The following is a 72,089-nucleotide window of genomic DNA, read 5'->3' on the forward strand; positions in this document are numbered from 1 at the left end:
TGAGAGTCAACGAATAAGAAAATGTTATCTTAAAACTTTGGGGACTGGTGTAATAAACAACCCATTGTCCCCTCCCACCCTACAATCATCTCCACATTTATAGAAATTTTATTTTTTATTGAAATAACTACAACAAAGCTTTTTATATGACAAGCAGAGTGGATGTAGTTAAAAGGACACTCCGATATAATTACTTATCCAGTAGTGAAACTAATCCACAAATAAAATGATGTCTGTAGTTAGATAATGTCTGTCTGTAAAACAAGCTGGGCTTTCATTAGTTGAAGACTTTTTGTTAACTTTTTGAAAAATTTCCTAAATCTAGAATTAAACAAGGATGACAACATCCATAAGTAGCGAAGCTAAAAAATTATAGATGGATATCCAGAAAAAAGTAACTATAGAGCAGTTTCATAAAAAAAGTATTAAACTAAAAAATCACAAAACCTTGCAAGATTTATAAAGTGAAAATCTTCGAAACGATCTAGCATCTCAACTAATAAGCAAATCTTAATGAAACTTTGTGGGGACATGTATACTGTTAACATATTCAATCCCTGAAAATTATAGCCGTCTATCTTATAAGTTGAAAAAATCATGAAAACTTAAAAATGTAGGAATCGAACTATCACCCCGACCAATTGACGAATCTTAATAAATATGAAAATATGACCGAAAAACAACGCCCCACCACCTAAAAATAATAAAGGGTATAATATATGTAGATAATTTATTATATTTTGATTATTTAAGTTGCGTAGTATCTCTTGAAGTGTATATGTATGTAGGTAGGTTATTACAAGTTTGTGAGTGCCCCACCCAAATACACATCAATGCACGGATTACATGTCCCGTGTCTCTTCAATAAAGCAAATTTTTATTAGTGTAAATTATACTGGTACCCAAAGTTTTCTTATTCGTTGGCTTGAAAACTTTGGGTACTTTTAAAAAGTCTTAATTGTTTGGTTCAAATTAGTAGTGTCTAAACGTTTTAACTAGTAATCTTATTATCTACCGAAGGGGTAATCATTGGAGATGTACATTGATCTATCAAAACATTATTTTAGATTTATTTCGATTGTTGGCTTTACCTTATTCCTGCGATCATTTTCTGATATCTGAATTGACAAAGCTTTTTTTTTCTGTTACAATATTTTAGTTGTAAAAACTGAACACTGATTTCATGTATATTATACTCAGGGATCTAAAGGGATAAGACAATGGTTGATGAATTGTTGTATATCCCCAATAATGATACGCAAAATTACCCCTTCTGTAGATTAAAATTAGTAGTTGAAACGTTTGGATAATCAACTAGATGCACCAACCAATCAAAATTCATTAAAAGTCTCCACGGTTGTTAAGCTAATGAATAAGAAAACGTTATTATAAAACTTTAGGGACTAGTGTAATAAACAACTCAATGTCCCCTCCCTCTCTGGTTTATTAAACTACACCTTTTTATTCTATTCAAAAATTCCATTCAACATTTAATGATGCCTCAACTTTTTAGGATAAAAGGATAGAGAATGAGATTTTCCCCCTATATAATTTTAAGCTTATCCAAGTGGCAAGTAGTAAGGTATTTTTTATTGTATGTTAATACATTCTTCATATTAAGAGAGAGTTTTAAAGGTCCTAGAATTAAATTGTTTGGATGGTTTTAGTCTATTTTTAGCGCTCTTAGAAAAAAAAACCGCTTTAGTGATGGCTATTATGCGCGATTCGGTTGTGCTTTACAAGAAAGTTTTACAGAGATATCTTTTATTTTAAAAGCTTCTAGTGACCCTGCTCATAAAGGTTTAGGAAACTAGCCTAAAACCAACCCATGTTACATATGAAACTTCCAAAAAAATTATAGAATTATAATTAGAAGCAAAGCAACTCTACAACTCTTACATATAATAGTTGGTAGGTTGGTCAATCATGTATATGTTTATTTTCATTAACTAGTAGTATGCTTTCTCATTTGTGTGTGTGTTACTATATTGAAATCATGAAACAAGTACAAATGAAATATTATTTTGTGTATTACTTTTCAGGGAGTGAGGGTACATTGGGCTGTTTATAACACTAGTCTCCAAAGTTTTAAAATAACGTTTTCCTATTTGTTTGATTAACAGATTTAGGGATTTATATTGAATTTTGATTGGTTGGTTCATAAAATTTAGTGTCCAGACGTTTCAACCACTAATTGTAATCTACAAAAGGGGCAATTTTGTGATTAAAATTAATTTATCGGTCATTGTCTAATCCCTTTAGATCAGTGATTACTTTGTCTTTAATTTACTCAAATTTGTCATATTAAGATTTAATATTCTAGAACCTAAAGTTCAGATTAATATAACAAGGATAACCACATCCAAAAGCACAAAAAATCATCGAATGGACAATTTGAGTTATAGAGAAAATGTTCAGTTGTCATACCAAAGAAAAAAAGAGAGATAATATACAAAAATGCAAAGAAAATCATGAAACCTGTAAGTTTTAGTCTTTTAAAGTATAACAGACAGAAAAAAACAATGTATAAAATAGATGCGAATATTAGACTATAAAGTTGGAAAGATTTTTAATCAATATAATAGATTTGAAATCTGCATAAAATTTTAAGGATTTTTTATAAAATTAGTTTTTTATATAATTCTTTATTTAAAGGCGCAAATACAAATTAAGTTAAATAATTTTGAGATCTGTGATTGGTGGATTGAAAACTATCTGCACTCTGATTGGAGAAGCTTAAGTGACGTACATCATTCAACCAATTAGAGCGTAGGTAGTTTCCAATCCAGCTATCCTATTGGTCAAAATTTATTAACTTAAATCGTATTTGCGCCTTTAAATAAAGAATTATATAAAAAACGAATTTTATAAAAAATCCTTAAAATTTTATGCAGATTTCAAATCTATTATATTGATTAAAAATCTTTCCAACTTTTATAGTCTAGCGAATATGTCATAAGAATCTTCACTAAAAATTTTAGCTGACTATCTAAAATAGTATCCAAGAAAAATACTTTTTTTAGCGTTACGGAATGACTCTTGGACAGACTGACGGACATACAAAGTGAACGGTAGAGTAGCTTCGATACTTAAAAAATAAGTAGCCAAGTGAAAGATTACAAATCCAATTTTTAATCCTTTATAATTTTCTAATCCTTGGCTAAATATCTGCATCTACACACCCTTTTTCCATTTCTCTCTGTAAACACAGGGATCTAAAGGGATAAGGCAATGACTGATAAATTGTACATCCCCAATGATGATACACAAAATTAACCCTTCGGTAGATTATAATTAGTGGTTAAAACGTTTGGACACTCAACTAAAGGCATTTGCCAATACCTTAATCCTTGGATGTTTATGTATGGAGAATAGATCCAGTATGATTTAATCTTGGCAGATACTTCAACATTCACGGATAAAGGAGTAGTGAAATGGCTGGATAATTTTTTCTCAATCCATTTAATTGAAGATGAATTGATATACACAAATATGGAATAATTAATCAGACAGCTTTCCGCAGATATTAAAATGAAAAATTTTAAGATTAAAACAAGTATTAATTTAATTTTAACATTCGTGGAATATTGTCTGTAATACGATGTTATAGATGAATTTTAGTATAGCTCAGAACCGGTTCTAAACTAGCAGATATTTATCGGTTTTAAATCTGTACAGTGATAGATAAATAGCATACAATTTCTACATACACATTTATTTGGAGGTGAATTTTATTTATCTGCCATTGTCCTATCCATTTATCCTGCAAAGGAACGAAATATATTTTCAATAGACCTTAATTTAACCAACCACTAAAAGGGGTGTTCAAACACTTCCGATAAAAATCCCATTTTGTGTTCACAATATCTAAAACTAGTTTAGCTTGGAGGGGAGTGGATATTGGACTGTAAATTATACTGAGATCACAGGTGTATTCTTTTAAAAAATTAGGGTCGCTGCTCGCTGGTGAGGCAAAATTGTTTTTGTAAAAAATCCTCCAAAAGTTTATTTTGGTAGATTTTTCATGCGATCATGGAGGATTTTTCACAAAAATAATTTTGCCTCACCAGTGTGCAGCGACCCTAATTTTTAAAAGCGAAGCTTTTATATAATTAGGGTCGGTCCGTACGTCCGTCCGTACGTAACGGATAGCTTTTTCATTAATTTAGGCATGTTAGAATTGATTTCAAACTATGCAAGATGATTCCTATAGGAGTTAGGTACGAGTTAGAAAGCGAAACAACTCTATAATCCTTACCAGAAAGTCCGCACGTTCATTTTAAACATGTTGCTTTTTAACTTTTTAACATAAAATTTTTTTGTGATAAATTATCTGATTGGTCTGATTTTTAGAATACTGATTCCTAGGACAACAAAGTACATTGTAATCTCAATAATCAAGTCCTAAAAATGTAAGTACGTCCTTAAACAAATTCCTGTATTTAAGCAGTTTTTCAGCAGATTTACTTAAAATTTTGTTTCGTTCGACTTTTATACATTATATTCTGATTATTCAGTTCTAACACTATACAAGTGTTAATGTTCGTTTGTCTTAACGTTTCATAGCTTCGCTTTTATGGATGTTGTCATCCTTGTTTTTATGAGAATCCACCTCTGTTTTTATTGTTATTTAAATTAATCTTGATTGGTTGGAACAAACTAGAAGTGTCTGAACAATTATTTTAATCTACAAATGGGGTAATTTTGTTAATATCAGTGGTTTTATAGAAAATTAAAAAGTTTAAGATCCACAAAATTATTACTACAGCATCAAAGTTACTGATTTAATAATTCATTTGTTTGTATGATATTTTAGCGGTTGTGATCGGACACCCATTAAAGATAAAGAGAGAAAGATGAAAGGAAGATAGAGAGAGTAAATGCAGGGATCTCAAGGGATAAGACAATGGGTGATAATTAAATGTACATCATCAATGATGACAAACAAAATATTCGATTCTATGGAGAAAATCTTTGGTTGAAACGTGTTGACACTTAAGGTTTTAACCTACCAATCAAGTAAAAGTACCCAAAGTGTGTTTAAACAGCCGGGTACCAGTATAATTTACAGTCCATACTTCCAGAGTCTTAATCAATGAATTCAAGCTATTTTAATGAATTCCTTGTGTTGTTTATGGTCAGGTTTAAGACTATTTCAACCTCAATGGTAGTTCAACCCCCATGCAAGATTCTTAGACGTCCAAGGGTAGGGAGAAAATTGTGTTTAACCCCCCTAAAACATCAAACCCCTTATTTTACACCTCTCAAAATTTTAAAATTACATTAGTTGACCCTGCTCAAAATAAAAATCTTGGACGTCCCTGGGTCTAATGTTATATATAGATTCAAAACGATGAAATTTTATGATTATTAATACATCTATGTGTATGTGTGAGTGTGTATGTGGGTGTGTTGTGTGTGTTTATGTATGTACATATGTGTGTGTGTGTGTGTGTGTATGTGTGTACGTACGTGAGGTATGTTCTCTTTTGTTAAAAATTCAATAATAAAAAGATGAATAGACTGTATTTTGTGCAGACTATATTTTAGGAGGGATATTTTATATAATTTTTTTGCATCATCTTGTATTTATTTCATTATTTGATAGTTTTAGTTATCAATTATGGTCGGAAAACTATGGTTAATCTATTTTTGTTAAAAAGCTGCTTCAAAATTGAAAAATTTTAAGGAAGGGAGCTGTTTTTTTTCTCGTAATCTTAAATATGACTTTTTAATATAAGTCACGGGACGTCCAATAAAATCGGCTATTTAGCCTTTAAACAGATACGGAAAGTGTCATGTATGACGTCATAAAATTCAATTTTTAGGGGTATCCTTTCCCACTTCTCCTTTCAATCTTACTTTTAGACGTTTTTTAATGACGTCACACATTACAACTTTCGTATCTCCACTTTTAAGCTTCGCTTTAATGGATGTTGACATTCTTGTTGTGTCATTGATTAAAAATGGAGGGGGGGGGGGGGGAGTGCGCAGGATATTAACATCATCAAAAGATTTATCTTAATTGTTAAATGGAATTTATAACTCCCAGGATTCTAGCTTTCATATTAGTAGGGTTCTAAGGGATAAGACAATGGCCGATAAATCAAAATACATTCCAAATTATCAGTAGATTACAATTAGTGGTTGAAACGATTGGACACTCAACTTAATGAACCAACCAATCAAATTTCAAATTTGTTAAGGCAGCGAATATGCAAACGTTATTATACAACTTTGGGGACTAGTGTAATAAACAGCCCAATGTCCCCTCCCTCCCTGTTTTATATTAGTCCAATTCAAATTACTATAATAAACTAACGGAAACAGTAAAAGTGTCTGACTATGACGTCAGAAAAAATTAACAATTAACCAATGAGAGGCCGCTAGATATTTTACCATTGTGAATACTGGCTTCTCATTGGTTAATTATTAATTTTTTCTGACGTCATAGTCAGTCACTTTTACTGTTTTCTAAACTAACAATAGTGCAGGAACCCCCTAGCCCAAGGGGCAACTTTTAGTTAGAAACAGAACGTTAAATCCAACCCATTAGCTATTTGAAGTGGCGGTTTCCCTTAGAGTACCTAGTCGAGCAGGGTTAGGCCATGCATAGAGCTCAAATCAGGTGCTAGGCAATATTTACAAGAAAAAAGGGGTATAGTCCCTTTCGTAACATCGCTCCTTATGGGGCGATTCTTCATATTTTTCACAGTAGCTTTTCTCCTATTTCTAGCCCCTGCGACGAATCGCCCCTTACGGGGCGATGTTACGAAAGGGACTATTCCCGAAAAAAGTGAACCCCTCTTTATTTTCAAAATATTTTAAAATTAGTTGGTAGGGGTCTATGCTTGCTAGGCTTTTAGAGGAAAAACACCTTTCCTAAAATGGCATTCGGTTCAGTGGTTAGCGAGTTCATAATAGACAAAAATCTCTACTACACAATTTTATAGACAAAAATAAATAAAATTCTACTAGAAATCTATATCTACCACATAACGCAATTATTATAATAACCATTTTGACAATAGTTCTATAATGATATGATATCAGTACAACAAAACAAAAAAACTCTAATAAATATTAGGCTAGGTTATTTTGCTTTGTTTGTGAAAAGAGATAGTAATAAGGATGACAACATCCATAAAAGAGAAGCTCTGAAACGGTAGGACAAAATAACATTAACACTTGTAGAGTGTCATAACTGAAAAGGAAGAATATAAATGTACACAAATGCTAGACTACAGGATATTGTTTAAAGACATATTTACATTTTTAGGATCAGATTATAGACATTGTACCTTGTTGTTATAGGATTCAAAAAAACATATGAATAGGATAATTATATCACAAAATATTTTTTTAAGGTTAAAAATCAAATTGTAGAAAAGCTTTGCCTTTAACAATTCTATTCTTATCACATGTGTTGCTAAAATTAAAATTTAAATGGGGTGGTGATAGAAATCACTATTAGCCTCCCCTATTTTTCTAAAAGCAAGGCTTTTGTATAGTAAGGGTCGTTCCGTCCGTACTTCCGTCCGTAACGGATAGCACCTTTAATTGATTTAGACATGTAAGAATTGTACTATCGTTTTCAAATTTTGCATGATGATTTCTATGACATTTAAATGAGATAAGAACGCATTGTAACTCTATAAGAAAGTTTGCACGTCCCATGTTAATTTTTAACTTTTAAAAAGCAATTTTTGGATGATATTATTTTCATGTTCATCTGATGTTTGGAACAATGATTTCTAGGACAACAAGGTCCAATATTATAAGCGAAACATCTCTAAAATTAAATCCTAAAAATGATCATTATACAGAAAGGTATAATAGTTATTTCTCGCATCGTTATAAACAGCTTTCCGCGGTATGGTTTTAATCTTTGATTGTTTATTTTTATATTCGTAGAAAACTGAATATAATACGATGCTAGATGTTTTTTTTATTCGTATTGATAAGAACCGGTTGTAACCCACCGGATATTAATCGGTTTCGAATAAATACGAGAAAAAAATTTCTGACACTCTACAAGAGTTATTGTTCGTTTTTCCTCCTACTGATTTTAGAGCTTCGCTATTATGGATGATGTCAACCTTGTTTGGCCCTAAAAAGCTTTATGTATTTTAAGAGCAAATAAAAGCGAAGCTTATTTAAATGTTAGGTAATGTTTATCTGTCCGTATTTAGGTTAAAAACCGTCCTACCGATTTTAAGCCATGCTTGAGGAATATTTTGTAAATGAGGTACAATTTTGTTAACGCAGCAACTCTATAATGATTACTAAAAAGTTTATACCTATAATTTAACAATTTTTACATGAAAGAATTATACTATTTTTATTGGGCTTGTCCTTAGATTGCTGAATTGCTGTTTTTATATCCATTCGCCATTCCTGTTCAAATGCCCCTAGAGGCCTCCTAGGGTGTACCCGCCAGTAAAGAATGAAAGCACTCATATGATTGAAACAGAAGTCATTCCATGTAATCTCTCGTAAAATTGCATTTAATTCAGAATTCTTAATTTCACGAAAATAGACGTACATTGTGAATGTGGAGGATCTACGGTTTCGAGATAATTCCTTATTGTTATAGTAATCCTAAGGTATAGTTATAGAACTATATTAACATGCCTAAACAAAAAAAAGCTAGCAGTTCAGAACGTACGGGTAATATACGCAGGGCACGTAGAAATGCTTCGCTTACAAAAACTAAATGCGTATCATGTGTATTATCATATTATTATGATAAAGTATAGAAAAATGGGGAGGGTGTAAAATCCCACCCCCTTAAATCTTTAAATACTTAATCCGTAATTTAGTGGAATCCTCTTAATGGGTGCAGTAATAACGGAGGGGGGGGGGGGGCTCTAATCCATACCTCTTTCCCCCTCACTCCACATATCCCCCTTTCCCACCCGTGCAGGGAGGAGGGCAACATTGGGCTGTTTATTACACTAGTCCCCAAAGTTTTATGATAACCTTTTCTTATTTGCTGACTTGACAACTTTGGGGAATTTTATCAAATTTTGATAGGTTGGTTCATTAGTGTCCAAACGTTTTAAACACTAATTGTAATCTACAGAAGGGGTCATCAATTGGGGATGAACATTAATTTATCGGCCATTGTCTTATCCCTACAGATCCCTGGTGTCAACTGTGTCTGTGTCTGGGATGGGAATTATGTTACTGGATGTATGGAAACGAGCGGTCAATCTTGCATGAAAACTCCGCCCATTTATTATCAATGATGAACACGACTCCGCCCATTTCTTTAAAAATGTTGCAGCTACTCTACAATTAGAGTATGTCTGCATGTACGTTTAATTCAACATAAGTTTGCAGTCCTAGTATCATAAGAATATAGCTCTGGTAATAATTGACTAAATCCTATAAAATTCCTTAGGTTAGCCTAGGAGTTATGGTTTCCTAATTCTTACATATAACTTTATATGTTTGTAAGGCTAGCCTAAGGCTAGGACATTTTATAGAATTTGGACCAATTTGTCAATCATAATCTATTACCAAATAGTCGACATAAAGAATGCTAATGATTTACTATATACTATGAAAATTCAACAAAAATATACATTTTGGGGACTTTTATTGAATTTGATTGGTAGGTTTATTAAGCTGAGTGTCAAAACGTTTCAACCACTATTTGCAATCCACAGAAAAGGTAAGTTAGTGTATCATTATTGGGGATGTATATATATTTATTGGCAATTGTCTTATCCCTTTGGATCCTTGCTACATAAACCATATCCTTTTTAAATTCTAGATATTGCTGCGCTAATATTGGGCAGAATAGTACTTGTTAAGCCAAAGCAAAGTTTGGGGAAGGGTTTGTCATAATATTACAAGCTCCTCCCCTTTAATCCTTTTAAAATGAGGAAAATCGGTTCATAATGTGTATGTGTGACAACTAGGGGCTTCGCTCCTTACCTGCAGTGGCTATGCTAGGGGTTCATAATGTGTATGTGTGACAACTAGGGGCTTCGCTCCTTGCCTTCAGGGGCTATGCTAGGGGTTCATAATGTGTATGTGTGACAACTAGGGGCTTCGCTCTTTACCTGCAGTGGCTATGCTAGGGGTTCATAATGTGTATGTGTGACAACTAGGGGCTTCGCTCTTTGCCTACAGGGGCTATGCTAGGGATTCATAATGTGTATGTGTGACAACTAGGGGCTTCGCTCCTTGCCAGCAGGGGCTATGCTAGCGCTAGGGGTTCATAATGTGTATGTGTGACAACTAGGGGCTTCGCTCCTTGCCTACAGGGGCTATGCTAGGGGTTCATAATGTGTATGTGTGACAACTAGGGGCTTCGCTCCTTGCCTACAGGGGCTATGCTAGGGGTTCATAATGTTTATGTGTGACAACTAGGGGCTTCGCTCCTTGCCTGCAGGGGCTATGCTAGTGACAAGAAAATAAAGTGAAACAGAGAATTGAAGCAGCTTATAGTGTCTCCCAAAAGGCAAAAAGTAGACAAATAATCCAACCATTGGCCGAACTAACGTCATATTCCCTTCTAATATATGACGTCAACCGGGATAATTCGGCCAAATGTTGGTTGGAACATTTGTCCACTTTTTTGAAGAAACTATAAGATGCTATTTCTAGCAAAACTTATTTATTTATGTATGACTAGCGGCTACGCCCCTAGCATCTAGGAGCTCTGTATTCAAAAATCGATGGAACAAAAACCATCCCAAGACTTAAATATAAAGATTAAATGGCCTAAACCATTACAGGACCTAGCCTCTAAAAGGTCAATATTAGAAGGAATAGGGAAGGACAGAAAAGTAGCCCATTCTAAAATTAAATGGCATAAAACCATCCAGGGACTTATCTTAAGCTCAATTACAAAGAAAAATCAGTTGGTTATGTAGTTATAGAAATCTTAAGCTTCATAAAAAAGCCTTATTACTTTATAAAAAGGATTATATTGTTAAACCTATGAAGAAACATTCCCATTAAAGCATATTTTTACTACAAGAAAATTCACCAAACCTCTCCATAAAGTTTTCTAAAAATTTTTTTTCTTATCAAATGACATAACTGTACAAATTTTGACAAAGTCATAACAATTTTAGCACCTATCTTAAACTTTCAAATTTGATAAGCAAATTTTACAACTTTAATATATAATATGTTATTTTCTGTATAAAAAAATGCATAAAATCTTATTTTTTAAGTGAAACATGGTTCTACGCGGTTACAAAAATATAATTTTTGTTAATATGTAAGAAAAGCAATGCAAAACAATATTATGGTTTAAATAAGAATATTTAATTAAATTTTAGCAGGTACTGCCAATAAATCACTAGATATGACTTTTTCAGATAGAATAAATCAATGCAATGTTAAGCAAAATTTTTTTCAATATATGAAAATTTTTAATATGCAGTTTGCCATTTTAATACAACTTAAAAAACAGCAATGCCTTAAACAAGGACGTCCAAGCTTTTTTATTTATTTTGGGGGTAGGGGTAATCATCCCTTTCCACCCCCCCCCACCTTGAACGTTCCAGGCCTTCTTAAAAGTTTTACGGCATAAAAACACTTGCTTTCAGTTTTATTGAACATGAAAAAACAAGGATGACAACATCCATAAAAGCGAAGCACTGAAACGGTAGGACAAACGGACATTAACACTTGTATAGTGTCAGAACTGAATAATCTGAATAAGAGTTGAAGCAAAATTGTAATTAATTTTTTTGAAAAACTGCTTGATACAGAATAATGTTTATGGAGATACTTACATTTTTAGGACTTGATTATAGAGTTGCTTCGCTTATAATAATGTTCTTTGTTGTCCCAGGAATCTGTATACCAAAAATCACATCAATCGGATTATTAGATCACATAAAAATTTGTTGTTAGAAAAAGTTAAAAAATCATCACATCTAAAATGGACGTACGGACATTCTGGTAATGATCATAGAGTTGCTACGCTTACCAAATCGTACCTAACTACTACAGGAATCACTATGCAAAGTTTAAAATCGATAGGACAATTCTAACATGCCTTAATTAACGAAAAAAGCTATCCGTTACGGACGGATGGACGTACGGACGGAACGACCCTAATTACAGAAAAGCTTCGCTTTTAAAAACATTTTCAACAAAATTATTGCCCTGCACTAAAATTTGATTAAATCTTGGAAGCAATAAAGAAAATATCATATATGAGGGTAATTAATTTTACAGTATGGCTTCCAAACTGATTAATATCCTTTGGATTATAACCGGTTCTTAGCCATACTGAAAAATTATAAAAATATGTATTACAGACCATTTTAAACGAATATCTTTTTATCTCGGACCTTCGACCACTCGGGGTTAACCAAACTGGTTTCAATCTTTTAATTTTTCATTTAAATATCAAGTTGTCTATAATACGATGCGATGAATAGCTATTAATCATTAAAAAAAAGCTTTTCAACTTCTAGGGTATGTTTGTCTGTCTGTTAAATACGGATAGCTGAATAAACTGTGTATGTAGAATTATTTTTTAGAATGAGATTTCGTCTATCCAACAAAAGGTAGTAAGTTCTTTTTTGTCTAATGTCTAAGTAATTTTGATCCAAATTGGTTGTACATTTCAGGAAAGTTTCATAAATATCTTTGAATGGTTTTATAAAATTATATGTCTTCTCCTGCCCTCCCCTAGAGGCTAGTGGCGAAGCTACATGTATTTTAAATTGGCAGATTAATATTGAGATTTATTAGACTTTTATGTTACATTTTTGAATCAAAAAAAAAATGTTGAAACCTTTGTAACTCTAAATATGATAGTCAATTTCTGGTCAATTTTTGTCCTGACTTTTGAGCAACGCTTTTACTGATGCTGTCATCCTTGTTTATAGAAACATCATATAAAACATGTGCTCCCATAAAATTATTCCTTTAAAAAGTATTTAATATCTTTCTTTTCATTCATTTTATAGCCCCTTTAATTAGGAAATAAAAAAATAATCAAAAAGATGAATTATTTTATTAAAGCTGTTACTAAAAGTACTTTTTATGTATTTTAAGATAATAAAATAATGTTAAGTGAAATACTAATTTGAAAAAAAAAACTTTATAATTTTAAAATGTGTATACAATTTTTCATTCTCTGCTGCGTAGAACTTTGATTAATTAATGAAGGTTTTTCTATTTAAAAACAGTGAATTATAACATGAAATTTTTGATAATGGCTGTTTTATAATCATAAGTTAGTTCTAACCAATCCCTGCAAAGACAAAACCATTTTTCTATGATTACAATTGATATTTCTTATTTTCATCGCGTAGAGCATAATTTATAAAAAAATGTTTTCCTATATAAAACCAGTGAATTATAGCATAATTTTTATTGACAATTATATTTACAAATCATAAGTTAGTTCTACCCAATCCTTATCATACAAAACATCTTTGCTAAATGATTAAAATTGGAATTATTATTTTACCGCGTAGAACCTAATTCATAAAAGAAGGTTTTTCTATATTGATACCCAGAAAATTATATAATGTATAAAAAGTATTTATAGTGACTGTTTTATAATCATAAATTAATTCTAACCAATCATTATTAAACAGAACAACTTTTTTCATGATTATAAATTGTATTTTTCATCTTAACCGCGTAGAAACTTTTATTCATATAAAAACATTTTTGTCTAAAAATAAGTATTTTGGCATTACTGTGTTATTTTATGAATAATCTTGATAATATACCAAGGAAAATTATAACTCAAAGAAAAATATGTTTTTCTGTTATATGATAACGTTTTTTGCAATTTTTATTTCCTAACCGCGTAGAACCTTTATTTTAAAAAAAGTCTTACTTTTGTAGAAAAATGCACAGATATACATATATATTGAAAATTATGAATGTAAAAGATAGTAATTATGTAAAAGACAAAATGAGCATAAAAATAAGTCTTTATTTGGGTTAAATTAAAAACAATACAATATCAAAACCTCAAAAAATCACAAAACTTATGTTTTAGACTAAAAATTATTTATTCAAAGAAATAATATCTTGGCTTTAAAATCAACAATATAAATTATGCTTTTAATGAAAACTATGCATAAATTGTCAAAAATGTGCCTTTTTTTAAATGTTCTAAATTCTAACATATTTAGAAAGGGAAATATGTATTTTTGTGTGCATTTCATTTACGTGTTTGTGTACAATGACTTTTTTACAATGACTTTTTTTGTTATTCTAAATGATAATTACATTTTTCATAATGCTGATTCTAAAAGCTTTTGGAATCCTTTTTAGGGGGGCTGCTGATTTTTGGTCGGTTGGTTTGCTGTCTTGCGGTGATACCCCACAAATTTTAATCCATTCCTGTAAGAAGTTCCTATAGAGTTTTACTCTCTTCCACAAACACACACACATATACACACACACACATATTCCAAATCAGCTGATCCACAGGGAGGAAGGTTTACATAGTTGAGGCACAGCAAGGGGAAGGGCCCCCCACCGGTATCAGCTGACATCCCCCTCCCCCTCTACTCACCGTAGTATTATATATATACCATTCACTCCTTCCCTCCCCCCCTCGTAAATACAACAGCAAAAAGAAGAAACCCTTCTCTGTGCACCGGCACATCCCTTCCTACACGGAAAGTTTCCCCAGACGCTAATCAGCTGGTGGAGTAGAGAGAGAGAATAAAGTTTAGTTGCGTTCAAGATTTCCTTCACTAAGGAACTCAAAACAAATTTTCAAAAAAATCACACTATTTATAGTGATACCTCAAATGAACCTCATATATTTTTGTTAACACTTGCCTTAAAAGTAAGGTGAATTTAAAGAAAAATAAACAGTGATTTATACACATAAAAATGGCCCCGTGCTATAATTATTCCACAAGAAATTTGCATTACAGAACTCAGTCGTTGCCAGAAGCTGTGTACAACAACGCAGCCATGCTGCAGCACCTTGGGCAGGCTGAGTACCATGCTCAGGACAAGCTACACGCCATGGCCCTCCATCACCAGCACACACAGGCTGCCATCACAAAAAAGAAGGTGAGCCTGAAAAGGTCCCAAACAAACGCCTGTGATCTCGTCCTACCTTCTCAACGTAATTATCATAGCCAACAGCATGCACATAGGCCGGCGCCGTTAACAGCTGGCGTTTACGAGGCGTTTCTGCCGCCGCCCAATCTAAACGCCATTGGACTGCCGATAAATGGGAGTGCTAGCTCAGGCTACCACCAAACTTCCAGGGCTCATTCTTTTTACATGCCTAGTAATGTGTCTACGCAGTCGTCCAGTAATTTAAACTTGATGGGAAGTCATCAGAACCTGTGTAGCAGCACCTCAATGGCCGGCAGCAGGACCACAGAACACTTGCTGGCCTCCAGCAGCTATCATTCTGGTCTTCCTGGCAAGACTTTTTCTAACCAACTTCAAGCACCGCGTAGTGCTAGAAATCTTAGTGATCAAGCCACCTCCATACACACAGACAACAAGTACGCCATGCCTTTTCATTTATACCAACACAGGTCTGTTCCCAATATTTCGGCGCCGCAGCCGCAATCCTTGCCGCCGTCCATGCCCGCCGCCTCACCTCACTCCTCACTGACAACTCCGCTGTTTGTTGACTGCAGTGTTGAGTATGATCTCGGGGACCACCCGCCAGTGCCCGCCAACAGTGAACCCTTGCTAACAATACACCCTGAATATGTTATTAAATCCTCAAGAAAATTAAATTCCAGTCCCTACAGCCTTCATCCTCAAAATTCAAATCACATTCGCGGCAGCAAAATTAAGGGTGTCAGTCCGCGTATTGACATCAACGAAACGCCGTTGAAGTCTTGTGTCGCCGCCGGCGGGGATTTGCAAAATCTAGTGAATTCAGGCAGCAGTGTGAGGCGCCAGTTGCTGCCGCCGCACCACTTGCAGGCGGCTGCTGGCCAGCAGGCAGCGTCCAGGTACAGCATTGCAACCAGACGGGCCCAACAACAGCAGGCAGCCGTTCATCAATACCAACTTGAACAGCAAAAGCAGCTGCAGCAGTTACACCATAGTGGCGGTAATGGTAACAATTCAATGTCTGTGAAACTGGCCAACACCGGCGTTTTTAGTGACGGCGGCGGCAGCTCCCACCAAGGTGATCTCATGTCAGCCCCCTCCTCCTCATTCTCAAACTGTGGTAAGTTGGATGCCATGCGCAAGCTGTCTGTTGAATCCTGGGACTCCGGCATCGGCCTGATGACCTCCTCGGCCGCTGCGACCGGCGGCTACACAACCACCGCGACGGCCAGCAACGGCTCTGTCGGCGGCGATTGTTCCCAATGGCAGACACAGCAGCAGCATCAGCATGGCGCCAACTCTGAATCCTGTGATAATAATTCTTCTATGGCGGCCAATCATTTCCAGCCGCCTCCAAGTTATTCATACAGTTCTAGTGCCCTGGCCGCCGCTGCTGGCGGCTGCGGCTCTCATTATCAACGTAGCCTACCTCATCACCATTCTGAATTAATTTCAAGTACTGGTAAAAATATAAATAACAACAATTCTTCAAACAACAAAAAGTTTGCTTTCTCTGGTGAATATTACTGGAACTGCTTTTTGTTTTGTTAAAACAGTTTTTTCCCCGCAATTTTTGGTGAAAATTATTTAAATATTATATAAATATTTATATAATATATATAAAATTATAATAAAACAAGAACGAGAATCTTCCAACTGGAGTAGTAGCAGCAGTAGCGCAGCTACCCAGAAAGAAACATACCAAAAAAATACATTGAACAAAATACATTCAGTTTTTAAAATGTTGATAATCAGCTTGGCATTGTGAAGCATTCAGAGATAACCGTGATTTTTATTATTATTATTATGATACATACATATAGATATATAATTTAAAGTGAGTTGTAAAACAGTTTCGCTCATGCGAGGCTTTTTTATACTTCAGAAAAAAATAGTGAGCTTGTTTTTTTTGTTGTTTTTGATTTTTAGTATACATACATGATACCTACATATAAATGTATACCTATTTCACATAGGTATGCCTAAATACATAAATGTTGTCATTCTGATATTTTAATATTAAAAATTCTTATAGATGTTACCAAAATAAGTGTTGAAATACATTCAGAAATTAAAATTTTAGTTTTGTTTTTATTAATTTTTTTGTATTCTAAGCTTTTTTATAATTAGGTAATGTTCATATGTCTGACATGTTAAGATAAGTTACAATGACTGTAATTATCATGTAGTCTTAGCATTTGATTGTTGGAAATTATGGAAGAAAGTTTTATTTTGGTTGCTGTTTTCCCTGTTATTTATTGCTTAGTTTGATCATCCAGTAGGTAAAGAAAGTTCTTGTTTTAGCCCGCTCTAACTTAAGAGTACATGATAATCTGTGTATGATCCAAGGAATAAAGAATAATTGAATTCAACAAAAGTTTAGAAACGGTTTAGTTATTGCAAAGCTTTTCTATAATTAGAAAGGTTGTACGTTCTACATATATTTCAATTAAGAATTATATCTATTGAGAGGTTGGGACATTGTAGTTTAAAGCCTTTCTAGTACCTATAGGAAGTTATATCGGTGAAGCAGTTAGTTAGACATTTCTTAACAAACTTATTTGCTTTATTTGAAGAAAAACATTAAGGTTTTAATAGTTAGGTTAGGTTTAAACTTTGTTTTTGGCTTAAAATATTTTTAAAACTAAAGCCTATCTATTGCTAAATTAGGGTCTACGTCAGCGGATAACTCTTATCGTTAATTTAGGAATTGTCCTATTGATTTTAAACTTTCAAGATCATTCCTATAACAATTGGGTACGATTTTAAAAACGTAATAACTGTACAATCGTAATCAAGTCCATTTAAATCATGCTGATAATTAACTCCACAGTTAGGTAAGCATCTCAATAATCAAGTCTTTAAAATGTAATTAAGTCCTGAAACAATATCCTGAATTTAAGCAATTTTGCAACAAATAAATATACAATTTTAATCAATTTACACCCGTTACAAATTTAATTAGAGTAGGTATTTCTTAGATAAAAGTTGCAGAATGTTTGTTCGTATGCTTGTACCGAATGATCTCGCTAAAGACCTCTCCTTTGCATTGGAGCTTCTCATAGGTATATTTTGAAGATTCTTGCTATACAAAAAATTTCCTCAAAAACTTTTTAAAAGCGAAGCTTTTCTATAATTAGGGTCGGTACGTCCGTCCGTAACGGATAGCTTTTTTCGGTAATTTAGTCATGTTTGAATTGTCCTATCGATCTAATTTTCCGATTAATCTGATTTTTTGTAAACTTATTCCTGGGAAAATTAAGTACAATATTATAAGCGAAGCAACTCTATAATTAAGTCCTAAAAATGTAAGTATGTCTATAAACATTATTCTGTATCAAGCAGTTTTTAACAAATTTACTTAATTTTGCTTGACTCTTATACATTTATATTCTGATTATATAGTCCTGACACTATACAAGTGTTAATGTCCGTAGGTTCTACCGTTTCAGTGCTTCGCTTTTATGGATGTTGTCATCCTTGTTCATCTAGTTTTCTTAGCCACTAGATAGGTACTAAAGCAGTAGGTTGTTTGTCCATACCTCCGTCTGTTTGATGCATAAGATCTCTTTAAGGGCTAGATGTTTTGTTTTGGCTGTTCAGAGAAGCTTTTTATTCCTGGTAGTAATAGGTTTTTATCGCATCGTATTATAAACAGTTTTCCGCGGATATGAAAATGTATAGATAAAGAATAAAACCAGTTTTGCAAGCCCCGTGATGCTGAATGGTTTTTATATTCATAGAAAATTGGATATAATAAGATACGATAAATGATTTTTCAATATAGCTTGGGGCCGGTTCTAATCCAGCATATATTTATCGGTTTGAAATCTATACTTGAAAAGGTTTTGTTTTACTATTTGCAACTCCCTAGAGGGTAATGGTGCAGCCGTTAGCGCTATAATGAAAATCTCATTATACACAAGGAGAATTATGGCTAATTATAAAAGTGGGGCATATGAATAGATTTTTAGTAATGAGAGTGGGGACAATGGGCTTGAAATTAATCTTCACCCTAAACTATATTTACAAGTTTATATATAATTACTTTCATTAATTATGGATGGAGGGGACTTTTATTAAAACTTGGTACCCAAAGTTTTATAAACATTTCGACTCAAATATATTGAGTTCTTTTATCATGTATTGATTGGGTTGTACAGGCTTCAGTGTCCAAACTTTTTCACCAATATTGGTACCCAAAGTTTTATAAACATTTCGACTTTTTCACCAATAGTATTATAAGATGAAGCAGAATCAATTTATCATTTATGGAAATCCATAAACTGGGTGGAGTTAGGTGCTTGGTTTGACAAAGACCAATTTGTGTCAAAAATGATCCATGTGACGTCATAAAAATGAGGGATTATTTATCTCTTTTTTTAGAGGTTTTCTTTCCCATTTCTCCTCTCATCTTCCTAATTTTTATGACGTCACATGGATAATTTTTGACTCAATATGGTCTTTGTCCTTGGTTTTAGATCCTGTATGATGCAACTCATTAGTGAATTTTTTGCATAAGTTAACTGCAGTATATTTAACCTCCCCACTCTGTATAATTTACCTAATTATAGCAACGCAGTGCTTAAATTTTCATTTTATTTCCTCGGGCTACTTTTCATGGAAGAAGGGATAGACAAATCGCATCGTGTTATAGACAGCTTTTCGTGGATATTAACATAAGAATATTTAAAGCAGTTTTTTTTAGACCCGAGGGGGCGAAGTATTAGGCTAACAAACTGGTATCAATTTATGTTTATTAATATTCGTGGAAAATGGTCTGTACTACTATGCTATCCTTAATTTTTCAGTATGGCTAAGAACCGGATCTAATCCTGCGAATATTAATCGGTTTTGAAGCCATACTGGAAAAAAACAATAACGAATTAATCAATAAACTCTTGTCTCTAGCTACTATAGGCAAAATTTTACGCAAATACTTTTGGGGTAAAGATTTATTAATAGGCCGTGCATGTATGACCAAACCTTGGGTAGATTTTTAAGCAATGCTGTTCTATAATTAGGGTCTGATAGTCATGTACTCCCCCCCCTCCCCGCCTGACATAACAAAAATTATATTAGATTAAATTATATGTGGGAAATTCTGCATTTGCTAGGTGATCGATTTTTTTAAAGAGGGGGAGGGGGGAGTTGAAACGGAATTTAAATTAATTTTATCCGTCATTGTCCCCTCCCAACATAATACAATTTTTAATGGCAGCTTTAACTCAAAAAAATTTGGTATCACTTTTTTTTCTGGGGACTAGCAAGGGAGGGTTTTAATTCTTTTTGATGTGATTTTAGTGGGGGGGGGGGGGGGTGTTGGAGTTGAATTGGCCTTTTGCATTTAAAGTTTTATGCATGATGTGAGACAAGTTCTTTTAAAATCCACGGATTTGAATAAGTTTACAGAAAACAATTATGTTCTTTAATTGTTTAACAAAATTTTTTTAAGTATAGATGTATAACCCAGACAACTACTTGGCACAACAGTGGGAACTTTTTTCGTCTGCTATCAAATTGCTTTCTTCTTTAATTCTCTGATGGTTTCAAGTTATTTAATTTTTATATCTAAGTTTGGTTTTAGGCTTTTTTCCTAATTTCCTTACTTCTTCGAATACAAAGCTCTTTGATGCTAGGGGCGTAGCCGATAGTTTCACTATAAACTATTAATAACATCAAATGGTTAAAAAAAACTATTTTTCTTTGAAAATTTTTATCCAGTATAGTATTCCATTTTAAAATGTATGTATCGAGGTAAAATAATTTTCTTCAGATATCATATCCCTGTTTCAAATAATCTACAATTCTTTACAATCTTTTTCAAATCTTTAGATCTCCTCCCACTCCCCGCCCCGCGCGTTTTTAAAGGTGTATCCTCCCCCCCCCCCTCCATCCACCCCCTTAATCTTGATCTGTTAGAGGGGGGGGGGGGAAGGGACATATGTTCTGAAATCATGTCACCAAGAAAGGAAAAGTAGTAGAAATAATAAAGGTACCCGAAGTTCTATGAACACTTAAAAACTTTGAGTACTTTTGGTTCGTTCAAGTAACAGTATCTAAACTTTTCAACCAATAATTTTAATCAACAGAAAGGGTAGTGATTTTGTTGATCTTCAATAGCGATGTACACCGATTTATCGTTCATTGTCTTATCCCTTAAAATCCCTGATATTACTTCAAAACTAGATAATCGTCCATTGTCCTATATCATTTATGGTAGGTACAGGGGCGTCCAAGCTTTTTTTTGGGGGGGGGGTAATTTAAATTTTATTAAAATATAGTAATAAAAATGCGCGCGAAGCGCGCAAAAATTTTTTTTATTAGAGATTTTTTATTTTTTTTTTTGGGGGGGGGTAAATTTTAAATGGGGGGGAGGGGGTAATCGCCCCATTACCCCCCCCTTGGACGTCTATGGGTAGGTATTGCCATAAAATCATTAAATGTGAAACTTTTCTTAGTTAGGTTATCTAATTTTATGCAAAAAATATTTTTATACTTTTTAAATCTTTCAGGCCTACCATTTTTACATACTAGCAAGGTTCTTTATTCGAAGGGGTATGGATCGGAAAGGAGAAAAATAGCTAAAAACCGTCCAATGACCTGCGTATAAAAAATAGCGTAAAACCATCCTGAGACATATGTAAAGCTTCGCTAAAATGAAAACTCAGTAGTTATCGAAATTTCAAGCTACAAAAAAGCCTTACTAATTGGTACTTTATATGATAGGATTTCAAGCTTTTTAATATGTAATGTAGTACATATTATTTCTTCAGAATATCTTTCCCCTACTCTCGACTGTACGCTATTGGTTTGTAGGGATATAGGTATAGGACAATGGAAAATTATATATTTGCTTGACAAGGCATAAATAACAGATTTATCTGAAAAATCAAAAAAATGATAAATGAGGCAACTTTTTACGGAAACTTAAAAAGGCCCTTTAATATCTAAAATTTTTAATACTAAATTTTTAATACATTTTGTTTGAGATGTAAAAATATGAAAATATGATTTTTTTCTAGTAAGATGAATAAATCATTCAAAACACAACACAATTATTTTGGCCTATTCCTGCTTACCTGAATAGCTCGACACACACTCAGATCAGATTCATTTCTCCTTATTTGAATATTTTTCATCTTATCTGATGTCAATTCCAAAAATTCGATACGTTTCTTCTCTCTCCCCTCCTTTTTTTTTCTAGTAGCGAAGCTTTTCTATATCTAGGGTCTTTCGGTCCTTACGTCAGTAGCTCTGATAGTTTATTTGGGCATGTTAGATTAATCTATAGATTTCAAACTTGGAAGATTCCTGTAATATTTAGGTACAATTCAGAAAGCGTAGCAACTCTATTAAATATAATAAAAATTAAACTTATAAATTTTTAGCTTAACTTGAATTAACCTTTTTTTATATAATTTTATCAACTTTTTAAAGGGATTTGTAGAATATGGATTCCTATGACCGTTAGGTATAATGTTAAAACCAATTTATTTCTATAAATGCAATTTAGTATTTATTACTCTATATTTGTTAATGTTCGTTTGTTTGACTTTCTGATTTGTTATGCTACGTTATTATGAATGTTTTCATCCTTGTTTTTTTCTTGTGTAAATTCCTCCTAACAAAACAACAAAGTTTAGCTATTTTTAACAAGGACAATCATATCTAATAGATTTATTCTTACTTGGAAGGTACACCAAATTTTCATTTTTTTTAATAAAGTTAAACTAGTATCTGGTTAAAATAAAGATTACCTTTTCTATCCCGCTTTACCCCATCCCCTAACCTCCCAATGGATGAACAAACTGACCAATAAATGATGTCAATGTTAGCAACCTAAATTAACGACAATTTTCCCCCTGTCATAATTTCCCTGTTTATTCTATATCCATTATAAAGCTGCAATAATCAAAACATTGGTCAGTAACTCACTTACAATAAAGTTTTTTGGGTATAGTCCCTTTCGTGGCAACGCCTCTTAAAGGATGTTTCGTAGTATTTTCACAGTAGCTTTTCCCCTATTTCTAGCCCCTGCGGGGCAAATTGCCTAATCCTGCAGACAATCACCTAACCTAAAATAACCTATCAAAAGCTTCTGCAAAAATACGACGAATTGCCCCTTAAGAGGCGTTGTCACGAAAGGGTCTATACCCCAATTTTTGTTTGTTAAATTGTTGCATTTTTAAACACTGTCTTAATTAGAAATCATTTAATGCATAAAAAAATAGCTGTTTATTTTTTTTGCTGTTTTGTGGGTAAAACCTCATTGACTCTCCGTCACTTTGCCTATCAATTCCAGGGATTGGGGGACATATAATCCATAATTTTAAATCATGTAAAGTTTGTGCGTTTTTATTCTCAGGGATATAAAGGGATAAGACAATGGTCGATGAATTGATCTACATCTCCAATGATGATACACAAAATTATCCCTTTTTAGATTACAAATTAGTGAATGATCTTAAAGAACCAACCAATCAAAATTCCATAAGTAAGTCCCCGAAGTTGTTGAGCCAACGAATTAGAAAATGTTTTTATAAAACTTTAGGGACTAGTGTAATAAACAGCCTAATGCAATCTCCTGATTTAATTCTGGTTTCCAATGCGCATCTAACTCTTAAGCACCTTCATACCCTTGTTAATAGCACAGCTATTCTATAACTAAGGTCTGTTTGTCTGTCCGTCACATTAGAAAAACATTTGGAAAGTGCATCCCTTTCCCTGAGGAACTGTACCCCTAACTTTGGACATGCGTTAATGTGGTATGTGCATGTACAGAATTCTGTTTTAAGCAACGTAGCTACGCTACATAGGTTTGTGTTGGTCTGTCCGTCAGTCCGAAAAGTACGATTTTTTTAATATAAAAAAAGAACATGAAAACTTTAAAACTTTTTCATACGAGATATTGGTTACAATGTCGACGTTAATGTACTATATTTAGCTATTTAAACAGCTTGTCGATGTCAACCAATGTCATTATTGTCTGACATATGTCGACATATCTAATTAAAAATGTTTACACGATGCCTTTTGGTTTGATAGGGAATTTAAAAGTAGCTGTCTATACTGTCCTAGCAAAATAGGGATAGATGTCACTGCTTTTGGCCTACCTATTGACGTCAGGAAATACCCTATACCCCATCTCTTTTCTAGGGGGTTTCTTTCCCCTTTACCTTTCTATTTCCCTCTACTATGACGTCAATAGAATAGGTAGGCCAAAAGCGGTTACATCTATCCCCATTTTCCTAGGGCACTAAACTCAGCCACAATTTAAAGGAAAACATTTAACAAATGCTAAAAAAGGCGCCATTTAAATTTGCTTATTTCAATATTTTGAACAGTTATCGTCCTTGTTAAAATGTGAACGATAAGCTGTAGCATTAATTAAGCAACTATATATCTCCCATTTTTAGATATAGGATATACGTGGATGTATCAATATGGGAAAATTTGTCGTCGTATATGTAGCTTTCTAGTGTGGACCTCATTTATTGGTCAGTTTGTTCATCCCGTAGGAGGAGATGTGATGGGGTGCAAGCATCACCTTATAAGAATACATGAAAATCTGGTGCAACATCCAAGTAATAATTCTGAATTCTGCGTTTGAAAGTTTGCAAATATTTGTAGAAAGAATGGGATGTAGATCAATTCAACGGCCATTGTTACCTTCCTCCCTGATATAACACTAAATTAGAATTGAACTTAAACAGGAATTTGTTAATAGGACATTTTCATCTTCTCTATAATTGGGGTATTTGTGCCGTTTAACACTTCGCAAAGTAAGATATGAATGTTTTTTTTAAAGAGGTACCCCCTAATTTTTTTTTCTTTTTCATAAAAAAATAAAATAAAAGTAAGGGTCGGCCAAGGGGGAGGTGAAAATCTTTACCCAACTTTTTGAGCAAACCCCTAGCAAGTTAATACTATTTTATAAAGTAGTAAAATTTTTCTATCCACTTAATAGAGTATCCATTTCAGAGAAGCTTCACATAGGTCCTTGGATAGTGATTTTGCTATTCTATATTTTAGATATAAATAATAGGATGGATTTGGTAAATTTTATTGGCCTAGATGCTATGGGCTTGACCGATACTAAACACATGGTATTAAGTCTTAATCTCAGACAAAATAAAATTGTCTAAAAGTTAATTATTAGCAAGAGGGCTTCATGAAAGGCGTGTTGCGGATTTTTAAGGGGGGGGGGGAGAGAATTAAGTTACTCATTTTTAATGAAAGTTCACATAGGTCCTGGGATAGTTTAAGGTTATTGTATTTTTAGATGGTTTTATGCCATTTTTTGCTCCCTTTCTTTCCTCTAATAACTTGGGGCGAAGCTACTCGTTATTAGATATAGAGATGATACTTTTAAGCAAGGATGATAACATTTGGCTTTGGCCTTCCTTCCCCCCCCCCCAAAATTGATACTCCCCCCCCCGCCAAAAAAGCTTATTTAAAATACATACTTGAGGAGAAGGGGGTGGGAGGGGGGGGGGGGGGAGTTACCCCACCTTGATTAATTAAAGGTTTCCTATAGTTGAAATTAACCTCTCCCTATTAATTACTTTTCAAATAAGGATCTCAACAATTTATAACAATGACAGGATGCCAGGGAGGGAGGGGTGTTTATTACACTAGTACCCAAAGTTTTATAATAACATTTTTCTATTAGTTGGCTTTACAACTTTGGGGTTAGTTCAGTATGTTGGGTGTCCAAACATTAAACCACTAATTGTGTATCCTCACGGGGGATATATCAATTTATTATACAGTATGACCCTCGAAAAAGTATTTTTTAGCATCTGCGGCCCTTATTTCTCAATGAATTATTAAAAAATGTATATGTCCTTGTTCTCTATAGATTTCCACATAAGTAGATATAAAAATACTTTTTTTACCTCCATTAACACCGGAGATTTTTAGAGCTAAAGTTTTGAAAAAGTGACTGAGGAAAAAGTAACTTTTAACATGAAACGACTTTTTTAGCAAAATTAAGGTAGAAGTCCTTTTATTTTTGTTACTAGCAGAAACTTTATACAAAAATAAAATTAAAAAATTAAAATTAACCTATGGGTTTTATTTTTCAGCAAGTCCAAATTTTGAGATGCATACGTAGTACAATTCTGATAATGAGAAAAAAGGATGTTCTATCATATCCGCAAAAGGTACAATAGCAAAAAATATTACTGTTAACTATTGGAAAAAATCGCCTTTTTCAATTCTGAAAAAAACTTTGTGAAACCTTAAATAGAGACTCAATTGGTTCAGTGGTTAGAAAGATCTTAATTGACAAACAAATAACAGCCCCTTCTATTTAAAAATTATTTGAGATATGGGGGGAGAGGGTGGTGGGGGTAATTTTTGTTTCTTTATTTACTTAGGTTAGATTATGCTTGGTACTGGGTAGCCCCACAAGGGTTAGGACACCCTAGGTCTATTTCGTAGAGTTGGCCTTGGCAGGGGTTAGGCAAAAAACTAACCCCCCCTCTCCTTTCTTGTTATAAATCTATTCCAAAAATAAGGAGGGGAATGGGGGGGGGGGGTGGCTTCAGTGTTCGATAGGTACTTTGTGGGAAAGCTCCTGAGTTAGTGTTAATGCCGAAAAACAAATCCTTATGTGGAAATTGATCCAACGCCTGAAAAAAAGTCGGCAGATCAACTTTGGTTCTCCAAAACGGATTAACCCCTTTTTACACCCACCGCGTTTTCTGCCATAGACTAACACGGATAAATCAACCCTTTACAAATTTTAAAAATCAGCTGAAAGTCTAAACCTGATCATTTATGGCAATCCCTCTTTTGAAAGAAAAATTTTCAAAGCATTCAAAATGGTTGGTTTAGTCACTACTAAAAAAACAATTTTTCTTACTTATTTTTAAAGAACATCTTTAGAACAATATAAAGAAAGAAGGTCAGTTTGTCTTTGTCATGTTTTACTGACTTAAAGGTTGGATAAAAAATATATATTTTAAAACTGAGGTGGATCTTAAAAACATAATCACATAAAAAATCACATAAAAAATCTACAAAAATTAAATAAGATGGTATGATTTCTATGATTTTATTTAATGTTTGTAGATTTTTTATGTGATTTTAGAGAATTTTTCACGAAAACAATTTTGCAACACCAGCAATGCAGTGACTTAATTTTTATAAAAAGAATCCGCCTCTGTTTGAAATCTTTGAATATGCATCCCTTTCTCTGGAGTTCGCACACCGCTAAAAAACATACATACAATTATAATACTACATATGCAGCAATATGCACGTAATTTTTGGGCTATTATACCTAAAAAAAACTTCGGCATATTTATAAAAGCGATTCTTTTCTATAATTTGGGTCAGTCCGTCCGTCCGTAATGGTAAGCAATTTTCGTTAATTTGGACATGTTAGAATTGTCCTATTGATTTCAAAATTTTGCAAGATGATTTCTATAACAGTTAGGTACGATTTGGAAAGCGTACCAACTCTTTAATTGTTACCAGAACAACTTTTCGTATGATATTTACGGATTCATAGAATAACAAAGTGTAATGTTATAAGCGAAGGATCACTAAAATTTAATTTAAAAATGTAAGTATGTCCTTGAACAGTATTCTGTATTTAAGTAGTTTGCAACAAATTTACTTACAATTTTTATTAGACTTTTATACATTCTTATTTTACTTATTCTGTTATGACACTCTACAAGTGTTAATCTTTGTTTGTCCAACCGTTGTTATGGATGTTGTCATCCTTGTTCTATATAAAATTAAAAGTACCATAATGTTCATAAGCACAACAAAAAACAAAAAGATTTCCATTATTAGTAAATATCTCATGTATCTTGTTTATCATAAAAGTAAAGTACGAGTCGGACGTACAGAAATGCCCTATTTGTAGAGTGGCTGTAGTGCAACGATGAGACCTTTATTATTGAGAAGCAGTGCTACTTAAAAATCAGAAATAACAATCGATATAAAATTACTTGGATTTTGCACCAGATTTTCATGTACTCTAATAAAGTGATACTCCAAGTTGGCTAAATTAAAGATACACCCTCCACCCCGTTTATTCCATCCCCTTCTTTCCTACTGAGTGAACGAACTAACCAATAAATGAATTTCATATTTGCAACCCAAATTGAGAACAATTTTTCCCATGTTAATATATCCACCTATTATATATCCATTGAAATAACAAATGAAAATTAAAGATTGTGCGATAAGATTTATTTTTTAAAAAATATTCATATCTATGACAGCATCAAAATATGATCAGAAAAAAACGCCTTTACATAATACATTTAAAAAAAAAATTCAAAAGAATTTTTGGAATTGAAAAAAAATTAAGAACTCGGTTGACGTTAAGCAAATGTCTGCAGCTTTATAGAAAATTGACGGTTTGAAAACGGCTTTGAAAATTTACAAGTGTCAGGCGTCTACCATAGCAGCAGTATGCATCATTCTGAACATCTCTAGTATGACGCGGGTACACTTCCCTGACAAGATTTTAGCTAAAGGCTAATGCGGCTGACGATCCCTTTATGAAATTAAATAAATTTTCTCCGTTATTAATTAACTATTTTTATATTTCCTTTTCAGTTATATGAATAAAGTTTATTTTTAAAAGGCTAATGTAAATAAACAAGGACGATTAAAAACGGTGTAAGAACGGTTGTCTAATTGGTCGGACAGACGGACGTAAATACTCTAACTTTTGATTAGATTTGAAACTTAATTGAGCAGTAACGTCCAAATGTAAATACCATCCCTAAGTAAAAGTAACAGGATCTGTGTCTGTCAGTGTGTACAAGGGTTGGGCCGGATACTTTTTTTTGGCCGGATACCGGATACCGAATATCCGGCTAATTTCTAATGTCGGATATCCGATTCCGGCCGGATATCTGGCCAACGTTGGATATCCGGCAAATTACCGGATATCCGGCCGGAAAACCGGATATTTGGCGTCAAAAAACCAGCCAGATATCTTGTAACCGGATAGTTTTCATATCCGGTATCCGGTCGGATATTTAAAATGGCCGGATATCCGGCCGGATAACCGGCCAAACCGGATATCCGGCCCAACCCTAGTGTTACCGAAGGATATTGTTATTTGCTGCACCGAAATTGTTCTCCTTTACAATGTAGCTTCTTATAGATCATGGGAAGGTTTTTAACTATTTTTAGAGAGGGTCCTACAACCCTCCCAAAATAAATCGCCACTGGAAAAAAAGATCCCCCCCGTTTAATTTTGGTTTTTGTTTTAAAACTAAAATTGAAAGTTTGGGGGAGGTCGACTCAACCCCCTTCCCTTTAGTGTCTCGAGAGGCTACTAGGGCATAACAAAATTAGCTCTTCTGTAGAATTAGATAACTGGTTGAAAAGTTTGAACACTGCTAGTTTAAACTAACATATCAAGATCTTATGAAAAGTTTCCAATGTTTTCAACCAACGAAATGGATAGCTTGACTTTAAGGGTACTATTATAATTTACCAGGGAGGGAGGGGACATTAGGCTGTTTATTACACTAGTACCCAAAGTTTTACGATTACGTTTTCTTATTCGTTGGCTGAACAACTTGGGGATTATTATTGAATTTTAATTTGTTGTTCGTTAAATTGAGTGTCCAAAAGTTTAAACCTCTAATAGTAATCTACAAAAGAGGTAATTTTGTGTATCATCATTGGGGCTGTACATCAATTTACCGGCCATTGTCTTATCCCTTTGGATCCCTGAAATTAAGTCTAACTGAGAAACCTAAAGTTATTATTATAGAGGAGTTTCGCTATCAAAACTATGAATTGAATGTAAAGAAATGAAATTCTGAATAGGAGAATGTCGGGTCTTAAAAACAACTTCTCAATAGCAAGGGCGTATTATGTAAAGTATAGGTGTATAACCCGGCCAGACAACTACCTGGTTCTAGTGGTGGGGACCTTTTTAGTCTGCTGTCAAATTGCTTTCTGCTCTTTTGTAGCGACTTTGTTGTGGTAATATTTACGACGCTATTGGCTAATATTCAAAGACCCAATTGACAAAGTAGAGTCCTTACCTCTTGAACATACAGTTATTTAATCCGGAACATTGCAATTATATTGCAGTACTCATAAAAGTGCGAAAAAGACTTTTTAACGTTATAACGATGTTTGGGCATAACATTTTCGTTCAACCGTTTGGCTGCTACCCTAAATTGTATCAGATCCTAAAATTGTTTTTCAATTAGATAAAAAAAATATTTTTCATTGAATGTTTCTCAACTCCTGCGACGTTTCCTTAATTCCTTTGATAAATGTTCTTTACAAGTTTTACCTATTGAAAATATCTTATTCCTACAACAGAGATTTATATCATTAGAATGCTGAAAACAGGTTGGAGTTATTGTCCATGTACGATTAAGACTGAGACATGACAGCTCTGTCTAGTTCTTGATTTTTGATGGGTCTTTCTTTTTAATGCCAAATTGGCTAGGATTGTATTAGAAACCTATTTAAGGTGTCTATAGAAAGGTGTGTACAATTTACATGCCCCATCAAAAAAATTTTAAAATTCTCCACTAGGGGTTAAGTGCTGAGTCTCGAGCTGTAGTACTCTGGAGAGGTGAGTAGATTCAAAATTCAATATTTTTTTTCTCATTTTTATTGCTTGAGCATAAATTGGATTATTTTTTATTAGTTATTGACCAAAACTGTAGGGTTTATATTGAAAAAAGTGAAGCGACTCTATTTTTTTATTATCTTCGTATAGAAACAAAGCATTTACACCCCCGTAAAAATGGTTCATACCTCTTTGAATGGGTGTCACCCATTCTATGAACGTAACTTTACTTTATTTTTCCATCTTCGTATAGAAAATCATAGCATTTACACCCCCTACCCCCTAACCCAATAGAATTGTTGTACCTCTTTGTATGGGTGCCATTCATTCTATGTATGTAACTCTAGTTTATTTTTCTATCTTCGTATAGAAAATCAAAGCAATTAGTTCTCTATTCATGACACCAGAGCTAAGGATATGGCTATGAAAGAAACTTTATTTTGTTGTCAGCTTTTCTGCGTTCACTTTTTCCTTCTCTTTCTCTCTTATATTCTCTCTATCTCTCTCTCTATCTATCTCTCTGTCTCTCTCTCTCTCTCTCTCTCTCTCTCTCTCTCTCTCTTTCTCTCTTATTCTCTTTCTGTCTCTCTCTGTCTCTCTGTCTCTCTCTCTCTCTTATTCTCTCTCTGTCTCTATCTGTCTCTCTTTCTCTCTCTCTCTCTCTCTCTCTCTCTCTCTCTCTCTCTGTCTCTATCTCTTTCTCTTTCTTTCTTTTCTCTCTCTCTGTCTCTTTCTTTCTTTTCTCTCTCTCTGTCTCTTTCTCTTTCTTTCTTTCTCTCTCTCTCTTATTTTCTCTTTCTCTCTCTCTCTCTCTCTCTCATTCTCTCTCCGTCTCTTTCTCTCTTTCTCTTTTTTTTTTCTTTCTCTTTCTTTCTTTCTCTCTCTCTTTCTTTCTCTATCCCCATCGCTTTGCTTATATTTAAATTTCTTTTGATGAGGAATGTTGAAATGATAATTACTAGCAGGTGCCCCTAGAGGATCTCTGAATTCGAGGATCTACCGAAGGACAAAAATAGCCTAAAACCATCCTAAGACTTAGATAAAAAAGTAAAATAGCCTAAAACTATCTCAGGACCTATTTAAAGATTCCCTAAGATGGAAAACTAAGCCAGTTCAGCAGTTATTGAAATCTTGATTTACAGACAAAAAAAACCTTACTACTTCATATAAAATAATATGCATATATTTCTTGTATATTGTTTTTTTTTTGGTTTTTAGAAATAGGATTTACATAGTTGCAACGCAAGATAGGACAGTGTTTGATTTTAAAATCATTAATAAACAAGGAATTTATGGTAACAAAATTAAACTTTTTTTATATTTATTGTGTAGCTTTGCTGAAATGCTTTGTTTGATCCTTGGTTCTTTAGTTTTGGCAGGGAAGAAGGAGATATTGTGCCGCTTTGTACACTAGTCTCAAAAGTTTTATGATAACATTTTCTTAATCGTTTGCTTAACAACTTTGGGGACTTTTATCGAAATTTGATTAGTTGGTTTTTTAAGTTCAGTGTCAAAACGCTTCAACCACTAAATGTAATCTACAGAAGGGGTAGTTTTGTGTATCATTATAGGGGGATGTACATAAATCTATTGACCATTGTCTAACCCCTTAGATCTCTGAGATTTGGCTGCCCTAAATTAGAACTTCATTTATTAGCCAAGCTAAGAGAAAAATGATGGTTAGACTCAAGTTTTGCAAATTATAAAACTGGCATTTGTACTTATTTGTGTAAATAAAAAAAGACTATACTCAAATTTTGAACATTATGAAATACACTATTATGTTTATACAAAACTAGTTTTATTAGCTAAGCAAATAGTAAAATGAAGGCTAGACTCAAATTTAGCTTATTATAAATCTGACATTTTTAATTATGTTTTGTATATACAGTGTGTTTTAGCGCATTTTTCTTATGTTCAAATATTCAACCTTTCACAAGAATGGCTGCTAAACAGGGAGGGAGTACGGGACCCCCAAAGTCGACTCTAGAAAATCCAATTTTTTTCTTGCAAAGGGAAGAAGATTTAGGCATAAGAAAAATGCGCTAAAACAATTTTTAGATGTTGACACCTAAGTTTTGAATTTTAGATTTTACTGTACTTTTAAATAATAAATGAAATATTTTTTAGTGTTCTATTAATTGTATTAAAAACGAAGTAAATAAGCCATTAATCATTACATTCTGATAACTATAAGTGGGGTAAAATTGCTTTCAAAAAAGTTCTCATAAAAAAACACACTGTATAATTAAAAAGGAGTTAGCGCTCGAATTTTATACACTAGAAAAAGAATCTATGATTTCTTAAGTTCTTATAAAGCTGGACTTATTAGCCAGGCAATGAGAAAAATAGAAGGCTAGACTCAAATTTCGCTCGTTATGAAAATGGCAATTTTTATATTTTCTCAATCAAAGTCAATCAAATTATACAGAAAGGAAGGCTATGCTCAAAATTAGCTCGCTTTAAACTACACCCTCAATTATTTTTATTCTTATCAAACTGCTTCTTTTAGCTATGCAATGAAAATAATTAATATTTAACTAGGCAAAATTAATGATGGGCAAAAACTGAGATTGACCAAATGAATAGAGAGAATGGATTCTTTGTGCTTTACAATTTCCCTGGGCCAAAGTTGAATTCTGAATAGTGGATAAATAGATTCATAACCCTAGATGATCAATCAGTCCAGAGAGAGTGTGAGTGAGAGAGAGAGAGAGAGAGAGAGAGAGAGAGAGAGAGAGAGAGAGAGAGAGAGAGAGAAAGAGAGAGAGAGAGAGAGAAAGAAATAGAGAGAGAGAGAAAGAGAGGGGGAACAATGGGCTGCTTATTACACTAGTACCAAAAGTTTTATTTTAACGTTTACTTAACAACATATTGGGGACTTTTATGGAGTTTTGATTGGTTAGTTTATTAAGTCTAGTGTTCAAACGTTTCAACCAATAATTTTACTTTACAGAGGGGTAATTTTGTATATCATCATTAAACAATCCGTGCAACTTGCTAGTTGCTATATGACCATTTGTACCAAATATGTGTGCACTTTTTAAACTAATAATGTTGCCGGATTAAACCTATACTGTTACTATTGGTTTAATTTAGTGATTTGAGAATAAGTTTTTCTATATTTCTTAGTGTATAAATGTATGCCAGGGAGGGAGAGTACTATGCCGATTAAAATAATCCACGGTTGGACGCTCAGATGTCAAAACTTTATTTTAGTGTTTGGCCAAAATGACTTAGCAATTGTATCTGTAAGTACGTCTAATAACACCCTTTGCTATTTTTAAAATCCTAGAAAATTTTTTTTGCAAGAAAATTGCATAAATTCGCAACCTTTTTTAGAACCACTACATAACTCGAGTTTTAAAACTTTTTATATAAAATCCTTTTTACAAAAAATATCAATAATTACTTCAAATTAAACCTGAAAGAAAAAAAATCTCATTACACGTGTTAATTTGCATGTTTTAGGTCTTTTTTTGAGGAAAGTATAACTTCCACATTTTTGACAATAATATATTTTTTTAACATTTCAAAGTAAAATATAATAAAACCTAAACGATTTTTCTTGAATTATCAGTTGAAAATTTCATCAAACATGCAATTTAAGTGATGAAAATTTAATAAAATCATTTTTTGAATGTTTAGAATTACCAATTTTCTACATTTAAAACAAAATGTTAACAAAATTTAAAAACATTCTAATATATAACTTTAAAAATCAATAACATTTTATAAAATGATGTTTTAAAAAATAAATCATTAAAAGGTATTAAAATGCATTTTAAGTTGCTTAAAATTAAAACGAGAATATCTTTTTACACTTTATTCTATGTAATAGAGATTAATCGTCATTTGCTGAAAATGAAACATTTAATAAACTAATTGAATCTTTTTGTGACCATGTTTAAACTTTTTAATTTTTACACTAAGGTGTTTTTTAATGAAAATCTTTGTTGAATTCTCTTTTGCGACAAAAAAAGAAAGGGAATTTTTTACTATTTCTAGGTTATCTTATGTAATTTAAACTATATAATATGAAATAATTTTTAATTGTCTTTCTTTTGAGCCACAAAACACTGTAAAATGTAACATATATGCAAAAATAACAATTTTTTTAATGAATATTATAATATCCTTATATGACATTGCGTCAGAGCTTATTCTTTAGATCATATGTTCATGAAAAGTAGTCATAAACTTGGAGGGTTGCGCTATTTATTAGAATATTAAATAAACTTGAATGGTAAAAATATTAGCATAGCCTTTGTCAATTCAAATGCTTTAGGTATATTATTCGGAAAGTTAGTTATAAAAGAGAGAACTTGCTGTGTATACTGTTGAAAGACTTTCAAAAATGTAAATTACAAAGCAATCCTAAAAGATCGGGTCGTGGGCGAGTCTTAGTCGGGGGTTTTCTGATAGCAAATATTGCGTTATTGGTATACAATGTAAAAAAAAACATTTTAAAGAAATTCTTTAAATAAAACCCAACGTGTATTGGCAGTACAAACATCTTAATGCTAGCAGACATATGTTTATCAACATTTGCAGAAAACTATTTCCACAAGAAAAATTATTCAGGTTTCTACTTCACAATTTTAAATATTTCTTTCTGATAAAATGTTTGACATATATCGTATAATCATTTACCAAAAAAAATATTTTGATAATTTAGATTTCAGAGAAGATTAATCCTTTCAAAAAACTAAGACGACATTTTGCATCTTCTGTCATGACATTTTAGAAAAAATATAAAAAAACAAAATTTAGTATGAAAACTATTTTCATCGATTTTTCTGAAGGTATTATCGTATTCTGTGGCTTTGTTATTATCATTTACTTATATCGAAAGTGCCAAACATTGTACCCTAACTTATTCATTTAATAAAAAACTAACCGTGAATCTACAACCCTTCCTTACCTAAACATATTTTTACAAGTGAAGCTTTTTCTATAATTAGGGTCGGTCCCCCGTACGTCCGTGAAATAATTAACCGATTGATCTAATTTTTTCAAATATTGATTCCTATTACAACAAGGTACAAAATTATAAGCGAGGCATCTCTATAATCAAGTCCCCCAAAAAACTTGTATACATTTATATACTGATTATTCAGTTCTGACACGCTACAAGTGTTAATGTTCGTTGGTCCTACCGTTTCAGAGCTTCACTTGTCATCCTTGTTTTTTTTGTGTTTTTACATAGTTAAATTAACTTTCTAAGTACTTTTTGTGTTATTTTAAGTATCTGAGCTACATTATAATTAGAGTATATCTGTGCAAGGATCGAAGGGGATAAGACAATGGCCGATAAATTTATGTACATCCCCAATGATTATATACAAAATTAACCCTACTGTAGATTACAATTAGTGGTTGAGAAGTTTAGACACTCAACTTAATGAACCAATTCTGTTGCTACGATGCCTATGAACATAATTTTTCCTTTTTTTTATAGCAAATAAACATTTTAAACATGTTATTACTTGTAAAATAGATGTGTTTTTAAGTATCACCTACCACGTATTTTTAGTTTGAAATTGTACTCTTATACACAACAAAAAGTGGCATAACAATGGATATAGGATATACGTGGATATATTGACAAAATTGTCGTCAATTTAGCTTGATAATAAGGATTTTATTTTTAGGTCAGTTTGTTCATCTAGTAGGAGGGGTGGGGTAAAGAGGATAGATGGGGGGTATGGTTATTTTAGCCAGCTGCAAGGATCACTTTATTAGAGTACATGAATATCTAGTACAACATCCAAGTAATAATATATCGATTGTCATAATTCCTCGAATTTACGAGGGGAGCTGAGAACCCCCCCCCCTAATTTTCAACATTTTTACATGTGGCAAGAAACCTTTTTGGGCTATCCTAACCTAACAGCTTTTCGCGGATAGTAAAACGAAGGCATGAGCTTACAAAACTGGTGTTAGTATTACGATTTTTCGTTTTTACTATTTCTAGAAAATTGTTTATAAAACGGTACGATACATGATTTTTCTGAGGCTGAGAATATAGCGGATATTAATCGGTTTGGAAGCCATGCTGGATTAAATGTTAAATAAGCCTTTGATATATAATATATGTTTTCTGTCTTTTTTGTATGCGGGTCTTAGGAAAAAGGAATATGTATGCAGTGATGTATGGCTTCGAAACCATTAACCGGGCCATCGACCCTTCGGGACTTACACAACTGGTTTTAACCTTATGGTTTTTTATGTTATTATCCGCGGAAAGCAGTCTATGATACGATGCGATAAATAACTATTAACCCACTTATATTTATTCAGTAACTATCCTATAATTTAAAGTAGTAAAGGTTTTTTGTCTGAAGCTAAAGATCACGGAAAATTGCTAGTCTTAATTAGTTCTACTTTTAAGTGAATCCATACAAATGTTTCAAGGTGGTTTTAGGCTATTTTCTTCTTCCATCCTCTAGAGGCTAGAGCTAAATATATACTAACGTTATATAATGTAAACTATTTGAATTGTGTAATGTTTTTGTGTATTTTTAATGTTATGTAAAACATGTAAAAATATCCATATGAACATATTACATGATTCAAATATCTGACTAACTGTCCGTCCATGTATATTATTGTACGGGTGATATGACATAGAAAACTACCCCTATATTTTTAGTAGCAAAGCTACTCTTCATGCCTTTGGTGTCGGTGGTCTGTGTTTATCATTTTTACGTTTTCAAGCCTTTTTCACTTTATTATTAAAATTTATGAAACTGAAATAAGTTGCACCTTATAATAGGCCAAGACATTACCCCCTTCTCTTACTATTAACAACAGGCACGCGCCTGTCATAGGTAGCTGGACAAAGTGTCGAAAAAATAAGCTTTGTGACGTCATAAAAATAAGGGAATATCCATTTCTTTTTTAGGAGTTTTCTTTCCCACTTCTCCTCTCATCTCCCTTTTTTTTATGACGTCACATGGCTGATTTTTGAGACACTTTGTCTAGCTACCCGACAACTAGCTGACTTTATTTGTTTATAAAAGCTTCGCTGCTCCAGTACATACTCTTCCTTGTCTTTACCTTTAAAAAGAGGGTAATTACTGAACAATATCAGGTATATAGAGGGATAAGATAATGGACGATAAATTGATGTACATCCCTTATAATGATACAAAAATTACCTCTTCTGTAGATTACAATATGTGGTTGAAACTTTTGGGCACTAAACTTCATGAACCAACCAATAAAATTCATAAATTCCCTAAAGTTGTTGAACCAACGAAAAAGAAAAATACTATTATAATAGTTTGGGGACTAGTGTAATAAACAGCCCAATGTCCCCTCCCTCCCTGGTAATTACTGAACAATATGCTTTTTCTGAATAATCTTTTTGTTCACGCAATTTTGGATATTTTTAGTAGCGAAGCTACTCTATGGTTAAATAGTTTTATAATCCGTATGTTCATCGGTCAGTAATATGAAGCATGTTAAAGTTATCCTATCAATTAAAAACCTTACAGGATGGTACAAAAAGATTATTTTTAATTAATGGTTATTCCTAGAACAATAAGCAATATATTTCAGGAACATAACTTCACTGTTAAGTCCAAAGAATGGATTTATTATTACACAGATCTTACACTATATTATCACCTATTCTAATAAAGTGAAACCTGTAGCGGGCTAGAGTAATGACCCCCCTCCCTTTTACACCATCCCCTAACCTACTACTGGATGAACAAGCTGACCATTAAGCTAAATTTACGACAATTTTTCCCCTGTAATAATATCCACGTATATTCTAAATCCAAAATTGTTTAAAGCAAAAGTTTCGCCTCGATGAATGTTGTCATCCTTGTTTTAACAATGATTATATCTTTTCAGTGAAGCGTTAACAGATTATTGTTGTAGATAAATATTTTTAGATGTTTTTGGGGAAAATAATATTTTAAATAATTGCCCATTGTCAAAAATAAAATATAATAATGAATGTAGAAAATACGTGGATATTATGACAGGGGAAAGATTGTCGTCTATTTAGGTTGCTAACATGGAACTCGCTTATTAGTCAGTTAATTCATCAGTAGTAGAAGAGGGGACGGTGCAAAGGGGGTGGATGGAGGGTATTGTTATTTTAGCAGCTACAAGTTTCACTTTATTAGAGAACATGAAAATCTGGCGTAAGATCCAAATCATAATAATATCCATCAATATGTCCTATTAAAAATCATATGAGGTTTGTTAATAATATAGCTTGTTTTCTTAAATTAAAATTTTGTAGCAAAGCTACTCTAGAAGTATAAATTATTAGTCTGTATGTTACTCATTGATGAAATCATAGATATGCTGGCATCTTGAGGGATACGATAATCCTAATATATAAAGTAATAAGCGTTTTTTGTCTGTCCCGAAGAATCTCGCTAACCGCTGAACTGATATTGTTCTCCTTTACAGTGAAGCTTCTTATAGGTCCTGAGAAGGTTTTAAACTATTTTTGGTGGGGATGTCTTCACTTCTTTTGAAACGCAAATTTAAAATGGGATGAGGTCGACTTTTCCCCCTCCTACCTAGGTGCCCCTAGAGGCTTCTAGGGGCGTAGCCGCTAGTCCTTATAATAAAGTAACAGAATGTCTTTGTGTTTGTATGTTTGTACCGAAGGATCTCGCCAACCGCTGAACCGATCGGGTTCTCCTTAATATGGTAGCTTCTCATAGGTCCTGGGAAGGTAGGAAGGCGTAGCTGCTAGTGGTCTATAAATTAATGTTTATACACAAGGATGATCTTAAAAATTAAGAATCTGCAAATAAAAACCATTGGTTGAATAGTTTTAACCAACCGGTCAAGATTTAATAATAATACCCAACGTTTTTAATCCAGGGAATGAGAAATCGTGTTAGAAATAGTATAATGTCCTCTCCCTCCTTTATTTAATTTTATTATTTTTTAAGCTAAAATAAATTTAATGGTTGTTTTGAATGTATACCCGCCCTGTGGTTATAATTACACGAGCTGTAGGAAATTGGAATAATTGACGTGAATATAATTGCACTAAATGTGCCCCTACCAAATATATTTATGTGTATATACGGGTCCCACACCTTAGTTAGACTTAAAAATAGCAACTCATAAAAAAGGCATGGGTTAACTCAAATAAAGCGCACAATTAATTTTGCAAAATAAAGTTCATTGTGTAACTCAAACGTAGTGTGCAATAAAAGAGCAACTACTGTGTATATATGAGTCCCACACCTTAGTTAGACTTAAAAATAGCAACTCATAAAAATGGCATGGTTTAACTCAAATATAAATAAATTGTGTACAATAAAGTTCATCGTATTCTGTTTTACTCAAATGGGTTGCATATTTATGTGTAAGTACGGGTCCCACACCTTAGTTAGACTTAAAAATAGCACCTCATAAAAAGGCATGGGTTAACTCAAATAAAGCGCACAATTAATTTTGCAAAATAAAGTTCATTGTGTAACTCAAACGTAGCATGCAATAAAAGAGCAACTACTGTGTATATATGAGTCCCACACCTTAGTTAGACTTAAAAATAGTAACTCATAAAAATGGCATGGTTTAACTCAAATATAAATAAATTGTGTACAATAAAGTTCATCGTATTCTGTTTTACTCGAATGAGTTGCATATTTATGTGTAAGTACGGGTCCCACACCTTAGTTAGACTTAAAAATAGCACCTCATAAAAAGGCATGGGTTAACTCAAATAAAGCGCACAATTAATTTTGCAAAATAAAGTTCATTGTGTAACTCAAACGTAGCATGCAATAAAAGAGCAACTACTGTGTATATATGAGTCCCACACCTTAGTTAGACTTAAAAATAGTAACTCATAAAAATGGCATGGTTTAACTCATATATAAATAAATTGTGTACAATAAAGTTCATTGTGTAACTCAAACATAGCGTGCAATAATAGAGAAATTTTTGTTAATACCCAGACTTAAAAATAGCACCTTATAAAAAGGCATGGGTTAACTCAAATATAGCGCACAATAAATTATGCAAAATAAAATCTATAATATTCTGCTCAAAAAAAGCGTTCATAAAAGAGCGACTGTAAATGGTTTACATACATATATTGTATATGGGTCCAAAACCTTAGATAAACTTAAAATTAGGATATATCATAAAATTGTCTGAACTCAAATACAGCGCTAAATAAATGTCAACTAAAGTACTAAAATTAAATTGTTGGTTGAAACGGATGAACACTAATTTTAATGAACCAACCAGTCAAAATTTTAATAAAAGTCACCAAAGTTGTTGAGCCAACGAATAAGAAAACGTTATTTTAAAACTTCCCTTCAACATCTTAAAAATGTACTTGAATAATAAAAACAGCTTCAGATCTTTCACCAATTTACCAAGACAACCTGAATATATTGAGTCTTTTATCCCTGGTTCTGTCCCTATATCCCTGGTGATAATAGATAGATAGAGCATTGAACCAGGGAAGAAGATGACATTGGGCTGTTTATTACACTAGTCCCCAAAGTTTTATAATCACGTTTCTTTCTCGTTGGCCTAACAACTTTGGGGACTCTTCATGAATTTTGATTTTTTGGTTCATTGAGTGTCCAAACGTTTAAACAACTAATTGTAATTTACAGAAAGTTTAATTTTGTGTATCCTCATTGGGGATGTACATTAATTTATCGGCCATTGTCTTATCCCTTTAGATCCCTGACATTGAAGAATATATTATATTGTGTGTATAGTATGGCTATACAAAGGGATAAATTTGCTTGAGTTATATTATCTAAACTCAATTGCCCATAAAGAAAGGTTTACAACAAAGCACTTTTTATTTATCTTTTCCCCCTTTGCGCTTTATACCTTCTACACAAGGATGTAAACGTTCTAAGCTTTTTGTTAGAATTAAAATATTTTAGGTGGAAGAAGAAACAGTACAAAGAAACTTTCAAAGAAGGGTAAAGGGGTAATATTACCATCCCCCCTCCCACCGCAAATAAAAAAATTGGGGGGAAGGGATTGATGACTCTTACCCCAAACTCTAGTAAAAGTTTGACATACCGAAAATTAGTGATTTTAGCCCCCCCCCCAAAAAAAAAAGCTAAGAAAGGTCCTTTAAAGTCAAGGACGTCCAAACATTTTTTTTAGGGGGAAGGGGGGGGGGGTTACGGCACCCCGAAGTTCATTTTTTGGGAGGGGGGTAAAGTTTATATCATAGAGGCAAGCTTTTTTTATTTGGTAGGGGGCGGGGGGTAAAATGAAAAATTTATTTGGGGTGGGGGGAGGGGCGTGTAATCACCCCCTTTTAAAAGTAATTAAGTAACAAGAAACCAAATAAAACAAATAATTACAGAGTAGCTTGGTGCCTAATAAAAATACAGATATAGAAATACAGCGAGGGTAAAAACTACTGGCAAGTAAAGGGGGGGGGGAGGGGGGGGCGGCCTAATGAGATTTTATATGGTTAAGTATATAATACTTGGTAAGGGGTGTTCTTTATCATCTTTGCCGGTGCCCTAACCCTGCCGTGCTACCTAGTACCTAATATAACCTATCCTAACTTGACCTAAAGTAAAATTCAGACGAAAAACTACACCCACCTCTTTTTTTAAATTTTTTAAAAATAATAAATGAGGTGGGTATACTGTTCAATAAGGTAATTTTGATAAAATAAGTCGCTGGTATTGATATTAATTAAAGACCGGGGAAGGATGGGGTGGGGGGATTTTTAGACAGTTGGGACCATAAAACCCTTTTCCTTCATTAAAAACTATTTTTATAGCGCTGCGCGACTTATCAACATATTTAAAATAAGAGGAAAAATAGTTTTATTTTTTTTTAGATGCTTTAACACAAATTGCCGGTTGAGCACTTACGCCCCCTACCCCCATTTTTGAATTAAATTGCGATTAGGGGGGAAGGGGTTATAGTTTTCTTCCATGTGAGGTTAACCAGTACCCAAAATTACCTAACCGGGACTGAAGTAAAAATAATCAACTAATAAACTATTCATCCTCTTATTTCTATTTTTTTTTAAAATAAGGTGGAGGGTGGGGTGATTATACTTTGAGTAAAATCGCATTTATTTGTTTGTAAGTGGTAGAACAAGGTTTCATACTCCCAACTGTTACGGGGCAATTGAAAATATTTACAGGATGTTTTTGTATTTGGTGTATGTCGTAAAATAAAGATAGACAAGGTAATATCCAATATTTTGCCATTGGAATAAACATAACCCAAAATGTTATAGCGTCATACCAAAGACGTTACCTACCTGCTTTGTCCGCTACAGGAGTTTGAGTAGGAGTTGACAGTTCAGTCCAAACGCATAAGCAAACATAAACCCAATGACGTTTAAAAGGAAGGGGTGTAAATTTGTAATTTACACCCCCCCCCCCCCCCCTATACAAAGAAGTGTTTGGACGTCCTTTCATAAAGCCATATATATTTTATTGAAAAGTATGAAGAAGGGTGGGAGGATACTCCACTAGCAAAAAAGTATTTTACCACATGCCAACCAAGAATACCATAAGAACATAGAAATTGGCAACAAAAATATTTTTAATGTCCTATAGTGACTCCGACCCTAGCCTCAAGGCCTTTGATCTTTTATTTTATTGGGAAAATAGTCCTCCTTTCCATCAAGATAAAACTAAGATTTAAATAGCTTCAATCAATTTTTATTATGTATCGTATCGTTTTGAAGACACATTTCTACGATTATAAAAAAAAACAATCATAATATTAATAAGCTTTGTTAATCTTATAATTTATTATTTTACCATCCCCGTAAAACTGTTTAAAATTCTATGAGAGATATAATTATTATTATTTTATATAAATATAGTTCGGGGCAGGTACTATATAAAAGACTTTTAAAACATATCTCCCCTCCTTCTCCCTACGGTTAATAAGATTTCTAGATCAAATTCCCTACAGGCCAGAGGCGAAGCTAAACTAGTTTTTAAACTAAAAGACATGATTAGTTCAGGGAGTCAAGGGACATTGGGATGTTTATTACCCTAGTCCCCAAAGTTATATATTACGTTTGAATTTTGATAGGTTTGTATATTAAGTTTAGTGTATAAACATTTGTTCAACCTATTATCTACAAAAAGGGTAATTTTGAACATCATCATTGGGGATGTACATAAATTTGTCTTATCCCTTTACATCCCTGGATTTGTTGGATGGATAACGTATTGGCCACATCCAAAACCAATCAAAAACAAATTATCTCTTTCAATTGAAAATGATTTCTAACCATTAAAGAAATGTTGGTTAGCAGAGGGACAAGCAGGGATATTAGGATAGGTAAATGGTTCTTGCATTGCTTCCTCGCAGGGATATTGGGATAGGTAATTGGTAGATACATTGCTCCCCTGCAGGGATAGTAGAATAGGTAAATGGTAGATACATTGCCCCTCCCCCCTGCAGGGATATTGGGATAGGTAAATAGTAGATACATTGCTCCCCTGCAGGGATATTGGGATAGGTAAGTGGTATATATATTGCTCCCCCGCAGGGATATTGGGATAGGTAAATAGTATATGAATTGCTTCCTTGCAGTGATATTAGGATAGGTAAATAGTAGATTCATTGCTCCCCCGCAGGAATATTGGGATAGGTAAATGGTAGATACATTGCCCCTCCCCCCGTCAGGGATATTAGGATAGGTAAATAGTAGATACATTGCCCCTTCCCCCTGCAAGGATATTTGGATAGGTAAATAGTAGATGCATTGCCCCCCACAGGGTTATTGGGATTGGTAATTGGTAGATACATTGCCCACCCCTTCAGGGATGTTGGAATAGATAATTGGTAGATGCATGCAATTCTCCCTCTCTCCCTCTCAGGGATATTGGGATAGGTAAATGGTAGATGCATTGCTTCCCTGCAGGAATATTGGGATAGGTAAATGGTAGATACATTGCCCCTCCCCCCTGCAGGGATATTGGGATAGGTAAATGGTAGATGCATTTCTCCCCCGCAGGGATATTAGGATAGGTAATCGGTAGATGCATTGTTACTCCACAGGGATAATGGGATAGGTAAATAGTGGATGTATTGTTACCCTACAGGGATATTGGGATAGGTGAATGGTAGATGCATTGGTCCCCTGCAGGGTATAGGAAATTGGTAAATGCATTGCTCCATATATTTTTAGATATTTATTGGATGTTGCACTGGATGCTTATGTACTTTGATAAAGTGATGATCACAGCTGGCTAAAATAACGACATCACCTAACCAACCATTTACCCCTGGATAAACGAACTAACCAATAAATGAGGTTAACATTAGCAAGCCAAATTTACGACAAATTTTCTCTTGTCAGAATATCCACTTATATCCTATATCCATTATTTCAAAATATTTTTTTATTAGGGGGAAGATAAATGTTTCTTTCATTTACATATCCTTGTATCCGTAATTGCTTAGTGAATTGAGGTGTGCATATAAAAAGGCCAATATACTTCAATTAAAAAGAATAGTTTCACTCAAAGTGCCTTATCGAGCACAGAACTACTCCCCTTCCTTCCTTACTGATTTGAGATAAATTAAAATAAGGTATCCGGAAGGGGGGGGGGGGGGGTATTGTGTTTCACTTTATGCCTTTCCAGATACTTTAAGTTTAAACTTACCTATATTACCTATCAAATCAATTCGTCGTTTGAGAGGTAATTTGCTATGCATAATTATTAAATTATTTTGCTAAAAATTGAATTTCAATATTTGTGATTTTGTATAAACAGATTCTATATATAAAGAGCTCACAACCAGACCAAATTATTTTTCAATATTTTTTCAAAAAGTAGTAATATAACATTTTAAGCATGTTAATAATGGATATAGAGTTGTATTAGCCAGCTGTGAGAAGCACTTTATTAAAGTACATGCAAATCTGGTGCAACAAACAAATATATTATATTAATTAAATTTTTCGTTGATATTGCTCGTTTCATTGAGGGTTTCTTCATACAAAAAAATATGAGAAACAAAATTGTACATTTGATATCCGCGGAAAGCTGTTTATAATATAATCCAATAAATAACTATCATTGAACAACTTTATTTGATTTACTTTGTGCTTGCAACCCGTCATTAGCGTGAAACCATAAATACAAAATTATTGCTGAATAACATTTCTGGCGCAATTAGAGCCAAGAGGGGGAAGGGGAGGATAGTTAGAGGGAGAGAGAGGTTTTTGGCTCCCCCTCCAACACAAAAATGGTAAAAAATGCCTAAATTAGCTTTTGCTCTGAGCCCGAGGTGCTGCTTTTTTTAGTCATTACGTGTTGGCATGAAAAGAAATAATTTCATCCCAAATATATTTATAATTAATCTAAGCTCTTGGCCTTAATATATCTTTCTATCTATCTATCTATCTATCTATCTATCTATCTATCTATCTATCTATCCATCTATCTATCTATCTATCTATCTATCTATCTATCTATCTATCTATCTATCTATCTATCTATCTATCTATCTATCTATCTATCTATCTATCTATCTATCTATCTATCTATCTATCTAATTATCTATCTATCTATCTATCTATATATCTATCTATATATCTGTCTATCTATCTATCTATCTATCTAATTATCTATCTATCTATCTATCTATCTTTTTTTCTAATTATCTCTTTGTAATTCTCGTTTATCCTTTAATGTGTTTTATTTGTTGTTTAATTATCTTGAAGTAAAATAGAAACGCAGCTACTCTGTAAGTAGAGTATGTACATACTTCTTTTTTGTAAGTATGTACATACTTCTTTTTTGTGAGTATGTACATACTTCTATTTGTTCTTTTTCGTCTAAAAGATTTCTTAGCTTTTCAGTGCTGCGTTTCTTATAATTATTGAGGAATCTCGGCACAAACCGCGTCATAACTAAAGACATTAAAAGATGAACCAACTGCTGCTATGTCAGATGCACTATATTATTAGTGAGGGAATGCCTTAGCCCAAAACAGGCGAAACATATTACTATGCACAGTAAAGACTTCCAGACAAAGGATGTGAAATCAAAGGGTTGGTTAATTGAATATAATCTATCCTAATATATTAAAATATTGTTATCTGCCGAACTGTTTTAACCATAGCTGAAAGCACTTAACTGCTAATGGCCAACATTAAAGTATTTCTGGAAAATTTTGCAATTACACAATGCTCATTTGGGCCAGGGAGAGGACAATGGCGTTTAGTTTATCTACATTCTTTTCCTTCTAAAGCTTCATATACGTCAATGGGTAGGGGTAAAGGGGTGTTTACCTCCATCAATCTTTTTTACTCCTTATTTTACCCCCTTTAAAATAAAAAGCTTGGACGTTTCTGTAAAGCTTAATAAAGCTTAGTCAACCCCTATCTTTAACTTAACCTAACCTAACCCTGCATCAAAAGTACGTTTATATCTATAATACAAAGTAGAACGATGTCTGTCCGTCTGTCTGTCCGTCTGTCCGTCTGTCTGTCCGTCTGAAGCTTAAGATCTCGGTAACCGCTGAACCGAATGGGCTCTACTCTTCAGGGAATATACCTATTGGTCCTGTGGTGGTTTTAAGCTATTTTCTTGGGGGGTGGGACACCCCTAACCCCCCGCAAAACAAAAAAATCCCCCCCTTTTTTTTTTTTTGCTCTGCTACAGGCTGCCGCAGGCTGCCCTTTATTATTTTTTATTCCAGCATTTATTTTGAATGAAAGAATAGCAACATTCTCTCACTAAAAGCAATAAATATTAATTTTTTGTATCACCTCTTGGGGCAAAGCCCCTAGAGGCTAGGGGCGAAGCCGCTAGTATATATATAAATCATTAACAAACTCAATAAGGAAAATCTCTATTTTATAAAATAATTTTTGTTTAATAGTTTTAAAATTAATTTAATACATGACATTAACATTTAAGTGAATAACAAAAGTTATTAAATAATTAATACCGTCGCTAGGCTATTCTATATATATGTCGATATAAAATTGTATCTATTTCCAAGGAATCAGTATTCAAAAAATTAGACAAATGTGATATTTACATCACATGAAAAACTGTTGCAAAAAAGTTTTAAAAAATCAATATGTTTATATAGACGAATGGACATTTCGGTAACGATTATAGAGTTGCTACGCTTTCTAAAAAGTTCCAAGTAACTATTTTTTTGGCTGCTCTAATTTTGAACATTATTATCCTTTTGATATACTTTTAATGACAAAACCTTCATTAAACCAAAGCGTCATTTTAACCAAAAAGGTCATTAAATAAATATAATCATAATTTTTCCTTGTTTAACATTTTCCTATGCATTTTTTCATTTTTCTATATATTTTTTTCTGAAAATAAGTTTTAATGTTTTTTCAGGTAGTTGGAGCGCGACATTTATATATTTCTTAAGGCAAGTTTAAGAAGGATGACAACATCTATGAAAGCGAAGCACTGTAGAAGTAAATAGTAAAGTTTGGTATACATATATTCTACATATAAGCATAGACAGTGTGCGGGGTTTAATTAAGAATTAAGGGATCAATATGAAACTCTGCCCACAAGAGCGGGGACTCAGTCCAAATTTTGTATTGAATCTTGGAAATCAACCAATAGTGTCGAAAATATAAACACAGCCTGCAAAAAGACAAAAAGTAATTTGTTAGCAGCCAAAAACGGTCTCCACCATTTGGATTGTACATCTATACTTATACAATATACAATCTACTTATGAAAATGATAAAAAAATGACCCTTTCCCTTAATTTTTTACCATTGGGGTACACTTTATATTGATAGTTAAGAGATTATTAACACATTTGAAAAGGATTTAAAAAGCTCATTGTACTTGTAGGACTAAAGCATAAACCAATTTTGTTAAAAGCTTCGCTAGTGGCCAAAAGGCAGCTCTTAAAAAAAGGGAGCACGGGCAGAATTTCTGCAATCTTATTCAAGTAATATTTTATGTACTAATATTTAACTGGATAAAAATAGAAAAAATGAGAAAAAAATCCCCCCCCCCCCTCCCAATTGTGTAAAATTTTGTGGTTGTAACATTCTGAGGAGGATTAAGCTCCCATTCAAACCAACCCTTAAAAAATTATGTAAATGTATGGATCGACATTTGCGAGATCTTTCTGAACTGACATAAAGATCTAGCTATTTAGATGAAACTCAAAAACACATATTGTGCATTCCCAATGATAATACACAAATCACCCCTATTGTAGATAAATATCGGTTGAAAATTTTGAACCAACTTATCAAGATTTAAAAAAGTACTAAAGTTTTAAACCTAACAAATGAGAAACCACGATTATAAAATTTTGGGTACCAGTGTAATTTACTGTCCCTCTACCACTAAAAAACCTTCTTTTTTTTTGGGGGGGGGGGGTTAGAAATTCCTTATAACTGTCTCTGTTCCACTTTAAGTGTATTACACATTTCTGAAATATAATTGCTTCAAAATGTTTTCAGTCAAAGTAATTAGGTCTACTTTACCAAGGATAAGGACCTACATTTATTGATATATACATGAAAATATTAACATGTATAAATTTGTCGTCAAGTCAGCTTGCTAACACGGACTTCACTTATAGTTCAGTTCGTTCATCCAGTAGGAGTGAATGTGATTGTGTAAAGGAGGTGAAAGAATAAAATCGATATTTTAGCCCGCTGCGTTGTTCACTTTATTATAAATCATGCAAATCTGGTGTGAGATCAAAGTAATTCATAATATATTCATTTTAAAAGTTATACTTTTAGCTTAGAGCAATGCCGCAACTTTTAATTTTTCCAGAAATGAAATAACGTAACTTTAGATATTCTTTTTTGTTAAAGTTTCATCATATTTTATAAAGGGTAATTTTGTGGATCGTCATTGGGGATGTACATCAATTTATAGGTCATTGTCTTATTCCTTAATATTCGCGTTAAACTGCTCATATTTTTCTGGAAATTTTGTCCATGTCTATTTCATTTTACAAACTCTCTAATCTATCTCCTTCATTCTATATCTTACCCAGGGATTTAGAGATAAGGCAATGGATTTAAAAAAAAACAATGTGTTTTATTGAAAGAACGTGTCCTAACTTTTGTGATTTTGTTTTAACCCATTCTTGACGAGCTCCCAAAGTTCAAAGTTTTGATTCACCGGGCTTCAACAAAATAGTTTTTTTAAACAATAACTCAACAGAATCAAAAAAAGTAAGGTGTCAAATTAAGGATCTTACTATTTTTGTTCATAATGGCAATTCTCTTCTTTTATTGTTGCTTTTTAGTACCTTAAAATCAACTTAATTTAAAAAAAAACGCATATTACTTTCAAAATGAGTGGTCTACAAAAAAAACCGGTTGCATATCTATAAATTCTATGGATCATTTTACATCTACTACTTACTAAAAGCACCGACTAGCAATTTTTTTTTAAATCCCAAAAGTTAAGACACCTTCTTTGAAATTTTTTTAAAAACGGGGCTTCTTCAGAACTATGATCTGTCCATCTGTCTTAATTTAACTTTAATGCAAAGCATAAATACTAAAACTATTGCTATTGCTATTTTGAACTTATAAAAATGCCAAAAATTTTGTCTTAATTATTAATGTATTAAAGTAAACTCTACTTTTATTTAAATATTTCATCTTATTGTTTATTAATCTAATGCTTAATGCGCTATATATGAATTTAATTAATCTTGTTTTAATAACCTTTTTTCTATCAATTTACTTATTCCCCTCATACCTGAATTCTATCCTTTTCCTTTTAACTTAGCTAAGATATCTGTCTTTCATTCTAGTTTGCTTCTTAAACAGGGATAAAGTGATAGATAAATACAAAAATAACCCCCAAAAAGTGGTTGTCTTCTATATTATGAGTAGATTAATTCATCTTCTAGTATTTTCAAAATAATTCTTCCTTATAATAAAGTAACAGGATGTTTGTCTGTCTGTACCCAAAGATCTCGCAGAACCGATATGGTTCTCCTATACAGGGTAGCTTTTCAAATGTCCTGGGAAGATTTATGACTATTTTTGGAGTTGGGTTACACCACCCTACATAGAGAAATCACCCCTGAAAAAATTTACACCACCTCTAAAATAAAAATTTATTTAAAAAAATAAAATCAAAAAGACTATAATACTAAAAAAAGCCTAAAATCATAACTTATTTCATAGTATTTTTTGTCTATACATTTGTTAGTGTATTTTGAGTGTTTTAGTTGCTTGTAAATCCTTTAAATGCTTAAAAGTTTTACGTTATTTAGAATCATTTCGAGCATTTAAGTGCTATATAAAATAAAGAATCTTTATTTAAATATTTGAAAATCTTTGATTTACCTATCCCTATAACCCATGATTTTGAACTGCACTGTCAAAATATTTATGCAGTAAAAATACCATTAGTATTTACAGTTAATTGTGATGAAAAAAATATACTATTGATCTCCCTACTTTAAAAAAATTGTAAAATCCTTAAGGACAAAGCCAATTTGTGTCAAAAATGATCCATGTGACTTCATAAAAATGAGGGATTATCCATCTCTTTTTTAGGGGTTTTCTTTCCCACTTTTACCTCTTATCTCCCTCATTTTTATGACGTCACATGGATAATTTTGGCCACAATTTTGACACAATTTGGGCTATGTCACCTCTAAGTAGCCTTTTCTAAACATTCTCAAAACCAAACACAACGTTTTTGAACGATAACAATCAAACAATTACTTAAAGAACTAAAAAATGCATTGCTCTAATTGAGGCACCTGTATAGAAATTAATAAACTTTTGATTAAAAAATAGGATTAATGTAGTTTTGCATTTTTCATTTCTTACCAGGCGACTAGGTATTCTATTTTAATTGACAGGCTATTAGATTTATTGTATTTTTAACCAGGCTACTAGATTTTTTGTATTACTACAAAGGCCATTTGGTGTACTTATGATACTTATGATTTAACCAGCCTACTGACTATTTTTGAACCCAGTAAAAGTGTCGAACTATGACGTCAGAAAAAATTAACAATTAACCAATGAGAGACCGCTATATATTTTACCATTGGTCAAATACAGTGAATACTGAATACTGAATAATTTCTCATTGGTTAATTGTTATTTTTTTCTGAAGTCATAGTTCGACACTTTTACGAGGTTCACTATTTTTATATTTCTAACCAGGCTACTGACAAATTTTCAATTAAGGTACTATTTTTATTGTAATTGCTTTAAATACTTATCTAACTAATCTTTTAAGCATTTTGTATTTTTAACCAGGCTACTAAATGTTTTGTATATCTTACCAGGCTACTAGATATGCTATTTAAATTGACAGTGAATAATAGTAAATATCTAACCAGCCTACTATGTATTTTCATTTCTAACCAGGCTACTATATTTCTAACGAGGATACTAGTTATGCTATTTAAATTGACAGTTAATAATAATAAATATCTAACCAGCCTACTATGTATTTATATTTCTAACCAGGCTACTGGAGTTTTGTATTTTTACCAAGCTATTAGATTTAGTATTTCTAACCAGGCTACAAGGTATGCTATTTAATTTAACAGTAAATAATAATAAATATCTAACCAGCCTACTATGTATTTTCATTTCGCACCAGGCTACTGGAGTTTTGTATTTTTACCAGGCTACTAGATTTAGTATTTTTAACCAGGCTACTAGGTATGCTATTTAAATTGACAGTGACTTAACTTAGTAAAACTATTTTGATTGGTAACTTTTACTACTTACAGTCATAGTGCCCCTATAAAATTGATAAAAATTTGAAATAGTAAATTGCTCCGCTTGGGGTTTTGTGGGTAAAAAATAATTAAGAAAATAACGACTACGCTCCCCTAGAAGCATCTTGGGGCACTTAAGGTGTGTGTGTGTGGGGGGGGGGATGAGTCGACCTATCTATTTTCAAGTTTAATTTACATTTTTGAAGGGGTTCTTTTTTCTATGGGTAATGGTACAATCCCCAAAATAGCTATAAACCTTCCCAAGACCTTTAAGAAACTACCCTGAAAAGGGCCCTATCAGTTAAGAGATTAGAGAAATCCTTCGTTTCAGACAGACACAAATTCTGTTACTTTTACATAAGGATTTAGTGGGTGTGGAAAAAAGCCTCAACCCATCCAAAGACTACTAAAGATCACGATTAATAAGATTTATGTTGCTAAAATAGCAAGAGAAAAACTTGGCAGGTTTAGAAAAACACAATTCCAGATTGAGGGCACAATTAAAGGATATTTAGAAGCATTTTTAACGCCGTAATCCATCATATTAAAATACCTTCACAATTTAGAACATTTTACATTTTTTACAGTCAAGATTTCTTAACTAGCGGCTGCGTCCCTAGCATCTAGGGATTCTGCATTCGAATGAGGATAGAAAAATGGGATCATGTTACTTGTCGATGCAGCGCTTATCACATGTTACTTGTAGATGCAGCAAACTCATACATGTTACTTGTAGATGCAGCAATATCCCCCCTCCATTCCCTATAGAGATACTAATATTTCCTGGGGATGGAGATTTTTTAATCAAAGTTATAAGTAAGGACATGGGTGGAAACAGGAGGAGAAAAAAGTGGGAGGAGTTTTTCTGGTTTAATTTGGTTGGAATAGAAGGAAGGGAGGGGGTTGTACATGAAATTGCCCTGAGTTATGTTTTCTAGAGGGTGGAGATTTTTTAAATCAAAGGTTTAATTTAGAACTTGGTGGAAATTTCTCAGGAGAAAAAGAGTGGGAGGAGTTTTCCTTGTATAATTTGGTTCAAGATGAAGGAAGTTTTTGGGGTTTTGAAGTTCTTTAGAAATGACTAAAAAGCTTTTTTTCAATAAAAAATATAACTAACATTGTCTGCCTATCTCTTTTTTTTATCTCCCTTTAACATGTTACTTGTAAGTGCAGCAAAGTTAAACATGTTACTTGTAAGTGCAGCGCTGCATCGACAAGTAACATCTAAGTCTAAAACCATCACAGGACCTACGTAAGAATCACGGAGATTTTATTATGTTCAGTTATTAGCGAGATCTTAACAGACAAACAAAAGAATCCTTTTATATTACTAGAGTCTACACCTCTAGAGGCCTCTAGTGGGGAGAAGGGTAGATGGTCAAACCTCCACCCAATTTCAATTTTAGTTTTAAAAAGAAAAGTAAAAAATAATATTTGGAGAAGGGATATTTTTCGCAAGGGACAATTTCTCTTGGAAGGTTGGTGGTACACTTGCCTAAAATAGTTATAGCCTCCCAGGACCTATGAGAATCTATATATTAAAGGAGGATCGGATTGGTTCTTCAGCGGTTATAAAGATCCTTCGGGACACACAGAAAGGCAGACATCCTGTTACTTTTAAATCAGGATAGGATATTTTCGGTTAAATCTATAATCAAGTTTAAAATCAAGTATAGCGTTAAACCATTAATTAGGATATATGCATTACTTTTTTACTTTTATGGATATTGTCATTCTTGTTTAACTTACAGTTTATCCTTAATTATTTCTAGAAAATCTTTTAAAAATTTATTTTTTACTAATTAAATAGCATTTTAGATTAATTAAAAGGTAATTACATTCAATTAAAGGTTATTTTATCATTTAAAGATTTTTTTGTAAAATAAAACTACTCTACACGTTTGTAGAACTAGTTTGACTGTCGTTTTTAAATTAGTTTTTTTTTCAATTTGTGATTTGTGAGGACAAAAGGGTTGTAAATTGATAAGACTGCCATTAACATTTTCCTGTAAATATAACTAGCAGCTATGCCCCCAGCATCTGGGGGAGGGAGGGCTTAAAATAGCCTAAAACCTACTCAAGACTTGACTTTTACAATAAAATAGCCTAAAACAATTAGGAGACCTATTTTAGGGTTTGCTAATATTGAGAACTTATCAATTCAGTGATTATCGCTATCTTAACCAACATGCCTATTATCTTGTAATATTAGATATTATAAAACATGTTTTCTTAATTAAAACTCAGGCTTTATGAGCGGAAGATTAGTTATCTATCGCATCGTATTATTGACAGTTTATGCAGTTTTGTTAGGCCTAAGGGGTCGAAGTCCCGGTGTAATAGAACTGGAATTACATTTATGATATTTATTTTAATATTCGTGGAAAATTAGTTGTAAGAATTAATAAGATATCTTCCATATACATATCCCTGTATTCCTTATTGCTACAGGAATTGTATCAGCTGCATACATATGATAAATCTTTCTGGAGGGGGGGGGGGGGAGGGGTTCTCTGGAAATTTAATTTATACTCTTTTTCCTGTAAAGGATATAACCCTCTCTTATTTGATCATACTCAGATTTTACCCAGTTTTAATACAATAAAATAACAGTATAATACAAACATGAGAAAACCTTTTTTTGAAATGTAATTATACCCTTTAATAGCCTTTAGGAACCGGTTTTTGTTTAATTATTTTCTAATTTCCACTCAATTTCTGCTCAGCTCCGGCTGTCATTAGTAAAGCTGCCGGTAGTGGGGTTAACATTTACCCTGAAAAAAAAATACTTTTTTAATGTCAACAAATGGATTTTGAATCAGAAGGAATAAGGTTGATTTTTGATGGGAGGATTTAATTTTGATATACAGATTTTTATATTATTATTACTATTTTCCTCTGTCTACCTTCCCTCTGTTACTGAAGTGGTGGGACATGGTTGTTATTGAAAAATAAAATTATTTTTTGTTATCAGTGTAGAAAACATTAGAAAGAGTTTTTCAGGTTTAAAAGAAGATAAATTATAAAAGATATCGTCTTTTTAAACAGCAGAGCCAAATCAATTGAATATAAAAATAAACAAAAAAAATTAAAGTCATATTTAGTATTTACCCTAAAAAATAGCAGATCCGTGGACGACAGCTTTGAGTAGAGGAAAGAGGTAAATTAATTAAAGTCAACATATCAAAGAGATATGGAAAATAGAACACTCGTTTTATTTAATTTTTTGTTCAAATGAAATCTTAGGACGAACTTTTATTGTAAAAAGTTGAATTAAAAATGATTAGCTAAGTTTTTTTTTGGGAAATATGAACTTTATTTTGTAATTCGTGAAAAATTGTCTGAAAAACGAGGCTATACATGATTTTTCAGTATGGCTGAGAATCCAACTAATATTGATTGGTTTCGAAGCCATACTGAAAAATACTAGTTGTGCTTAAAAGGTTGTTGTCATCCTTGTTTCGATTATTTTTCCTGTTCATTTTGTTTGTTTAAAAGCGTTTTTGTGTTAAAATAAATTAAGATAAAAATAGGGAGTCACCCTTTGAAAGCTCTCTCTGTCAATGTCTTAACTAAAATAGACAAGATAGTTTGTCAGTAGCAAAGCTACTCTACATTTAGTTTGTCTCTATGTCTGTACGTTCAATATGCCTAAATTTCCATAGACAGAATGTTTGCGTCATAAGACATCGATACATTATTAATTGGATGTTGCACCAGGTTTTCATATAATCTAATAAAATGATGCTCGCAGCTGACTAAAATAGTTATAACATCCATCCATCCCCTTTACCCCATCCCCTCCCTTTTATTGTTATTTGTCTTTTTTTAAAAGGCTTCTTTGCTACTGCCTAATACGAAATATTTGTGTGTAAATCTTGGCTTAATTTTAATGTTTTCATCCTTGTTTTTCATACAGAAGGATAACCAGGGAGGGAGGGGACATCGGGCTGTTTATTACACTAGTCCTCAAAGTTTTATTAAAATGTTTGTCTTATCGTTGGCTTAACAACTATGGACACTTTTATTGAATTTTGATTGGTTGGTTTATTAAGTTATGAGTCCAAACGTTTCAACCAATAATTGTAATCTGAAGAAGGGGTAATTTTGTGTATCAAAATTGTACATAAATTTTTCGGCCACTGTCTTATCCCTTAACGTATAATAAATTGACCTTATCTTCAAAGGTAAAAAAATGTATAATTAACTTTGAAACCAGATATCTTTGAACATACACACACACACACACACATACAGGCACACGCACTTACACACACACACACACACACACACACACACACACACATACACATAATTAGACACAGATACTAAGGGGACAAATTTTGTGCGATTTTAGTTAATTTTAAATATTTTGTGTTTGTGTGAAAATTAAAACCTTTAATTAACTAAAAATTGCACTTGTCAAATACAGATACAAATAAGACATACAGAAAAAGACAAAAGAACAAGGTTGACAACATCCATAAAAGCGAAGCACTGAAACGGTAGGACAAACGGACATTAAAATTTATCAGTGTCTAAACTGAATAATCAGAATATAAAAGTATAAGAGTCGAAGCAAAATTGTAAGTAAATTTGTTGAAAAACTGCTTGATACAGGATAATGTTTATGGACATACTTACATTTTTAGGACTTGATTATAGAGTTGCTTCGCTTATAATATTGTTCTTATTTGTACCAAAAATACCAAAAATCAGATCAAACGGATAAATAGTTCACATAAAAATTTGTTGTTGAAAAGTAAAAAAATCAACATGTTTAAAATGGATTTACGGACAATCTGGTAATGATTATAGAGTTGCTACGCTTTCTAAATCGTACCTAACTTCTAAAGAAATCACCATGCAAAGTTTGAAATCGATAGGACAATTCTAACATGCCTAAAATAGCGAATAAAAGCTATCTATCTCGGACGGACGGACGAACGGACGGGCCGACCCAAATTATAGAAAAGCTTCGCTTAAAAAAAAAAATATATGATGGAAGAAGGGTAGGAGGTTAAAGATTAACTTTTTGATTGAAAGTTTCCTGGGAGATTTTTCACATTTTTCGTCAAAGTTGACCCATCCTTACCTACCCATCACTCTTTTTATCCGAATCTTGTTATTTATCTGAGCCTAACCTAACCTAAAATTTCATTGTAAGCATATTTCTAACAGCCAGGCAACGATATAATTTGGGTATTTCTGACCGGCTTTATTAATAAAATAGACCCGCGTGTTATTTGCGAAAACTAAAACAAAGTTATAACTCTGGGTTCTAAAGGATAAGACAATGGCCAATATATTGATGTACGTCCCTAAAGGATAAGACAATGAAGTGAGGAGTGTAGGGATGATCCATTTGCTGAATTTTATGGGATTTTACCCAGGTAGGGAGGGGACAATGGGCTGTCTATTACTCTAGTCCCCAAAATCTTATAATAACGTTTTTTTAAAGTTTGGCTTAATAACCTTGTGAATTTTTATTGAATTTTGATTAGTTGGTCCATTCATTAATTGTAATATGTGTATCATAATTTGGGGTGTACATAAATTTATCGGCTAATGAATAATCCATTTAGATTCCTGAATTTGTTGTCAATAGTTGAATAGTTGTAGATTAGGGTGTGCATTTACTTCAGCATATTGATAGTTCCGTTGTTTTTTGGTTCAAATTTTGGTTTTGGTTAATTCAATTCATGCTTAAAAAATGAGAATAAGAAAACAATATTGAATTGTGATTCTACTCACCTCTCCAGAGAATAACATAACATTTAACCTAACATTTATTCAACTTCAGTATGATTAAATACCAGCGATAAAAATAATGATTATCATTTGTATCACAAAAGTAAGGAATCACTAAGTCCAAAGGACCATACAAATACGTAATCCCTGTACAAGCTTATCGAAATCTAGCAATTGTGGAGAATTTTGCCCTACCTCATAATGTTTAAAGGTTTTAATATTGGAATATAAATACCTTTCTATAGACACCTTAACCAAGTTTCTAAGACAATCCTAGCCAATTTGGCATGAAAAAAAGACATACCCGTCAAACACAGAGAACTCTAGTCAAGTCAAGTCTCAATGTCTTTTTTTAAAGCCAAATCGTCTAGGATTGAATTAGAACCTGGTTAAGGTATCTATAGAAAAGTTTTTACATGCACCATCAAAAACTCCAAACATTATGGGGTCTATCTACAGATTTCAAGTACTTAAAACGGTTTAAATTGTGAGTGATTGGTTTTTTTTACACCCTTTAATAAGCAGTTCTTAAATAATAATGTGATACATTAGCGGCAGTAAAGGCACATGTATATTAGAGCATTCTCAACATTTTTGAAATTGAGTGTTCACAAATTATTACACAATATTTAATACACAACAAAATATCGAAATAAAGAGGATGAAACCAACTCCAAAATATTTCAAAAATCCTTCAAAACAAAATATATCCTATTATATAAAATAGTAAGCATTTTTGTTTGTTAATTAAGAGATCTTCTTTTCAGAGGACTTTATATAGGTTCCAGGACGGTATTGAGCTATTTTGTTTTTAAATTTAAATCTAGGGATGGTTTTTAGCTATTTTAATTGCATCCTTCCAACAAATTTTAGAGGTGCCTTTGTGGTATTCGGCAACCGTGAGCCATGCCTATGGCACCCCTGATCTGGGGTTCGGTGGAGGGTCAATGGCCCTCCCCCGAGTCCTGGGGAAGGGGTCTAGTGACCCCCTCCCTACGCTTAGAATTAATGATTGAATCTGTCATGTTTATTATGGTTAACTGTATTCTTAATTCTCCCCCACCCTTTTCAGGGATGGGGGATCATCATTGCCCAAACTGACCATTGTATATGTATTATTTATGCTTTTATGTTATGATTATTTATTCCTATCCATGTAATTATTGTTTGTTGTATATAACTTCAGTATCTTTTAAACCTTCAATAAAGTGACAACTGAAACTAGATGTTGATCATTATCTAGTGAAAGCTAGAGAAGCGTAGCTTCTCTATAGTAAGGTGTCCACGTCTGTCACACTGCCGTAATCTAATTGAACTCCGGTGTCTGCCATTTATCCTCGGCGGATACCACAACTTTGGTGACAGCTGTGTGAGATTACGGCGAACCACAAGTGTAGAGCAGACGCGCATCCGAGGCTAAGGTACTCCCAGCAGTGAATCTGGCAAAACTGACGCAAGCAACCTGAATTACCCACCCTGGACAGCAAAGTTTAACTCTGCATCCGGCAGTTGTGGAAGCGAGACAGCGAAATTTGACGAATAACCGCGAGCAGCGCTGATATCTAACGGAGAATTGAGCGCCAAAAGGGCTGAAACAGGCCTGCGGACCGGCTGAAACAAGCCAAATAAGTGTAAACGGCTGGAAATAGGCCAACTTTACTGCAAGAAATAGCAGGATCCGAACCAGTGGCGCTAGCAGGACGGGACATTCCCTGCCGCCATCAGCCGGATTTGGATCAGCGGCGCTAGCAGGACGGGACATTCCCTGCCGCCGATAGGCTGAAACATGCCACATAGCTGCAAGCTGCGAGCTAACATACGAGTGTAGTGCACCGGAACAGAGAAAAACTACGTCAACTCCGAGTATCCTGAGAAGCTACAACGCAGCCACCCATCTAGAAAAACAGATATTATGTTACATTGCAGGGATTACCACCCTGGTGTGATGGCCAAACAATAGATTTATGAGCAAAGCTTGGCAAACAAATTGTTGTGTTGTGATAAATCTAAGAATAGAACAGGCTTGGATTATTGTGTATTGTGATAACAGCTAAAAATAGAACAGTGTTGGTAAACAAATCTGTTATGCAATTGTGATAAGGACAAAAATAGAAGCTAGATGTAATATAATAAAGACCCTGATATACAATCAAAACAATCTCAAGCCCACAGCACAACAACAATACACCCCTTATTCCAAGGGAAAGGGAGGAGCCCCTCTCCATTGAAGGCAAATACAATCAGGGTGATATAATAGATAAGCCTAGGATTAAGAAGAAAAGGCCCTATTACACCAGCACACAGTTACCCCCCTCCCTCACAGGGGGAACGGACGGAGTTACCCCCGTCCCCTCACGCGCTTCCCCCTTCCTACCCACACTAGACTAAGTCCGTCTGTAGTGTGGGGCTAGCGATCGGACACACAGAGCGCCATTCACGGGTAGCGCAACAGAGTGCGGAAAATATCATAAATCCAACGGACGAAGCGGACCAATGAGAGAGCGAGTTGAGGGGTGAGAGCGCGTTTTCCCCGTGTGCGCGGATTTGACGGCGCGGACGCGCGTTACAAGGACAGGAGATTCCACGCACACACACACACACACACTCACACCGGAGCGGAGCTACTCCATAGCATTTAACAGGGGTATTTTTAGCAAATAAAGAATTACAAGCTTCTTTCCTTCTAGCTCTAGTGTGATAAAGGAAAACCCAATCAGTTCCTGACAGCAGTTCAGACCCTCAACATCTATCTACCTCTACCAGCCTACCCTACCACCTCAACACCTAACTAGTGATAAGTACAGCTAAGTTATATCTTTGCAACTAAACTCCCAACCTAGTGATACAAACAGTGTTGGCTGTTAGGCTAGGGAGCCTCAAGTGACAAACCATTCATTTTAGTACTGTATAACTTTGTGCCCGCCGTTGCACCGTTGACCCAATGGACCAGCATCAAGCCCCAGGAGGTGACCAAGCCCCAGGATGGCTCCAGGATGACCCTCAGCCGGCCCCAGCCGAGTACCGCAAGCTGATGCTGAGCAATCTGCCGGAGTTTAGAGGGCCGCCCAAGCAATCCTGGTCGGCACATATCCGCAGACTCGAGATGTCATGGGCGGCTTACAGCGTGCCACCTCATGATTCCCTCAACCGCCGCAACGCCCTCCTACTGTCACTGGTAGGGCAAGCGGCGGAAATGGCGTCCCATCTGTTTGGCGAGGCAGGCCAAGCCTTGACCTACGAACAGGTCAAGACCGAGTGTGAATTGCTATTTCGCCCTGCTTTTGAATCCCAAACGCTTAAACAAGCGTTTAGGGATTACAAGCAACACTCGACAGAACCTATACAAGCGTACATATCAACTAAGTGCGCCTTGTATAGGGACGCCTACAACCATGAGGATCTTGAGTTGTTGGTGGACGAATTAAATCGTGGAATTCGTAACACCAATGTAAAACGCCTCATGATGAACCATGAAATTACGAGTGTACCTGAGTACACTCGTAAGGCCATGTTCACCGTGACCATGGTTACTAAGCAACTGAAGGAAGGTGTGTGCTTAGTAGACTCGACCGACGGGCTGACTGGATCTGCCTGCATCCAGTTGCCCCAATATGACAAGTCGGAGCCAATGGAGATTGGCTCCTTGGCTCCGGGTCTCCACCAGATGGGGAAGGTCGCTCCAGATGACAAGGTTCCAGGCTGCTGCTACCGCTGCCAGGGGAGAGGCCACCGAGCTCGAGACTGCCCAACGCCTGTGGAAGTTAGCCTAGAGGAGAGACGCACCCAGCCACGCCGTGACCGTTCTGCCAAGTGTGAGCGTTGCCACTATGACGGCCACACGGCGGCCGATTGTAGAGCTGACTGGGCCCAGGTAGCCAGCCGCAGGCGCACCGCCGACAAGGGTGCCCCTCCAGGGAAGCCCAGCAGAGTGGCCCACATGGAAGGGAGCGCGCCCCCAGCACCACCACAGCAAGCAGCCGCCCCCAGAGCTGCGGACCGAGCCGATGGGATGCCGCAGTTTGCTGTCCCAGCTAGGATCAACGTACTGGGCGGCGCGGCTGAACCTAACCGGGTTGGCCTAGGCTTCAGTCTTAACCATCTGGGGCCAGAGCTGATACAGCCCAACAACATAGCCGAGCCAGAGGTGCTGAGGCCCCAGCCTTTTAGCCTCAACATGATGGAACCTGCCCGACTGAGCCTACCCAGCAAGAGTGGAGGGGCGCTGCCCAGCGTCCCTGAGGCGGTGTATGGGGAGGGCCTGGCAGCCGCCGAACGAGAGAGGCAGGAGGTGCTAGCCAGCGCCTCTGCATCGATGTATGGGACGCCACCCGGCGTCGCCACCTGGGATGATGGGGGGGTGCTATCCAGCGCCTCCCACCTGGTGCCTGGGGCGACAACCGTCGCCGCCACCGAGATACCTGGATCCTGGAACGAGCCAGCCTCCAACCTGATGTCTGGGGCGACAACCGTCGCCGCCACCGAGAGACCTGAGTCCTGGAACGAGCCAGCGGTCTCAGAGGAAGGGGTGACACCCGTCACCCCCAGTCAGCCAGCGCCACCAGCCTGCAGGGAGAGCCCAGCTACATGCCATCCAGAGCCCCCTGCCAGCCAAGGGAACCCAGCTGCTCAACATCAGGATAAGTTGAATTTGTTAAATGTGTTGTATCCAAAATATTGTAAAAACCCAGCCTTGCCTGTGCCCCCTGCACCAGAGGCTGGGGAGATTGAAATTTGGGAAAATAAGGACTTGCCTGTGCCACATGCACCTGAGTTCCTAGGGCAGGGGAGGGAAGTGAGTAAGGGCGAGCCTGTGCCACATGCACTTCAGCCCCATGCCACTGGGCATGCTTTGGACAAGGGAAGGGAGCACTTAGGGCTAGGGGAGCCGACACCCAGGCAAGTGCCAGTCGCTTGCCAGTCTGTCATTGGGGAGGGTATCGGGGTGCCTCGGCCGCATACAGATAACGCTCAATGGAAACTTGTATCTAGCCAGGAGCAGCCCAGCCGTGTCCAGTCCCAAGAAGCAGCCGTGACCAGAGCTGAAGATCCCCAGCCGCGTGTACGAGGAAGATGGTTGCCTGGAAGCCTCTCCCATTGGTGGATGGTCCTGTGGGGCCTCCTGCTGGCAGCCGTGTGGCCTACAACCAGCTACGTCCTGGTGGGGTGGGACTGTGCCAACCCCACCCATGTCACGTCTTACAATAAAGAAAAGATGTGTAACACGGAGCCCCTACACCATGAGGTGCCCCTGGGCCATGAAGTACACGTCCTGCAGCAAGTCAAGGTGAGGGAAACCACTGGGTACAGTTGTCAGCTCACCGTGTCCCAGTGGACATTCAGGTGTGGGGTATGGGGTCACCTCAAGGTGACCTCGGTCCCCACCCTCATGAGGCCAACCAAGATAGACCCAGAAGCGTGCCGAGACCTGGCCAGGAACCGAGTCTACACGTTGCCAGGCAAGACCCAGCCACTGACGTTCCAGCTGAACCATCCCCTGTTCTTCACCATCGATATGGTGGGCGCCCTCGTCAACAGCCCCGAGGGGGTGGGTTGCGAGGGGGAGGACGTCCACTTCGAGGGCCAGCTATACCGCAACGAATTAGTGCTCCAGGAGCGACGGCTGCTGGTCAAGGAGGAGACCTATGTGGTGGAGGATGGACGGGTGGAGTCCCAGTCTGACCACCTGACCCTAGAGTGTCCCCATTCTGAGCTGTCCTGCATCACTGGGGAAGCAACCTACGTGTGGGACCACCTGGGAAGAGATTGCCCCTTGAGGCTGATCCGCAGCCTCCAGCCCAGCCTGGTGATGGATGCATATCTGGTTGACCATCAGGCCCAGTTTTTCATCAACATGACCAACCCCACCTCGATTGTGAACTGCGACTTCGAGGCCCATGCCACAAACCATCCAGCGTTGTTCGTGGCAGCTGACCCAGCCGCGGCTGCGCTGCCCAGAGTGTCGGCCAGGGATGTTGACGTTCCCCTTCAAGCACAGATACATGCAGGTTATATTGGGTTTACCCTGGAAACGCGCATGAAAAGCACCGCAGCAGAAGAAGTAGCGGCCAACTGCTGGAAGCTCCAGCAACTAGACCCGGCCCACCCGGTGCGTGTCCAGGGGAGCACGTTCTCGGTACTGAGGGGAGACATCCTGCTGCAGCTGACCTGCCAACGTCACAAGTACGTTGTCCGCGAACACAAGGAGTGTTGGGACAAAGTGCCAGTAGAGCCCACAGGTTTTGTAGACGCTGTGACACGGGTATACAGTGAACACGCCACCAAGATTCCCTGCTCCTCCACCTACCCCCTGACTGTGCACGCGGAGGAAGGCTGGATAGAGTTAACCCCCGCTCCCAAGAAGAGGCCACCCCCGCTGGATACGCCTAAGCAGTTGTTGACAGAACCCTTAGATGACTTCAGTTCAGGTGGCTTGTATTCGCAGGCTGAGTTGAACGACTGGCAACAACTGCTGGCGTTCCCAGCATACAAGAGTGCCATGCTGACCGGCCTATCCTATGGCTCCTGCGTTCAGCAAGGCAGCTGTTCGGCCACAGGAGACCATGGGATAGTGTCCTACAACATTGACCGACTGGCGGAGGAAGGAGAGGCAGCCCTGGATGTCTGGGCTGGATTTAGACAAGCCATCCACGAGTGGGGAGATGGCGCAGCCATACTGTGTCTGCTGTTGTTGATCCTCAAACTGCTGGGGGACCTAACCATCATTTCCCTGGCAGCAGCACAGGGAGGAGTCCGGGCAGCCCTGAATGCGATATCACAAGTGTTCCTGTACCATCCAGCTTTATATAGGAAAGCGCTGGCTAGAGCCAGGCTCAACCATGCCCAGTCCCGGGACTTTTCAGTGGACTGGGATGCCATTCCCATCGGCAGGGAAGCAGCCGAGGAAATGGTGTCTATGAAATCAACTGACAGCGGGCATGACCGCCCAGGTAGGCCAGGACCGCCCTCTGGCAGACCCCGCGGCCCCTCAGGAGGACAGGCCGCTGCTCAGACGATCAACCTGGCAGCCAGTGCCCCAGCCGCTGTCAACAACAACCAGCAAGCCCCACTGCTGACTGTTCCAGCAACAACTGTGCCACCAGCAAACCTGATACCTGCCGGCGCTGACCAACGTGTCCAACCCAAGCCAGCCTCTGCCTTCTATCCCACATTGGGAGCCCATCAACCCTAAGAAGATACTCACCACTAGGATTCCATTGAATCATTATCGTTTGTATATATTTTAGCCCTAAGGAGCGGGCCGAAGGCCTCAACCACTGTCGGAAGTCTGGTAGGGAAACCACCTCCCAGCCTTCCGAGGGGAGAGTTGTGGTATTCGGCAACCGTGAGCCATGCCTATGGCACCCCTGATCTGGGGTTCGGTGGAGGGTCAATGGCCCTCCCCCGAGTCCTGGGGAAGGGGTCTAGTGACCCCCTCCCTACGCTTAGAATTAATGATTGAATCTGTCATGTTTATTATGGTTAACTGTATTCTTAATTCTCCCCCACCCTTTTCAGGGATGGGGGATCATCATTGCCCAAACTGACCATTGTATATGTATTATTTATGCTTTTATGTTATGATTATTTATTCCTATCCATGTAATTATTGTTTGTTGTATATAACTTCAGTATCTTTTAAACCTTCAATAAAGTGACAACTGAAACTAGATGTTGATCATTATCTAGTGAAAGCTAGAGAAGCGTAGCTTCTCTATAGTAAGGTGTCCACGTCTGTCACACTGCCGTAATCTAATTGAACTCCGGTGTCTGCCATTTATCCTCGGCGGATACCACACCTTCACCCTTTTTCATATTATTAAAAAAAATATGCTTTATTTAATGAATTTTATTTTGGTTGTTTTTATTCTTGATCTGATTATCTTGGGACAAGATATATTCAGCGTAGCAGTACAATCTTATTGGACATGTGGTGTCCCTCCACTTCTACAAGATATATTCAGCGTAGCAGTACAATCTTATTGGACATGTGGTGTCCCTCCACTTCCACAAGATATACTCAGCGTAGCAGTACAATCTTATTGGACATGTGGTATCCCTACACTTCCACAAGATATACTCAGTGTAGTAGTACAATCTTATTGGACATGTGGTTTCCCTCCACTTTCTCAAGATATATTCAGCGTAGCAGTACAATCTTATTGGACATGCGGTGTCCCTCCACTTCCACAAGATATATTTAGCGTAGCAGTACAATCTTATTGGACATGTGGTGTCCCTCCACTTTCACAAGATATATTCAGCGTAGCAGTACAATCTTATTGGACATGCGGTGTCCCTCAACTTACGCAGATATTTCACAGTATCTATTCATTGGGACATAGGGCTGATTATTACACTGGAATATGCGGAAATATATGCACACCTAGACTTACCTCTAAGCAACATTTGTGCATTTTCGCGAAAATATTTTTTAGAAAAATCACCTACGTTTCTATATCTGTAATATACATATATCGGCTGGACTAGGGTTTGCAAGGGGTGTGCGCAATGATTTGGACAAACCCATTAGCTAAAATCAAGGGGGTGAATCGGGGTGGGATTTTTAGGATTAACTTAGGGTTATTTAAGAGTCGGAGGGTGTATCACTATCCACCCCCCTAGATGTCAACCCTCTACATAAACAATATATTTGAACGTCCCATAAGCTTTGACTGGAAAATAAATTTTCCCACACTCCTCTTAAATTTAGGGGGGTGAAACTTTTTTATCTTGACACCCTCCTGGGGGAGTGTAGATTCTGGGTCAAAAGGTGTGTAGAGGAATTTAAAGGGGTGTTTCTAACTCCCTTAATCTTGCTGGGGTTGATTATTACCTCCTTATACACGCCACTTGGTTTGATATACACACATTTATTACTGAAATGCACATAAAAAATCCTGGCTGTATTGAAGTTGCACCCATTTAGTGAAATACATCAAATTCATTTTATCTTTTAACATGTCTTTTAATTTAGAAACGTTATCTATCTAACAGGAACGTTAATGGACAAAAGTAGCGAATTCTTTGAAATTTTAGTCAAATATTTTAGTAATTAGCGGATACGCCCAGAACTTTTTTTTTCTATGGTAGATTTCTCTTGGGAGTGTGGTGGTACACTTCACCCAAATAGTTATAAACCTTCCAATAACCTTTGAGTAGCTACATTATTGTAAAGAAAAACGATATCGAATCAGCTGTTAGCAAGATACTTTGAAACAGACAGACATATAGAGTATAGACATCATGATACTTTTATATACTTTTAATAAAGTAACAGGATGTCTATCTATTTGTACCGAAGGATCTTGCTAAACCGATATGGTTTTCCTTTACAGTGTATCTTCTCATAGGTCCTGGGAAGGTTTAAAGCTATTTTGGGGGAGACAGTCATGCCAACAAAAAGACATATAAATATATCATTATTAGAATAGCTTCGCTGCTAAAAATGTAATATAAGATTTAGATTTAACAACTTTATATGGGGTAGTATTAAGGGATTTCAAATTTTTAAAATGGATATAGAATATAACTGGATATCATGACAGGGGAAAAATGTCGTAAATTTAGGTTACTAACTTGCTAATATGAAACTAACATATTGGTCAGTTAGTCCATTCAGTAAGAGGGAAGGGGGTGCGATTGTTATCCCGCTGCGAGTTTCACTTTATTCAAGAACATGAAAATTTGGTGTAAGATCCAAGTGATAATACATCCATTAATTTTAGTATGATCTTAAAATTCCAAACAAGATTTATCTTTTTACGAGGAAGACTTTTGGTCAATTAGCTTTGACCATTTTATCTAATCTATGCTGGGAGCGTAGCTACTCTGAATTAGGGATCTAAAGGGATAAGACAATGGCCGATGAATTGATGTACATCCCCAATGATGATACACAAAATTACCCCATAATTAATGGTTGAAACGTTTAAACAATAAACTTAATAAATCAACAAATTAAAAATTTAATAAAAGCCACCAAAGTTGGTAAGCCAACGAAACAGAAAACGTTATTATAAAACTTTTGGGACTAGAGTAATAAAGGGGGTTGGGGGAGGGGGGTTTTAAGTTCTGTTCTAGACCACACCACGTCATATTAGGAACGTTAAAAATAGTACCAACTTCTGATATACCTGGCGCATAACACTATTAGTTAGAGAAGTGATGCTATGCTTTCTTTAATGGACAAAAGTGTTCTTGTTTAAATTATCAATCCATTTTAATCAATTATATTAATATAGTAATGGTAATTTGTTTTGATTCTTTTTATAAAATCTAAAATGGAGAAAGAGAGTAACTATTATTTTAAAATCCCACCTTCTCCCTTCCCATATAACATATTGAGGGGGGTGAATGAATACCCCTTCCGCAAAGGTGTCTACCCCCTTACACCTCCTCCGAAAATTTGAGGGGGTTGCATGTTGTTCATAAAGGGGCGTATATACACCCCTTGGCAATAAAATAACACCCATCTTGTTGTATAAATCTTTCACCCTCCCCCCCATAATGGTTTCAACAATATTTGAAGCGTTTTGCGCAAAACACCACTGCCCTTAATTCCCTAGAGGCTAGTGGGGCGAACCTACTCGTGTATTAAGTATATAGTTGTATGGACTTGACATACAATAACTTTTTACTATTTATATAGTTCTATAGGATTAGAATAATCTCCAGTTTAAAAACATTTTTTGTTTAGAGGATTTATTTTTGTTTAAAATGCGTAGTTACTTTAGAACTAATGTGTGTCTGTACGCCTCTAAAAGATCGTTAAGAAACCCAGTATAAATTTCATTATTAACACATTAAAGTAAAACTATAGAGGAGGAAAGGATTATATAGCTGTAAAGACTTTCAATTAGGTCTTTTAATATCATCCAATAGCGTCAGAAATATTAACACAGAGCAAAAAGCAATTTGCTAGCAGACGAAAAGGGTCCCCAACACTGGATCCACTTTGTAATCTGGATTATATATCTATACTTAATACTTATATTGTCATCACTTACAAGTTTAAGGCAGCATTTAAACATATCTTTTTATTCATTATTACACTGTATTTTGGTTTACTGTCCTTTTCTCATTAAACATTTACTTTGCTGCGCAACTTCTTATGGACAGACATTATTGTACTTGTTTTATATAAAATAATCATATTTAAGCTTCTAGGTGGTAATTCAATCAAATGTTTAAAAACAAGGATGACAACATCCATAAATGCGGAGCTCTGAAACGGTAAGGAAAGCGAATATTAACAATTGTAGAGTGTCAGAACTGAATAAGCAGAATACATGTACACAAGTCTAAACTAAATTGTGAGGAAAGTTGAAAACTAATAAAATACAGAGTACTGTTTAAGGACATACTACATTTTTAGGACTTGATTATAGAAATTCTGCGCTTATAACATTGTACTTTGTTGTCCAGGGAAGATCAGTATACTAAAATTAGATTAATAGGATAATTATATCACATAAAAAGCTGTATAAATGGGAGAAACGCTCTTTTGTTTAATACAATTTGCTAATAGTATTAAATATTTGCTGGGCACCTATCAATTAGCGGTAGCTGGACAAAGTGTCTCAAAAATCAGCCATGTAACGGCATAAAAATGAGGGAGATGAGAGTAAAAGTGGGAAAGAAAGCCCTTAATAAAGATATGGATAATCCCTCATTTTTGTGACGTCACAAGGCTGATTTTTTTAGACACTTTGTCCAGCTACAATTAGTAGCTCTGTATTAGAAAAGGTAGGAAGGGGGTTTGAAAAATAGCCTAAAATCTTCCCTGGAATAATGTAAAGATTCCATGAAGAACTCAATAATAGGACAGATGGAAAAAGCTATAAAGTAGATGTTATTTAGTGAGCAGAATGTTCAAAGAAAATTTTTACAATCTATCTTATGTGATAGCCGAGAAAATCTTATACATTTTTTGAATGTTTTTGGAGCATGATCGACAAAAGTTAATTACATAATTTTGATGCGCATCGGAAAGATGAATCCTCACACAAAATTCACACATTTATCTTAAATAGCAGCTAAGTAATTGAATTTCCCCCCCATAGCGGAATAACAAGCTGATGGACTAACGGAAGAGAAAAAATGTTGAGTATGCTTAATCAGGGTCTAATTTCATGCATAACTAGAAAGAGAAAGAATTATAGAAAATGAGAGAAAGAAATAGATAGATAGATAATTATAAAGAGATGGATATAAAATTAACAAGGAAAAAATCCAATCAATAATTTTTGATTTTGTAAAAAAAACTCACCGAAAAATTCATAACTGAGCAAGTTAAAGAGAGTGAGAGAGACAGAGATAGATAGATAGATAGATAGACAGACAGACAGACAGATAGATAGATAGATAGATAGATAGATAGATAGATAGATGGATAGATAGATAGATAGATAGATATATAGATAGATAGACAGATAGATAGATAGATAGATAGGGAGAGAGAGAGAGAAAGAGAGAGAAAGAAAAAGAGAGAGAGAGAGAGAGAATGAGAGAGGAGAAAGAGAGAGAGAAAAAGTAATACCCCAATAAGTGTGCATTCAGTTCCGCATAAGTATCACATTTTCAACTGTATTTTTCAACACAACAAACTACCCCTTAAATCCCTATAATTATTCAATACTAGCGTCTGCGTCCCTAGCATTTGAGTATCTATTCTATATAGCCTAAAACCGTTCAAAAACTCAAGTCTAAACATAAAATAGCCTGAAACCACACCTGGACCTCTGTGAAGATTTCCTGCGGAAATGAGTACACACCCCTGTCTAATCCTGTCTAATTTCATGTGGAAATGAGTACACACCCCTGCCTAATCCTGTCTTATTTCATGCCCAATTACTTTGAAATATTTAATGATAATCTATTCAATTTGACTGAACATGTTCATTTGGGTACCACGGAATCTACCTTGTTGAGTTAGAAAAACTGGAGTGCTTCCAAAATATAATAAAGGTTTGTTGGCTGCAGTGCCTGTGACCGCCATGCTGAAGGTATTAAAAAAATACACTTGAAAGTTATGGGCTTCTATCTTTTACACACAGAAAAAAGGCGAATTTATAAAATTTATTCCGGTTTCTGTACACCAATCTGGCAAAGTCTTGTGGATCCCCACTCGCAATGTACATTCATTATGGCCAGGCAAAAATTCCTAACTTGCTCTTTACTTCATTTTTCTCTCTCTCTCTCTCTCTCTTACTCCCTCTAATTTTTCCAGAGAACCAGCTCTCAGCTATAATGAAAAAAATCATTTATAGAATCGTATTAGACCTTATTTTGGGTAGACCTGCCTTTTTCATTTGCATATCCAATGAAAGCTGTCTATAATACGATAATTAACAATTCAAGTGCGGCTCCAAATCCCATTCTATTTAAGCGGATATTAATAGTTTTCGAATCCATACTGGAATAAATGTTAAAAGTATATTTCCTTTGACTATCTTATCGTGGATAATATTCAGTTCTGATCCATGCTGAAAAATCAGGGATCGCATTGTCCCTGACCAAATAATTATAAACTTAAACATCTATTTATCTATATATATATCTATAGTATAAAACTGTCAAAATTTTTTAAAACTCAGAGATAACGAAAGTAAGGAGAATGAACTATAAATAAACCTTATCCCCAAATATAATAAATTCGGCTCCGCATCACTGAATTTTTTTTCTGTAAAAGTATGATTACAATTTTACTAGGTGCTTAAAATTACCTCAAATTACCGAAGAAAACTTGAAGTATGTATTTAATTTAAAGAAATTTTCCAGTATGGCTTCGAAACCGATTAATATCCACTGGATTATAATCGTTTTTCAGCCATACTAGAAATAATAATAAAATACTGAAATAAGGGCCTTAATCCCTCGAGGCTAACTAAACTGGTTTTAATCTTTTCATTTTAATATCAGCAGAAAACAGTTTATGAAACGATGCGATAAATTAATATCATTTATCTGGAAATATTTTTAGGAACTTAAGAACTTATTTTTATGTATCTGAACAAAATCA

General features: G+C 34.9%; 1 protein-coding gene across 1 annotated transcript; it reads left to right on the top strand.

Moving 5' to 3' along the window:
• Nucleotides 1–14,646: 14,646 nt before the first annotated feature.
• On the top strand, nucleotides 14,647–17,119 carry LOC145330098 (uncharacterized). Its single transcript, XM_080174682.1, has one exon. The coding sequence runs from the start codon at nucleotides 14,848–14,850 to the stop codon at nucleotides 16,591–16,593; it is 1,746 nt and encodes a 581-aa protein (XP_080030808.1). The 5' UTR covers nucleotides 14,647–14,847; the 3' UTR covers nucleotides 16,594–17,119.
• The last annotated feature ends 54,970 nt before the right edge of the window (nucleotides 17,120–72,089 follow it).

Source organism: Acartia tonsa, chromosome 10 (assembly GCF_053477335.1).
Source record: "Acartia tonsa isolate MP-2025a chromosome 10, ASM5347733v1, whole genome shotgun sequence".
NCBI classification, from domain to species: domain Eukaryota; kingdom Metazoa; phylum Arthropoda; class Copepoda; order Calanoida; family Acartiidae; genus Acartia; species Acartia tonsa.

Bases quoted from the DNA above. Each gene is read 5' to 3' on its own strand.
- LOC145330098 (XM_080174682.1), top strand. From the start codon at position 14,848: ATGGCCCCGTGCTATAATTATTCCACAAGAAATTTGCATTACAGAACT.